The sequence below is a fragment of the Cicer arietinum genome, chromosome 1 (assembly GCF_000331145.2).
Source record: "Cicer arietinum cultivar CDC Frontier isolate Library 1 chromosome 1, Cicar.CDCFrontier_v2.0, whole genome shotgun sequence".
Lineage (NCBI taxonomy): Eukaryota > Viridiplantae > Streptophyta > Magnoliopsida > Fabales > Fabaceae > Cicer > Cicer arietinum.
The window spans coordinates 824,226-887,443 of NC_021160.2; the positions used below are offsets into that span (position 1 = coordinate 824,226).

The 63,218-nt window shown below is 29.4% G+C and overlaps 12 protein-coding genes across 17 annotated transcripts in view; 5 read left to right on the forward strand and 7 right to left on the reverse strand.

The window, feature by feature from the left end:
- The window catches only part of LOC101499714 (WAT1-related protein At1g25270-like), a 4,337-nt gene extending 1,689 nt beyond the window's left edge, over positions 1 to 2,648 (reverse strand). Inside the window, exons 1-4 of the mRNA XM_004485472.4 lie at positions 2,357 to 2,648; positions 1,826 to 1,888; positions 951 to 1,067; positions 66 to 324 (exon numbers count right to left, since the gene is read on the reverse strand). Of these exons, the coding sequence (XP_004485529.1) occupies positions 66 to 324; positions 951 to 1,067; positions 1,826 to 1,888; positions 2,357 to 2,550 (633 nt within the window). The 5' untranslated portion in view covers positions 2,551 to 2,648. The remainder of the gene's footprint in view (positions 1 to 65; positions 325 to 950; positions 1,068 to 1,825; positions 1,889 to 2,356) is intronic.
- A 5,504-nt stretch (positions 2,649 to 8,152) lies between these two features.
- LOC101500249 (uncharacterized) lies at positions 8,153 to 9,167 on the reverse strand. The gene is made up of 2 exons (XM_004485474.4): positions 8,857 to 9,167; positions 8,153 to 8,407 (listed from the first exon to the last, which is right to left on the reverse strand). The coding sequence occupies exons 1-2, from the start codon at positions 9,031 to 9,033 to the stop codon at positions 8,291 to 8,293; spliced, it is 294 nt and encodes a 97-aa protein (XP_004485531.1). The 5' UTR covers positions 9,034 to 9,167; the 3' UTR covers positions 8,153 to 8,290.
- Positions 9,168 to 12,046: 2,879 nt separating this feature from the next.
- LOC101500563 (fructose-1,6-bisphosphatase, cytosolic-like) lies at positions 12,047 to 15,624 on the reverse strand. Its single transcript, XM_004485475.4, has 12 exons — positions 15,156 to 15,624; positions 15,013 to 15,060; positions 14,472 to 14,546; positions 14,296 to 14,357; positions 14,128 to 14,194; positions 13,917 to 14,030; positions 13,717 to 13,803; positions 13,515 to 13,585; positions 13,348 to 13,413; positions 13,178 to 13,264; positions 12,434 to 12,509; positions 12,047 to 12,358 (listed from the first exon to the last, which is right to left on the reverse strand). Exons 1-12 carry the CDS (start codon positions 15,312 to 15,314, stop codon positions 12,242 to 12,244), a joined length of 1,029 nt encoding a protein of 342 aa, XP_004485532.1. The 5' UTR covers positions 15,315 to 15,624; the 3' UTR covers positions 12,047 to 12,241.
- A 1,891-nt stretch (positions 15,625 to 17,515) lies between these two features.
- LOC101501090 (actin-101-like) lies at positions 17,516 to 20,566 on the reverse strand. Its single transcript, XM_004485477.4, has 5 exons — positions 20,306 to 20,566; positions 19,694 to 19,763; positions 19,189 to 19,582; positions 18,186 to 18,799; positions 17,516 to 18,068 (listed from the first exon to the last, which is right to left on the reverse strand). Exons 2-5 carry the CDS (start codon positions 19,751 to 19,753, stop codon positions 18,003 to 18,005), a joined length of 1,134 nt encoding a protein of 377 aa, XP_004485534.1. The 5' UTR covers positions 19,754 to 19,763; positions 20,306 to 20,566; the 3' UTR covers positions 17,516 to 18,002.
- A 3,548-nt stretch (positions 20,567 to 24,114) lies between these two features.
- Positions 24,115 to 26,863, forward strand: LOC101501406 (cytochrome b-c1 complex subunit 6-1, mitochondrial). Its single transcript, XM_004485478.4, has 4 exons — positions 24,115 to 24,260; positions 25,230 to 25,314; positions 26,375 to 26,464; positions 26,553 to 26,863. Coding segments are annotated over exons 1-4 (210 nt in total). The 5' UTR covers positions 24,115 to 24,258; the 3' UTR covers positions 26,586 to 26,863.
- A 6,323-nt stretch (positions 26,864 to 33,186) lies between these two features.
- LOC101501721 (vacuolar iron transporter homolog 4-like) lies at positions 33,187 to 34,134 on the forward strand. The gene has a single exon (XM_004485479.4). It carries the CDS (start codon positions 33,257 to 33,259, stop codon positions 33,908 to 33,910), a length of 654 nt encoding a protein of 217 aa, XP_004485536.1. The 5' UTR covers positions 33,187 to 33,256; the 3' UTR covers positions 33,911 to 34,134.
- A 4,782-nt stretch (positions 34,135 to 38,916) lies between these two features.
- LOC101502050 (cytochrome b-c1 complex subunit 6-1, mitochondrial-like) lies at positions 38,917 to 41,231 on the forward strand. The gene is made up of 4 exons (XM_004485480.4): positions 38,917 to 39,058; positions 39,737 to 39,821; positions 40,803 to 40,892; positions 40,979 to 41,231. Coding segments are annotated over exons 1-4 (210 nt in total). The 5' UTR covers positions 38,917 to 39,056; the 3' UTR covers positions 41,012 to 41,231.
- Positions 41,232 to 42,898: 1,667 nt separating this feature from the next.
- LOC101502378 (serine decarboxylase 1) lies at positions 42,899 to 47,070 on the reverse strand. 2 transcript variants are annotated; one of them, XM_004485481.4, is made up of 6 exons: positions 46,879 to 47,070; positions 45,581 to 45,933; positions 44,731 to 44,962; positions 44,455 to 44,648; positions 44,238 to 44,374; positions 42,899 to 43,592 (listed from the first exon to the last, which is right to left on the reverse strand). In XM_004485481.4, exons 2-6 carry the CDS (start codon positions 45,906 to 45,908, stop codon positions 43,026 to 43,028), a joined length of 1,458 nt encoding a protein of 485 aa, XP_004485538.1. In that variant the 5' UTR covers positions 45,909 to 45,933; positions 46,879 to 47,070; the 3' UTR covers positions 42,899 to 43,025. The 2 variants fall into 2 exon arrangements, with proteins under 2 accessions (XP_004485538.1, XP_004485539.1); XM_004485482.4 differs by lacking the exon at positions 46,879 to 47,070 and adding an exon at positions 46,646 to 46,742.
- Positions 47,071 to 51,696: 4,626 nt separating this feature from the next.
- On the forward strand, positions 51,697 to 55,093 carry LOC101503097 (peroxidase 43). 2 transcript variants are annotated; one of them, XM_027337562.2, is made up of 5 exons: positions 51,697 to 51,793; positions 51,866 to 51,974; positions 52,746 to 52,928; positions 53,165 to 53,327; positions 54,542 to 55,093. In XM_027337562.2, exons 2-5 carry the CDS (start codon positions 51,945 to 51,947, stop codon positions 54,964 to 54,966), a joined length of 801 nt encoding a protein of 266 aa, XP_027193363.1. In that variant the 5' UTR covers positions 51,697 to 51,793; positions 51,866 to 51,944; the 3' UTR covers positions 54,967 to 55,093. The 2 variants fall into 2 exon arrangements, with proteins under 2 accessions (XP_027193363.1, XP_004485541.1); XM_004485484.4 differs by lacking the exons at positions 51,697 to 51,793; positions 51,866 to 51,974 and adding an exon at positions 52,092 to 52,639.
- A 369-nt stretch (positions 55,094 to 55,462) lies between these two features.
- On the forward strand, positions 55,463 to 58,397 carry LOC101503648 (putative clathrin assembly protein At1g03050). Of its 2 annotated transcripts, none has more exons than XM_004485487.4 (3): positions 55,463 to 55,708; positions 56,174 to 56,930; positions 57,103 to 58,397. In XM_004485487.4, the coding sequence occupies exons 2-3, from the start codon at positions 56,267 to 56,269 to the stop codon at positions 58,230 to 58,232; spliced, it is 1,794 nt and encodes a 597-aa protein (XP_004485544.1). In that variant the 5' UTR covers positions 55,463 to 55,708; positions 56,174 to 56,266; the 3' UTR covers positions 58,233 to 58,397. The 2 variants fall into 2 exon arrangements, with proteins under 2 accessions (XP_004485544.1, XP_004485543.1); XM_004485486.4 differs by having other exon boundaries at positions 56,180 to 56,930.
- A 773-nt stretch (positions 58,398 to 59,170) lies between these two features.
- Positions 59,171 to 60,135, reverse strand: LOC101504525 (large ribosomal subunit protein eL42). The gene is made up of 4 exons (XM_004485489.4): positions 59,977 to 60,135; positions 59,703 to 59,882; positions 59,496 to 59,570; positions 59,171 to 59,393 (listed from the first exon to the last, which is right to left on the reverse strand). The coding sequence occupies exons 1-4, from the start codon at positions 59,977 to 59,979 to the stop codon at positions 59,334 to 59,336; spliced, it is 318 nt and encodes a 105-aa protein (XP_004485546.1). The 5' UTR covers positions 59,980 to 60,135; the 3' UTR covers positions 59,171 to 59,333.
- A 1,728-nt stretch (positions 60,136 to 61,863) lies between these two features.
- The window catches only part of LOC101504195 (phosphatidylserine decarboxylase proenzyme 2-like), a 9,764-nt gene continuing 8,409 nt past the window's right edge, over positions 61,864 to 63,218 (reverse strand). For all 3 annotated transcript variants that reach the window (XM_073368742.1, XM_004485488.4, XM_073368749.1), the window contains 3 exons: positions 62,733 to 62,819; positions 62,581 to 62,631; positions 61,864 to 62,196 (listed from right to left, as the gene is read on the reverse strand). In XM_073368742.1, coding sequence (XP_073224843.1) covers positions 62,089 to 62,196; positions 62,581 to 62,631; positions 62,733 to 62,819 — 246 coding nt within the window. In that variant the 3' untranslated portion in view covers positions 61,864 to 62,088. The remainder of the gene's footprint in view (positions 62,197 to 62,580; positions 62,632 to 62,732; positions 62,820 to 63,218) is intronic.

Genomic DNA, 63,218 nt, shown 5'->3' on the forward strand with positions numbered 1-63,218 from the left:
ACTTAATTAATTAAATAAAATTGAAATAATTAATTGGTATTAGGAAGTGTATTTCTAAAACTGACCTGAATAATAAGCCACAATGCATAAGAGATGCTACTAGCCAATGCACAGAGAGAACCTAAAAAGGTTTTACCACTAGAGATAGTAACGTGTGGGTGCGAAACGACACCGTTTTGATGATGCAAAAGGTTTAAGTGAAATGATCCCATCTTGATTTCAACACCTTTAACGAAAGTAAGGACCATTGCCCCGCCAATTCCAATTAGTGTCCCTATTATCTTTGCCTTCCCTGCTTTCGTTCTCAAATTTAATTTTTCCATGCTGAAAATAAATATTCCATACACATCTATATCAACTTCATCAAATTATTTATACAAGAATATTTATTTTTTTCATTTAATCCTTTTAAATTTAATAAATTATTTTTTAAAATTTTTATTTTAATTAAAATTAAATTATTATCAACTAAGCTCCTCTGTCTTTCAATACCGTTAAAAGATTCTTCGTTTGTCTCGCTCTCAATTCGTTTATGTTTGCATTGATGTTATTTTGGTGTCTTTGATCAGGCATACGCAGTTGTCTTGATGTCTTGATTTGACCTCAAAATATTATATATGAATTTATAATAATATTTATTATATTTTTCACACAAAAAATAAGTTAATTTTTTGTACAACTTCACTCTAAAGATTTTTAAGTTTTTTTTTGGACAACAAATAATTTTTAAATATTCAACCAATCATAAAGTGTTACACTACAAAAGAAAATTGGCTTGAATGCTAATTATATTGAAAATCACATGTAAGATTTTTTGGAATAGTTTGATAGAGTAAAAGATCTCTATGTACCAAAAAAATAGATCTCCATATACTATATAGAGATAAGAAAACAAATGAATACTTAAATATAGCAAAAATAATGTTATGGAAAAATGATGCTTTACTTACCCTAAGGAAAGGGCCATGATAAATGTTACAGCTGGTATAAGGTTGGCCATTGCGGATGCATATGTTGCTGAAGTTAAAGCCAAGGCCTCCAAATAGAAATTTTGAGCTAATGCTCCTCTACATATAAAAATCAAATTGCGTTGTTTACACGTAAATCAAAAGTAACGGTTAAGAAGGAAGAACATAAAATATAAACTATAAATGCAAATTCACATAAAAAAGACTATTACGTGGATCCATGAAGGATTAATTGAATGGTTTAAGTTTATATTGCAAATCTTTATATTGTGAAAAAATATTATCAAATGCGATTAATGCAGCTGCAATAATACAACTATAATTGTAGTTATATATATACCACAATTTATAACGAATCATTAAATTCTAAAAAAATATGACTATGAAAAATACCATCTTGATACAGAAGAAAAAATATTTTTGAAGTGGTTGGCCTCATGAAGCAAACTTTTGATCTGAATCATCACGAAAGTGATATAAAAGAAACAAAAATTGCAATTTATGAATGTAATAATTTTAGAATGAAAACGTTTAATTCATATAACTTGCTCCAAACACATACAAAAACAATATATATATATAGAAAATATCTTAATATTAAAATTGTGTAGTTGTAGAAAAAAAGAACGTAAATATAGAAAGTAGAAATAGAAATGAATGGTGGAGAAATAGTCAGGCATGGTTTATAATTAAAGAGAGTACGTGGACAGCACAATTAGCTAGCATCCGCATTTTCACTACACCTGCAAGTTGAATCAAAACTGAACCGAAAGAAAAGCATCACAATATTCAAACGATAATTGAGGAACTAGCAATTAGCATATGAATAAAACATCACATAATACATTTTTACTTACCCAAACAAACCGCATAGAAAAGACTGAAACAGTATCATCCAACTCATCTTTGTCCTCTTCTTCCTGCAACATAAACCATATTCATTCTTTTTTCTTTTCTCTTCAAGTGGAGTAATAATTAGGTTTATAATGTGTTCCATTATCATTATTGCAATTTCACTATATAGCTTCTCCACTTCCCTATATTATATTATATGAAAACACAACTTCTTCCAAACAACATTCTCCAATAATAAAATATTAGCCTCCATATACAAATCTCACAACTCAATTTAATTCATCTGTGTGGATCTATAAACAATTACTCCTATTAATTAATGAATGATAATCATGGTTTTAATATGCAGTATGCAAAGTGCAAGCATAACTACAACTGTAATATTTCGGATTTTGAAAATTGTTCTATTTTGATTATATTTTCCGTAATATAAAGATTTGTAACGTAACCGTAACTATGAGTATAATTTAAAATGATTAATAAAATATTAAAGTGAATAGAAGAAAGAAATGAAGAAGATGGTGTAATTTAACCTTTCAAGAAAGAAAGCAAGTGGAGCAATGAAAGCAGTTGAGAAGATATAACGATAGGCAACAACGATCCTCAAGTTCATGCCATCGTTAACAGCAAGCTTGTAGAGAATATTAACAATAGCAAATGCTATTTGCACCACAACCATTAACAAAGTAGGTTTCAAATCCTGAACTACATTACATATATCCTTCATGACGACGATATATAAAAAGAGAAACTATGTTGAAATTGAAGTTAAGAGAGAATAGAATGTAAAAATGTAATAAATATAAGAGATAGGAAAAGATGAAATGAAAATGAAGGGGGAGGGGGGGTAGGAGTATTTATTTATGAAGGGGGGTGGAAATAGAATGAATGAAGATTCCAAAAAGGTGTAATGAAATTAAAGCGGCAGTGTTTGTTGGGTTTAATTAGCCACGTCATCATTTACGTTGGTTTGTATTTGACACGTGCGAAATAGGTCTTCGTGGGTCAATATTAAGCTTACATTTTCCTAACTGCATTCTATGCTATGCATCAAACTCAGTGATTATTAACTCAGTGACTTTATTTTCCATGTTCTAATGTCCCTCCATCGCCGCCACCAAATTAATTTCTCTGCCGCCGTGAACTTCTACTCTATTCTCTCTCCATAATCCATTATTGTATTGTAATACGTTTTTATTTTATTTTTTTTATTTAGTATAAAATTTAAATTAGTTTTTAAATTAGTAATTAATTTATCAATAACGTTGTAATAATTAAAAATTATTTAAATATCAAATTATATTTTTAAAATTTTTACTATAGTAAACTATATCTTTTAAAGATAAAAATGATAATTTATCCTTTCTATTTCATTTTCCATAATAAATAAGTTGTGTTTTTGTTGGAGGCATGTACTAATTAATTTTATTCATTTAAAAATGACAACACCCACAAAACTCTGCAACGTATTAATTGTTCAATAAAGAAAAGAAATAATCAAGGTGGCAACTATGATTTGAATTCTAGTCTTTAACGTATTGTTCGGCTGAAAAATACTAACTGAACCAGTTCTTTCTCTAAATACTCCGTAAATTTTTTTAATTAAAATATTTGTATAATTTTTTTTAATTGTTAAAAAATAAATAAGATAAACTACTTAATTGACGTGAATGATAACTTTTTAATATACAAAGCATGTTAGAACATGAACAATATTTGTAATTTTAATTTATTTTAATTTGTCTTTTAATAAGTATTATATTCAAAATTTGTCTATCCTTGTTGATCCAGAAAAAGAAATTAAAAGTAATGTAAATTAAAAGTTATCTATATTATATCATTTAATTAATACTATTTACATCACTTTTAATTTATTAACTTTTATTATATATTTATAATATAGATAATGTCTCAATATCTAATAAAAATAATATTATATTTTTTATTTATACATTTCTTTTTAACATATATAAAAAAATTAAATAACTCAATTATTATAGAATAGAGACAATATCGTATATCACCGTGGTTTATTTAATTGAGTATTCTGATAAAGTTTTAAAGAGAGCATTGTTGTTCATCCTAAATAATTGTATTCGAGGAGGGATGATGAAAATAGAATATTATTTAATCTTTTACGCAACCTCCCAGTTACGATGAAATTAATCAAATGCAAAAGCTATCTTATAAAAGACAATGTAACATCATCGTACTTGTTGCCTTGGTAGTTTGGCACTATCATTGTCCCAAACTGCCTCCTTAATTTCTTCTTATGAGTTATGAGAACAAGGCACTTAAAGCCTTTATCTTCGAAATAGATAATTTCTGGAACTCTAAACTTGGAACTTTTGGCATATTCCAACTGTTCTTTTGAAATGGTAAATACATTAGTAAAAAAAAGTGTAAAATATGTGCATATTCCTTCAATATCATATATTCAATTTTTTTTCTTTTCAATTTAATGCTCCCTCCATTCCATTGTATAAGAAAAAATGAGTAAAAAAAACTAGATATATTTAGTTTAAATTTTAAATTAAATATATCCATTTTATTTAATTATTTTTGTTTATATGACGAGAGAGTTGGATGTATTGCAATCTTTTATGTAAATTAGTTAATTTGATGAAACATGTAAGTTACATGTGATGATGTGAATATTTGCTAGCGTGTCTTTTATGAATGTCATATATGTTGCGGAAGTCCCTCTAATATAAGTGAAGCAAATTTAAAGAGTTCTCTTATCTAATACTAATAGACAAATTTTTTATTTAATTAATTGATGTCCTATGGATCTATATGCTCAAAAAGAACGTTAACAAAAAGCAACTCTTGTTAACATCATGCATGTCTTTTTTCTTGTTCATTATATTCTTGTCAAAGTGCATGTATTCAGTTTTTGGAAATTGGTAGAGTTTGTCGTCAAATAAAGTTCAACATATCTAAAGTAGATTATAAGAAGCAAATGCCATTTTGGTTATTAATAGCGTAAAATAGAATTTGAAATATTTATCCAAAAACGCACACTACACCGAATGATCAAGGAAATTAGGTTTAAAAAGTGGGTTTAAAATCAATTAATTTACTAAAAATCAAATGGATTTGATTGTTTAGCTATCCTTTAGCGCAGCTTCTAACGTGCTTCCAATTGGAAATGTTGTTACTTTATGGTGTGATATAAGCGTTTTGCATGCTTAATGCTTTCAAATGCCACTAGTAAAAAAGACATTAAAAGTATATTAGAGACAATGTACTTAAGTTATAAAAGTTTCTTATTTAATTCTTGGTATAGGTACATGTACTTAAGTTAGAAAAGTTTCTTATTTAATTTTTGGTATAGGTACGCTTTATATTAGGAGGAATATTAATGTAACATAAAATTTTATATAATATTATATTTTTGTCTCATTTATATTTTAATAATGTTAGCGTTATATTAGTATGCATAGTTTATTCAATTTTGCAACTTTGCCTTAGCTTTAACCTAGAGTCATCTTCTTTATTAAACAAAGTCATGTTTCTAATCTTTATTAAAAAAAATTATTTAATTGTAGTTTTGACTTTTTTATTTTCGTTCTTGAAATCAATCATCTTATTTTTAAATCCAATTAAAATAGTATTTATTTTTTTAATAAATTTTTTAATTAAAAATAATTGTTACAAATTTTAAATAGACGTAACATATGATGCAAATATGTAATAATATTCATGAAATTGCAATTAAAACCTTCTAAAAACTTCAATTACAACTTTTAAAATTATTTATTTTTGTAATTTAATTAACAAAATATAAATATTTAATGTACCTAAATAGTTCAACATCATGAGATCGTATAATACATTAATAAAAATATATTAAATTATTATTATTTTTATTTAAACTTTTTAAAAAGATATCAAAATCGTCAAATTTTAAAATAAATGAACTATTTCTACGAATTGATAAAAATAAGATATCAAAATTTCAATTGAACCAATTTATTTATATCCTCTACTACCGTTATATTTAATTGAGATTTTTAATTTCTTTATTCACTAATATGTATTTCACAACTACATAAAATTTAATCATAGCCCCAAACGTAAAGCCCTAGAGGTTGAACCTTTCTTAAATCACCTAATTTATTTTAAAATAAAGAAGGTATGGATAGTTAAGTTGAAGTGTAGAAAGAAAAAAGAGAATTTAAACGGCTGGATATTATTTAGTTATTTGGATCAAACATAAATAATTTAATTAATTTGTTGAGTCAGTAAAAGATGTCACATTTGTGAGAAAACATGTCCAATCGCATCATAGGTGTATTATGTGATGGGTTAAATTAATATTAAGGGATCTTTTAAGACTTCATGTTGTCAAGAGTCAAAAACTCACCATAATTTTTCAGTGGGAGACTTCATTTTATCTTCTCTTTTACTACAATGTTTTAGTGGGAGATTTCATTCTATTTTTCTTAACAACAATTTGAGTGGGAGAGACTTTATCTTTTTTGTTAACCACATTATTTCATTGGGAGATTTTATTTAATTGTTTCTTTTATGAAGTGTTGGACTCTGTGATTTACGTATGTATAGGTGTTAATTAATTCTATGAGTGCGTCAAATAGAGAATGATGATATTCACAAATGGACGAAACTAGTTATAAATTACTGCCTTTGCCGGAGAAAAGGGTGTGACATTCATTCCTTTATTAATACTATGTCGTTTCGTTTCTATTTATAATAAGAAGTGTTAAATGTATTTGATCTAAAATATAATACTTCTTTATATAAATTAAAAATCGGAGGGAGTAACTTGTACGAAATTACAACTTGAGAAAATACAAAGCAAATGTGTTGAGTGTGAGTGTGACTAATGATTTATGTACTTTAGAATAGTTTTTTTATAGACACATCTATTATATTTTTCTACTTGTAATTCTTAGACAAGGAGTGTGCTTATTTGGCATTTCAACAAAGCTTCTCCACATCTCTTATTCTATTTATATTATATTTAATAATTTGTTAATAATAATAATAATAATAATAATAATAATAATAATAATAATAATGTAGTTAAGTTTAAGTTACAAAAAGTTTCTCTCTTTCTTATTTTTGTTAATTATTATTGTGTATATAATTAAATGATAATAAAATCAATGTAATAATAATAATAATAATAATAATAACAATAATAATAATAATAATAATAAATAATAATAATAATAATAATAATAATAATAATAATAATAATGCATTATTATGAATTAAAATCATAAGTGGAAGTTCTTCCAAACTAATAAAATACATTATCGCTAAAAAATAATTAAAAAAGTTGTAACCAATAAAATATATTCATTAAAAATATAAGAACGAAAAAATTCAATCAAATATCGTATTCTGATAATTAATTAGATGTCTTGTGATATATAGAGCCGGATTAAATATAAATCCACAAAAAATTGTAAATATTTATATTTTGATTTTATTTTAAGTTATTAATATTTTTATGTATTATATATTTTACAAATTAAATATAGACTTCATGTTCGTTTATTTAAAAAATTTAAAAAGTAATTTTGACTTTATATTTTAAAAAATGATTTTTATAATAACTTACTTAAAAATAGTATAACTTATATTAGACTCGTTTGTTATTAAATATTTTAACTGAATAATAAATAATTTTAACATTTAATAATTAAATTATTTATTATTAAATACTTTAACATAATAAAAATTATATTTTTAAAAAATAAGTATCTTTCAAAAATTATTTTTATGAAGAGATGTCAAATAAGTATCTTTCAAAATAATTTTAATTTTAATCACTTTTTGAAATTTCTTTATCCAAAAAAATGTAAATAGATGAAATACTTAAAATGATATTTTAAGATAAATTATTTAAACCAAATTTTTATATGAGGATTTATTTTTGATATTTTTTAAATAAATATTATAACAAAAAGTTAAAATACTAAAAAAATAATTTCTTCTAAAAATCTTAAACAAACAGGCTTATTAGGTCATAAGTTAATTTTAATTATTTTTTTTATTATTTTAATCCCAACTATTTTCAACATATTATATATATTCACTTTTATATCGTCCCAAAATTGAAACTGCTAAATAATATCTCTTGATATATTTTTAAATTTATTAATTACAATTTAATTATTTAGCGTCATTCAATCTCATATCAAACCGCTATTTAGTTATTTATTTGTTTGTTATGGCACAAATGTCTGTTTATTTATTTTAATTACATTCTCTGTCTACATTACATTAATAATTGATTATTAATAATAATATAGATGACAAACTAATTAAACGACTTGAAAAATAATTGCAAGAAATAAATCAAATAATCAATCAATTTCCATAATAATTAAATGAATTGTGTTGAAAATGGAAAAGAAAGATGTAATAATAAATTTATATATTTGAAATATCACATTGAAAGCCCAGTTTAAACAAACAAAGCCTTCCTAGTTCTAGGCCTCGGTTTTTGGGCTCACTTCGGTGGTTTCAGGCTTTGCCTCGGCTTCGGCCTTCACCTCCTCACTTGCGGCTTCTTCCTTGATCTCACTCTCTTTAGTCTTTTCTCCATTCTATTAACACATTATTAATCATTACATTACATCAAGATACATATGATCCTTCAAAATCAATAAGAGCATGCTAATGAGATAATAATATTGCAATACTAATCAAAGTTGCATCATTAAAAATTTATTTTAAAAAATCTTAAATCACAAATTGAAAATAGATATGTGATATAAAAATCTAATATGATATTAAAACTGTATACTTTACAACTTTTTAATTTTAACTTGGCTAATATTCAACAATATAATTAAAAACATTTTTAATAGTTGGCTTAATGTTAAACAATAAATAAAATCTACTAAATTTTTAGATTTCACTTAAATTTTTTAAATGAAAATCATTGTTAAAACATATTTTGAATTTCAACCCATAAAAAAGAATAGTTTTAAAAACGTGTAAAAGAGTGCTATTATTGATAACATTTTTCAAAACAATATGTAAATAAGAATACCTCAATGAGCAAGGTGCCTAGAGACTTGTCATCAGAGGATTCTTCAGGGGTCTTTTCTGTGGCGGTCTCAGCTGGCTGTTCAACCTTAGCCTCCTCAGTGACGGGCTCAGGGACTGGGACAGGAACTGGAGCATCATCACCTTCGTTGGTCTTGGGGTTGCTAGCACAGTTTCCCATGTTTAATGATTAATTATTAATACTAATGTTACAAAAATGTGGGAGAACAAACCAAGTAAAATGGTTTTGTTCTTGATTGTTCTCCCTCTGAATTTGATTGAACAAGGAAGGAATGAAGTGATTGTTAAATCTTTGATTGAGTTTTAAATAGGGATGATTTGGTTTATTTTGGGTTGTCAAGTTATGTGGTGTGGAAAGTTTTAAGGAGTGTAACGGTAGTAGTTTAATTTGTTGCTTATATATAGTAAATGCTATTAATTGTTGTTTTTTGAATCAATAATAGGAGTTATTAAAACCTAAACAGCTGTATGATTAGCAATCACACCCTGGCCTCTAGTCAATCAACCATTCCTTTGGTTTCATAATTCAAGACATAAATTTTCTCATAAAAAAAATACAAAACTGATTTTATGATTTGGGTAATCAAGTTTTTAAAATTTTAATATATTAATAAAAAAATAATATTATATTGCATATAAGAATTTTAAATAATAAATTTAAAAAAAAATATATTGAAGAGAGATAGTAGATCAAATTTTAGTTTATATTTTTAATAATTAAACGTTAGTTGGAATTTAGGTTGAAAATTTTATTTTATTTTATAATTATAGTAGTTATTTTTGTAATTTTTTTTATAAATTATTCACTCTGATTTCAAATTTTTTAACATAAATATCTTTTTTATATAAAATTTAACTATTTCCATGAATTCAAATAAATTCATATGTAAAAGTTTTATGTAAATTATCGATTACAATTATACGTTTGACTTTGAGAACATCATCTTATACTCATTCTAACACATATAGATTATAGAGAAGATGAATAAGTACTTCTAATGAAATTAGAAGTGTAATTTTAGAATGTGAGCATAGAAAATACACATGGTAAATTAAAGTTCAACAACAAGTGTATAAAATATATCAAATAGATCAATTTTTATTGACAAAAAAAACATATGTTATATATATAATAGTAGAATATGTATCATATAAATAAATGAAATATAAATAATAATATTTTTTTAAAATTATTGAAATTTTTAGTTTAGGCATAGTCACCTGTGTCATATCAAATTTCTGTGTTCTCGCTAATTTTCTTCCTTATATATAACTATATATATTGTTTACTTAAAACAATTGTACATACGTTTATGTTTACTTCAAAGAAACAAGTGTACATGTGTTTGGTTTTAATGTCCAAAAGATAATAAAAGAAATAGAGTATTCTATTATTTATTTTTTAAAACAAAATCAAATATATATATATATATATATATATATATATATATTTGATCTTATAGTAAATAACAAAAAAATTTGTATTTAACCGCGAAGTTCTGAATTTGAACACAGGATATTCATTTAAACATTTTATAAATCAAGTTCTAATCTTAAAAATTAAATATTTAATAAAAAAATATAATTTTAATAATTAAAAAATTAATAAAATAAATTTTAATTTCTATAAAATTTTATTTTAGTCTCTATATACAAATTCTCACATTTTTAGCCCCTATGTTCTCAACTTTTAAGAGAACAAAAATGAATTAAAAAAATTTAGAGACTAAACTTAAAAATGTCATAATTTTATACATATTGCAAATAAATAACTCAAAAAAAGTCACTATCATTTTATTATTTTATAATTGGAGTCATGTGCTGTTGGGTTGTAACCCAATAGCCAGCCTTAGATATACTACTCAATAATATCGATATTTGTCAGTCAAATTAAGTCTACCAGATAAAGAAAATGTATATCAAACATTATACTTAAATCATAAGGTGTATCACGAATATAAAATAATAGCATGTTGTCTTAAAATGACAAAACAAATACTAGTATATTAGACGATTAACCCGAAGTAATACTAATATGTTATGGTCCAAATAAAATACATTTAAGTTTAAGTTTCATTAAATATTTTAGACGATGAATCACTAATTTCTAAAAAGATTTAGATTGATTCTATATAGGCTAAATTACATTTGTGGTCCTTTAACTTAATCTCAGGTAACGTTTTAGTCATTTATCTTTTTTTTTTTCGATTTAGTCCTTTATTCCTAACAATATCAAATAAAGTATGAAAATATGAGTTTATTTGAAGATTTGCGTTACAAATTTGATGAAATTTGTATTATATTGAAGAATATAATTAATTTTATGAGTTTTGATCGAATTTTTCTTTTTGAATTTTTGTATAAAAAAGGATAACATTGTTGAAATTTTAAAACATAAAATATCAAATTGTCACTTAAAATTAAAATAAAGGACCAAGTCGAGAAAAAAAAAAAAAAAAGATAAAGGACTAAAACGTTATAATAAAAAATTAGTGGATTGTGATTATTATCATTACTAAAAAAAAAACGAACATGAGTTAAAAAAAAAAAAAAACCAATGAACAAAATAGTTTTTAGAATGACCTAGTCTTTGCTCTTTTAGTACATTTCTTTCCCCTCTGATGTACTCCTAAAAAGTGGTACATTCCAAGAAGAAAAAATGTCATATAAATTTGAATCTTGGACTTCAATGCACCTTGAGAACAAGGTGAGTTTGCAAGAATGGAGGGATGTTATAATCCAAAATGTTCAATATCAATCCCAACTTGAGAATAACTAATTCAACATGTATGGACAGAGTGTTATCTAGACTTGGTTATTGATTTGGGTCTTCCCCAAATTGGACCACGTAGCACTATTAGTTTTGTTTGGTTTTCAATATTTTTTGTTTTTTAATTTGATTGCAGTTATTTTTAAATTAGTTTATATGTGAATTACACATCTGCTACCTATGTCACCATCAGGCTTTTCTGCAAGGCGCTATTAGGCCACTTCTGCCAAAGATTTTAAAGAATCAAAGTAACAAATATTAAGCCAAAAATATAAGCAATGTTTTTTTCTATGATTGATATTAGTATATCAACTAACAGTTAGTTCTGTAAAACTGTTAGTTAGTGTTTAGTTAGAGATTGGTTTAAAAGTTATATATTTTAGTGGTTATGTTAGTTACAAGGTTTGAATCTAATACCTCCTGCAAGATTTAGCTGTAATTTAATTTCTTTTTTTCACAAAAAGCATAATAATTGCATCTAAAAGTATTTTTTGTAGTACAAATAAAGTTTATTCAAAAGTTACAAAATTTCAAGCACTGTATGATGAATATATGTTGTTAAATTGGTTCCATATGGCATATTGCTCCCATACTATATTCATTCACCATTTGCTTTGGAGTTGGCATAAAGTTCTTTCATTTGCTCAATTTCATCATAGCTTCCAAGGAATACCGGCGATCGATCGTGTATTTTCTCTGGAACTACGTCGAGTGCCTGCGATATTAATAATATTAATGACTAACATTGATCGTTGCAAAAAAAATAAATACATAAATAAAAGAATCATACTCGTTGTTTTCCTGTGAAAGCTTGACCTCCTGCTTGCTCCATCAAATATGACATTGGAAACACTTCATACAGAAGCCTGATTTCACAGTCAAATTTCATAACCATAACAAAGAAATGTGTTTTTGCTTTAAATATACTATCATATATATGTATGCAAAATTGCATATGCAATGGTGAGTGAGAGAGTTGATCCTATGATGATTTTGGAACAGTTTAAATCCTTTGAACCAGCTATGAGACTAGTTTTTGAGTTAACAGAAACTCCCACTTTTCCATGTTAGGTTGGATTGTCTTCCAACTTGACAAATCTAGGAAAAGACCTCATATTCTTTTTCTATGGGAGAATTATGTTGTCAACTCTCTCGACACTAGATTAGTTCCTAGATGCTAAATAATTTGTAAGAAGTTTGAACAGTTACCCCAGTTCAAAATAAAATAGATACCAAACAAGTAAACAAAGAAAACACAGAGATTTGATCACAGAATTCGACCTACTGTGTCTACATCTCCAACTGTAGAGCGGTTGGAGTATTTTTCTATCATGATTTAAGTTTAGAGGGTTACAGATTACTACTTATATTTTAATACTACGGTTCAGTTTACAAAATTACTCTTGAATTGTATCACTTACAGGCCAAACACAAAGGGTCCGCTCGAGGGATGTAGCCACTTATCACTAACTAAGAACTATGCTAAAAAAATATGGTTAGAAATAAAGAGAACAGAAGTAGATCATAGTCATACCTTAGTTTTCCATTTGGGTTTTTCATATCAGCAGGGTACATGAAGATACCACCATATAGCAATGTTCTATGGATATCAGCTACCATACTGCATTACACATTAAATAAAATTAAGACATTTGAAGGAAGTTAAGCCAACATAAAAACTACACATAGTTAAGAATCATATACCTCCCAATGTATCTTAGAGACTTTGGTGGTGAACCGTCTTTTGGAAACTTGCAATTTTCTACATATCTACAAAACAAAGTTCCAACTACTGACATTTAACAGAAAATTCATTTGTAAATTACATCAATTATTTCAAATACTAGGTAACAAAATCTTCAAAACTTTACTTGGTGGTTGGTTCATCCCAGTTTTTGGCATTTCCCTCATTCACAGAATAAAGTTTTCCTTTCTTTGGTATCTATGCAAATAACACAAAAGTAATTGAACACAAAGCTGATAGCAGCAAATAAAATTCAGAATTGCCTAAGTCAAAATCTAATAAACTATGCAACTTTATATACCAATTTGACTGCAACATAATGAATGTACCTTGATGTTTGGATGAGTCAAAATGAACTCCCCAAGAGAAGGATCAAGTGTAAAGCCATTCACTCCGTTTCCTGTGCTAAGCACAAACTACAATTCCACGGTTTTTTCAATCAAAATCAAACAGTTTATAAAGAGTGACGCGTCTCACCTTACAAATCAGTTCTTAAAGATAAATTACGTAATTAGTGCTTGTTTTATACCGTGCAAGAGCTTCCATACATACAGTAACCAGCTGCTACCAAACTACTACCAGATTGCAATGCAGCCTCAACGGCAACGTTAGCTGTATCCTTCACCGTGTAAATACCAAAGATCTATATGCAATAAAAAAAATGCTAGCTATTAATATGATTTCTATTTTGATGTTTTTAAAATATACAACAATTAAATCTTAGATAAAAAAATCCTTACAGTTCCTATAGAAACACCGCAATCAATGTTTGAGGACCCATCCAAAGGATCAAACACAACAATGTACCTTCAAAATCAAAAAGAATATCTGTTAATGTTATTACATGTGCATATTCATATGATCATGTGTAATTTGATTTGACAGTGCAATTGAAATATGAAACTTACTTGCCACGCAGTGCTGGTGGCACAATGATAGCATCTTCAATCTCTTCAGAAACAAGAAGACACTGCCAATGAAACATGTTTCATTAAAACTCATTTACACCAAGAAAAGGATAATTTAGAAGAAAAAAAACTCAATTAGAAAGTGGTTCAATTCATTTAACATTTTTCAGACTTACTGTGCGCCCACTGCTGATTAAGGCCTTCACAAATACTTCATTAGAAATCACATCCAATTTCTTTTGCTCCTCCCCCTTAAAAAGGTAAAAAGTTGAATACATTAGTCAATAACAAAAGATAAACATCAAATTATGTGGATCCTACATGAATTTGACACACGGGAGTTAAAAATACAATGCTAGTGAAAAACTATGTTTGCATTAAATAAATAAGCTTATTATATAAGTGATTGTGGATAAATTATTCTTATAATAAAATAAAAAATAAAGTTACCGGTTTCGTAATATTTTTATAAACTCAAATAACCTAAAATCAATATCTAAACATTTCATAAACTATTTTAATAAAAACTAGGTGTGACACATCACATATTTTTTTGGTAATAGCTCTCGGAATTCTAAAAGAAAACAAGAATGATAATATATAATTCGATCAAAAGATAATAAGTAAAATCTAATGAATAATTATTATGATCGTGTTTCGAATTCAAATTCCTCCGTTAAAATACACAGATAACTTAAAAAGAGAGAGAGAGCAGACTTGAACATTGGTGTCTCCAGCAAGTCCTAGGTTGTTTGCTAATCCTGCCTGGCAATAATAATAATAATAATAATAATATTAAAATATTAATTAAAGCAATTTTGGGTGTTAAAAAGAAAGAATATATATAGAGAGATAGGTACCTTGTTAACGGCAGAGCAAACGAATTTGCATCCAAGAAGAATGTGACTGAGAAGGATTGTGAAATCGCCACGTGATTCAGGATACTTTGATTGTTCGTTCAAAACAAAACGAGTTATTGTCATCAAATCTGTTCTGTTTGCATCTGCTTCGTGATCCATTTTCCTTTCTCTCACGATCAAATCAAAATTAATTAATTCTAAATTCAAGGAGAAAGAACTTCTGATGAAGGAAATATAATAACAATACTTATTCCAATATTACGGGATCAATTAAAATAGTATGCTTGGAGGAGGAGATGTAAAGAGTTATTTATAGTGAAAGTTGAACAGTGTATATTAAAAAGTGTATTGTTAATTAAGATAAAAAGAATGTATATTGATAATATTGTTCTTATTTATATGCTAGTGTTTCCTAAGGAGCAGCGAATAAAGACACAATTTTGTAATAGAAAAAAAAATTACGTACACCAATTTAAATATAAGAGTTGTTTATAATATACAAATTTTTCTCACTGAGATAAGAACGACACATGGAAACGAGCTGTTTTAGATTAGGATTGCATGGAGTAGTGGTGTGGGCTATTTTTTTTCTATATGTTAGTTAAAATTGGATGATTTAGATTTAAACATTAAATTTTTAAAATAATAAATAGACTACAAATTTAGACTATTTTTAAAACAATAAATCTGTATTAAATTTGAATCATGCGATCAACAATGACGGGCATCTAAAAATCTATGACTTCATAATTGCATGCACATATAGTTTTGATAGATGCAATCAAAATTCCCATTTTTATATCAATAATGTTTTATCATCATTTGATTTAGACTAATATGAAAAAGGATTAACTGAATAATACTTCTAAGATTGATTAATGAGAACAAGTTTAAATATATACAAGAGAAGTATATGGTTAATTAAATCTTATTAATTAATAGAATTATATTGTATCAAGAAAAATCAAATCAAATCAATTAAATGTGAAAAAATTCGTTTTTCAAATAACTAGTTTAAAACTTATTTTAACTAAAAATTTGTTCAAAATATTAAACTGGTTTATGTTTATAAATCAATTTCAAAACAGTTTTAAACTTGATATAAAACTTGATTCAAAAGTAGTTTTCAAAAACTGAATCAATCTATTAATATGATTCAATTCGATTTAGTTTTTACACTATAAACGCCTTTAACACTCTAATATAGACTATTTATTTATTCTTGAATAACTTTTTTTTCTTGATAAGCTTTACTCTTGTGTAATTAAATATCGCTTAATTACTTTTTTTCGACCTTAACTTATTTTTGAGATTTAAATTGATGGATTTAATGACCATGAATATTTTACACACTGACACTTAATCTAAGCCGTTAATTGATGACTATTAAATTGGGTTTGATGACCATATATTTTTACTATTCGGTATGAATAAAATTAGTTTACTCGTGTCGTGGTGGATGATATTTTTTTAAATTGATACCTTAACTTGAAAAAACTTTAGCCCTTTTAGCTTTACATTGTTAATTAATTCATAATGGTCTTTTCCGTAGGACTTGCGGAATTGACAACGCTTTTTCTTTTACAAAAAACGAATTTATTGTGCTTTTCCTGTGTACTTATTTTCGTAAAAGCAAATTAAAGTTTAAAGCTAACTACTTATCGCTAATCGCTAAGATCTCTTATCACATGATCTGAATAATATATAGCAACATTATATCAGTAAATTGAACAACGACGACAGCTTGCTAATGAATTTTGAGACACAATTTAAATGGACAATACCTCCATCGCATTTTGTTTTTCTTCTTTTTTAATAAAAGGGGACAAACCCAAAAAAGAACAAAACTAAACTAAAAACATCTAGAATATACAACTATACTTCTATTGGTCAACACAACTAGAGAGGAACACAAACAATATGAGAATAAGAAAGATTGAATTTAAAATATCTGCTACTTAATTCAATACAGCTAATGATGAGTAATAAAACAGCCAATGTAATAAAACAGCTGATCCGATATCAATGTTTCTTAATCCTCTAGAAAAGATCAACTTCAAAACATTAAATATTACCCAAAGTTATGCCATTGATATAGTGCACAACTTTGTGGCATTTTGTTGATATTATATTATCTTGACATACATTTTGATCTTATAATATATAATGCTATAACTCTTGGCTTTTTCATTAAAAAAAAAAAAAAAAAAAAAAAAAGAACAGCCAATGTATTATTTTAATACAAAAATCACAATTCACATCAATGACTTAAAGGTTTTAGTCTCGATGGTGCAATCCAAACATTGAGGGGTGATATAGGAAACAACCAAAAGTAAAGATCACACACACACATACACCAATTGACACAATAGGCTCATTACCTCATCCAAATAGATTTTCACCAAAATAAAGGATTAATCATACAAACCAATAAAAAAACTGAAATTGCACAGCAATCATGAAAACCAACTAAGCATAAAATAAATATAAACAGAAACTGACTCAAAAATCCCTGTCTGGGAGAAAAAGATGCTGAAACTTAACCTCCACCTAACTTGAGGCACCTAAATTCATGGCCAGCATGAAAAACGAATAAAAGGAAAATCAAACCAAACAGAACCTACAAAGTTCAAATACCATCCCGCCAATTGCATAAAAATAGTCTGGCTTCCAAGGACCTAAAGAAGAAACATATAACATACTCAACTTACAAATCCATTCAATAAACTAGATATATATCTATTAAAAGCCCAAAGCATCAAATAAGCCAACCAAACTTGACTGAAATATGGCACAAGACTGGATGCATTTAGAATATGATCACCGCCCATCGGAATTTGACACAACTTAGAAACACTTCCGGTGAACGATAGCTGGCCCAGATTCATCGTATTCACCCTTGGAGATCCACATCTGCATAGAAAAGAACAAAGAAAGCACCCCATGAATTCCATAAACTGGTCCGTTCTATTAAATATGTGACAAATGAAAAAAGATAGTAAAAACAGTTGAGAAAGCACGGGTCCAAACCTGCTGAAAGGTGCTGAGTGATGCCAAGATAGAACCACCAATCCAGACACTGTACTTCCTCTCAGGAGGTGCAACCACCTTGATTTTCATGCTGCTTGGAGCAAGAGCACTAATTTCCTTGCTCATACGATCAGCAATTCCAGGAAACATAGTAGACCCACCACTAAGCACGATATTTCCATATAGATCCTTCCTAATATCAACATCACATTTCATGATGGAGTTGTATGTAGTTTCATGAATTCCAGTAGCTTCCATACCAATTAGAGAAGGCTGGAAGAGTACTTCTGGACAACGGAATCTCTCGGAACCTATTGTAATGACCTGTCCATCAGGCAACTCATAGCTCTTCTCCACGGCAGAACTACTCTTAGTAGTCTCCATTTCTTGTTCGAAATCAAGGGCCACATATGCTAGTTTCTCCTTCACGTCACGGACAATTTCCTTTTCAGCAGAGGTACTGAAGGAGTATCCTCTCTCAGTAAGAATTTTCACCAAGTACTCTGTCAAATCACGCCCAGCAAGGTCCAACCGAAGAATTGCATGAGGATGAGCGTAACCTTCATATATGGGCACTGTGTGGCTCACACCATCACCAGAGTCGAGCACAATACCTATTTACATAACCAACAATTCAATGTCAACATTAAAATAAAAAATACAAACCATGGAGGAAATAATGTTATAAACTAGTACCAACTACCAAAGAATCAGTGTAAAATTCCATTTGTTTTCATCCTTTTACATACGGAATTGTGTCAGGTGAATCTAATTCAATTAAGTTTATAATAATAAAAACCAATTCATATAGAATTTAAAGTTTCAACTAGCTCCGTAAAGTTTCCAGCATTGTACATCTAAATTTGAAGATTGTAAACATTTTAATCAGATCTGAACCTAGCCAACTCAAAGCATTAAGCAATAAAATTAAGTTGAACTACTCCAATTGAAGACACGGCGTGATCACAAAATAGTAAAACGAAAACCATCCATAAAAACAAACCTGTAGTACGTCCACTGGCATACAGAGACAAGACAGCCTGAATTGCAACATACATGGCAGGCACATTGAAAGTCTCGAACATAATTTGAGTCATCTTTTCTCTGTTGGCTTTGGGATTGAGTGGTGCCTCAGTAAGAAGCACGGGGTGTTCTTCAGGGGCAACACGAAGCTCATTGTAAAATGTGTGATGCCAAATCTTCTCCATATCATCCCAATTGCTAACTATACCATGCTCTATAGGATACTTCAATGTGAGGATACCCCTCTTTGACTGGGCTTCATCACCAACATAGGCATCCTTCTGACCCATCCCAACCATTACACCAGTATGACGTGGTCGCCCAATAATACTTGGGAACACGGCCCTAGGAGCATCATCGCCTGCAAAACCAGCCTGCAAACATAGGACAAGATAAACATTATAGATATAACAACTATCATACACAATATACAACAAGAAGCATAAACCAAACAAATCATCAACTTGTAGATCATAGTCACTAACCTTGACCATTCCAGTTCCATTGTCAACAACAAGAGGTTGAATATCCTCAGCATCAGCCATCTTTCAAAATCTGTATTGCAGAAACAAATCAAAAAGTTGTTTTCAATCATGCAAAACAGATCAATTACTATGCACCGTTACTTCATGTTTCCTTCGAACAAGAATTGATACAAGAAATTGCGTCATCTCCATGCATAAACAACATAAAACTCCACCACAATCAACAGATCGGAAACATGCATAGCACAAAATATCTACAGGATTCTAAAATCGAGAAAGAAAAACGGATTGAAAATGAAGGCTAATTAAGAACATAATCCAGTTTGAACAACTAGAAATCGCATGAAAAAAGAACCAAAAATCAAATCCGATGCATCAGAAAGCAACTTACAACAAAATTGAGCATAAATCCGAATCTATACACACAAGATTACTAGCTACAGAGTAGATCCAGATCAGCAAGAGCAGATAAACTCAGGATATTCTCGATCCACAAAACACAGCAAAATTTTACCGATCGAAAACAAAGAAGACCAAGTAAACACGAAAAAAGAAATAACAGAAAATAAGATTAAAAAAACGCAAATCGCAGAACCGATGATCGAAACGCACCTTGTTAGAACGAAAGAGCTTAAGGAATTGCAGGAGAAACGGTTCGGAGAGTGGTGGAGCAGCGGCAGCAGCAACGAGTGTGGGAAGTGTTACAGGAAAGTGCGTCAGAGAGAAGAAGCTTTATATATTCTATGTGAAGAGAGCTAAATGAGAGTGAAATGAAACTCAAATGCAAATTAATTTTCAATTTGGACAATTCCCATTATTCTGCGTTTGGTTTCAGGATAAACTTATCTCGAAAACAAGGGGAAAGAAAAATTCGAGCGATTATTGTGGAAAAGTGGACTATCTTATGAAACAAACAGCGAACAGAAAAGAAAAGAAAAGAAAATGCGGTGACTTTTTATTTTCAACGAAAAAACCAGTAAATCTTGAAACTCTAAATCTTAACTGAGGTTTAAATTTACGAAATATTTAATTATTTTCTTAAATTATTTTCTTAAATTATTTTTAACTCAGTCAAAATGCTTATTTTGAATTTCTAAATCTGCAACCAAAATATTCCCTTAAATAACTATCAAGAAGAACATTTTAATAAATTTTAAATAATTTAAAGAAACAACTGTATATTCATAAATTTAAATATCTAAAATTGTAGTTTAATTGAAAAAACCGGGTATTTTTTGTATTAATTTGAAATTTAGAATCCACCGAATTTTTCAGCCGTCCATTTCTTGTGATGTGCTTTTTAGTTTATGATGATGGTACATTCCATCTGAGGCCACGTCACCATGGGCGGCTACGATGTGCTTGTGGACCCTACTAGTGCCGACCAATTCATGAAACTTTTGCTGTACTCTATTGGATCCACCTCCTCTGTATCAATTGATCTACCAAAGATTCAATGCTCCTCAGGAATTATTCAAACAAAAATTGAAATTTAAAATGGTGATCTCAAGAAAAAATGGATTCATGTTTTAAGATAATGGGAATGGAAAAGGACAGCAATAAAAATAAATATAATAATGAAAAAGTTTGAAGGAATAATAAAGGCATGGTATTGGTATGAAGAAGATTTATTTTCATATAAGACTGTTACAATTTGTTAATTATTAAGACAATATAAGACTAAGCCTAATGTCACGTGTTTGAATTCGTTCATTGGTCTTTTAATTGTAGCAAGAATAATATGGTATCTATATATGAATCCATAATAAAATACAAATAAAATAAAATAAAATAATTGATATCTTTATCTTTTCTTTTATATTTTATTATATATGAAATTCACTTTAAAAATATATTAGCAAATGACTCATTTATTTGTACGAATTATGCGTGTTGTTATAATCACAATGTGTAAGATTGAAATTAGTAAATAAAAATATGAATGTGATTAATTTTGACCAAGATGATAGTGTTCATCAAGTGCATTCAACGTTAGGATTTAGTTGAATGTAGTTATTGAGATGACTGAATACCTTAGAGAAAATGAGATTAATTAATATATTATTAATTATAAAATTAACAATTAATTACTAACATTTTACTATTTTAAAAAGAAAATAAGAAAAATAAAAGCTACCATTTTTTGTGTTTTCAACAAAAGCATATTTGACACAATTATCACTTATAAGAGGTTTGAATGGCAGAATTCAATTGGTCATCCCTAAGAGTGTGTTTGAGTTGAGTAATTGAAAATTCTAAACAATTTAAATTTAAATAAGCAATTGTTCAATCCAAACAAAAAATTTATAAATAAAAAAAATGCACTTTAACCATTTATTGATTGATGTTTACTTAAAACAACTATACTTCTTCAAAATGTGAAAATACCGTATGTGTTGTTGTTTTTTTGATGTGAGTATGGTGTTGATCCTTAATTATATTTTTCCTTTCATGTTTTTATCATTTCATGTAATTCTATGATAGGGTAAGGCGATGAGGAAGTTTTAAAAGCTTTTTGAAATCTATATAGATAATCAATTTGACTTTTTTTCACACACACCAACTGAAGAGTGTGTCCCTGATTGAAGTTAAGGATGTAGTTGAAGAAAGTTCAATCCCCAATTCAAAAAGAACAAAAACTTATGTGACTTGGAATTAGTTTGAGAAGTTTGTTGTTGATAAAGGATTACCAAAGGCAAATATAGTAATATGATGAATTTGTCTGATATTTTTTTAAGAAAAAAAATATTATATGACACAAAATATTTCAATTATACTGACATCTCAAAATTATTATCTACATTTGCAACACTTGATATAATTTATAAATAAAAAGTAAGAAGAGGAATATAAATTATTTGAAGAGATTAAGCCAAAACTAAAGAAAATAAATAGTATCTAACTAAAAATCTTATCCTGGAAATTCAATGGGTTAACACCAAGAACAAAAAAAGTTCTTGCAAAGAACCAAAAGCTACTTACAAGCCAAAAAAAAAAATATAATTTAAAATAAAAATAAGGGAGACTATTTCTATATGTAAAAAATATTCTCTAATAAAAGTGAAAATATAATTCCACCAAAGAAAATCTTGTATATTGAAACTAATTCTGCAAGATTCTCTATCCAATAGTTATTTGTGTTTAAACATTTAGACTAACGATTACAAAGTTTCTGATAGACACGTGTTGAGACTTAAAAACTAAAATCACAAATCGTTAATCAATTTCCTACCAAAGTTTATTCCAACATTTCAAATAAAGATATTTTAATAGTCATTTTTAGCCACATAAACTCAATATTAAAAGCAAAATAAGAACCAAAAGACAACAAATCATATATCTTGTATCTTTTGTCTCGACTTCTTATTACAAGAGAACAAACATTCAAATTGAAGAATACGATGGAACGTCCAAATAGATAAAGCACTTTCAACACCAAACTATACTAAAATATCATACCACACCTCACAAAAAATAAGATTTTCAAGAATAAGTGTTGCATGGGAATATGCGATGATTACCTTATGTGCAAAAAAATTAATTTTCAATAGAGCCAATTTATTTTAAATAATGTCACATGTTGGCTCCTCATAAATAATAGGTTTCTATGCTATGCAGCTTTGACACAATACTTGACCCCAATGTTATACTCCTCTAAGTCAATATGTCCGACACATCTTTATGCAACAAATAAATACAATTCAATAGCATATTTTTCTCTCATACCAATAAATTCCCCCTCTTCCCCTATGCCACACATAAACTTCACAAAAGTCTAAATATATCATCAACCAATATATACTTATTATCTATTAGACTGAATAACAAACTAAAGAGATCACAAAATACATTCATTTCAACTAACTGTCACTTTAAAACGAAATATCTCTCTCGATGTCTATCACTCGAACCAAGTTTTTATTATAACCAATTTGCCCTCTCATCTTTCAAACTATTATACACACCGCTAATATAATGTCACTATTTAAAATCTCCATCAGAACGACCCACAACACTTGACTACTCCAAATCATATTGTTTGGACAACGCTTTGAACCACCACACAATTTTAATAAAGTTTTAAGCTCTACCACAATTTACATAATCGAGGTGTTTCAACCTAAATACTCCTAACCCTCTTTTTTTCACGATAGACACACTTTATCATACTCAATTCAATGTATTTTAGACATCATAAGATAAGAAATTAATTCTTCTTACTTAAACAAAATGATTAATTTAGCTGTAAAATTATTATAACAAAATAACCAAATTTCATCCAAATAATATATTTTAAATAAATACGACTGGAATGCATAAAACTTTTTAATTGAAATTAATTAGTTAATTAACATTTGTTTACTTTGCAAAAAATTATTGTTTCGAAGTAATAAAAAATTTAAGATGAGGTGCAAAAATGTAATTGTAGTTTGACCAAAAATGGCAAATCGCTTTGAACCCTAATTAAATTATATTGAATCCAAATCGCAATTCAGGACCCAAACAACATCACTTCCCAATACCACAAATTGTTCTGCGACTGCAATCTTTCTTCACGCTCTGCAATGTAAGAATCCTCTCTCTCTCTCTTTCTTTCGTTTCTCTTTTCGCATCTATTATTTATCGTTCTTTTAAATCTAGAGTTTTTAATTTCGTTGCAATTTAATATTTTCTGATCGCTGTTCTTCGTTCAAACTCATGAACAACCGATCCCGATTATGATCCCGAATTGGGATTTTTATCCCTCGCTTAATTGCTACTGAAATTTTGGGAATTGGATTTTGATTCGGAATATCTGTTTGATCTTGTTGCAAAACTTTGACCTCTTCACAATTGGTTCTTTTATAGAGTCTATTTTACATTCTGTAAATTTATTCAGTGATGGCGATTTCTTCAATGCTAGAAATGATCTAAGGGGTGCTTTTTGGGATTAGTTGTGTGATACTAACTGTTGCTATTCTGTGCGTGTTGATTTTGCTTCAAATGAGTTTGATGATGGGCTTGTTGATTTAGGGGGCGTTACAACTAAACATATAAGAGCCTATGTATAAGTTGATTCTTGCATTGAAAGAGGAATGAGGCTGGACTCTGCATCCATAAGCTGAAAGCAGCTTATCAACATTTTATATAAATGATTTTCATAAGTTTTTCCAAACACTTATGCTAGTGTCTATGTTGTAAGCTAAATCTGAATAAGTTTTTCCATATGCCCCTTAGTAATCATTATTTTGGAGTAGCTAGACACACATACTTATTTTTCCTTTACTTTTTAATGATTTGAATTTCTTTTTAGCAGTTTGAATCTTTGATATTCCTTTTTGACTGTTTACTTTCACCTGGTTGAATGAGCTGTGTGCGTGCGTGTTTTTCTTCTTCTTTTGTATGTTAGTTCTAATTGTAATTTGTAGTTTGTGACATTAATAACTATGATGTCAAAAGATTAGTGTTCATGCTCATGAATGGAAAAAATTGTGCATCTTGGAACCTGTTTATTTCTTATCGTTCATCATATCATTGGTATTTATCATTAATTTAGGGCCGACGAAGAACCTGTGGACCAGAAGAGATATCTCGAAGAATCTTGCAAACCGAAATGTGTGAAACCATTACTTGAATATCAGGTGTGATTTTTTGAAGTGTAAAATAATTAGCTGAATCATTTAAAGTTGCGCTTTATTTTGAGTGTAAGTGATTAGGACATGATTATTTTTTCTTCTGATTTTAAAATTAAGAGTAGAAAAGTGTTGTAATTGGTTTTTACATTTATTGGTTGATTGCATTGCCCATTTTGCACCTGTAAAACTTATGTTGTGGCCTACTTAAAAATACAATTGAAGCATTAGTTAAAGTTGAATATATATGAGAAGTTGGAACTTGGAAGAAGGTAGTACTAGAAAGAGTCAAGAAATGAAGAAAACTTATAAATTCAATACAGAGAAATAAACATTGGAAGAGTTATCTGGTGTCTTTGGCCATGGATGTATAATTTTTCATAGGAATTGTTTTGAATTAACTAATAAGCAAGACAAATAGGAATGAAATGAAATCAGCAATATCAATAGCGGATTGCAGGTAGATGGATTATGACCATGCAAATAAGTATTTCTTACGATCCTTTGGAAATAAGGCACGAAAGAACTTCTTGATAAAAACCAAGGCCTGAATACGACATTCATTGGGGACTGTGGGAGTAAGGGTAAAGAGATCATGGTTTCAATTCGTATGTTGAAATAAAAGGATGTATTTAGCAGGGGATTCCTCTTGCATCCCCTTCCTTCTTTTTTTTTAGTTGAGAGAACCAACATGCAATGACATTAATGGAGAAACCTTAGAGGTTTTGACTTGTTTAGTGGAATAGATACCCTAAGTGAGTATTAATGGACATTAAAGAGCAACTTGGTCTACCAAGCAATCGTCATGGTAGGGCCAGAGAAAGGTATATCCATCGCGGGTCTATTGTAGGTAGTTTTATCTTGCATTTCTATGATGCTGATTACACTCCAACTCACTTGATAGCAACTCCAAGTCTCCAACTGATGCGCCAAGGCAAATTTAGAATAAAGAATAGGTGTTGGCAAATTTTTGTTCCACCATATATTTTTGTTTATTAATTTAATCCACCTTATTTTTGTTAATTAAAGAAGTTCTTGCAAAGAAAAGTAATTCTCAAAATTGCTACAGGCATGCGTTAAAAGGATACATGGTGATGATTCGGGGCAGAAACACTGCACTGGACAGTATTTTGATTATTGGTATTGTGTTGACAAATGTGTAAGTATTAATGTTCAATTTGAAAATAAACATTGAGCCAGTTCGTTTGCTTTTGTATTCCCTGATAAATTAAAATCTTGAAATGCAGGTTGCACCAAAGCTATTCGTCAAACTGAAGTAACGGGAGAATATTTTGGTATTATAATTTATGTTCCGTTTTATCTTCATTCCTAAATAACTACTCCTGAACATATGATTTTGTAACCAAATTCCATGCCTTGTATGGCTATTATTTTGCTGATTGGGAAATTTTGATCCCATGGAGACCTTGAATGAAAATTAATAATAACATTATGCCAATTTGAAACTTTTAGACTTGATAGGAAGTATGCTGGTATAAACCCAACATTTTTATCAATTTTGAAAAATTTGTATGGTAGTACTATGTTGTTTTTCGGATTTCCTGTCTATGTTGTAGCTTTCCCTTGACATCAGTTTGTTGAATTCCGCATGTTCTGTGAATAACTAAACTAAGTATTTGAGGTTTGTGTAATAATTTGGAGCTTGAGGGGTACTAAGGTTGATTCAACGAAGTAATTTTTTGGATTTATAGACACCACTTAAACTTTACACACAATTGTGATGTTCAGTCTTTTGCATTTGTCGTTGAGTTAGCCCTTTTGAACATATTTTTTTTTTTATTTTTGCTAATAATAAACTCCTTTGGCGATTAGTTAATATTGAAAACTAAGGTCCTTTCCGGGGTGGTTTTTATTTTTCTGTTCCTAAATATTCAAAAACTAAAACCAGTTTTGAGTATTCAATTTCAGTTTTTTAATTTTCAATTTCAATTCTTATTTGAAATTCTATTTTTACCATCCTGTCTTCTCTGTCAGAATATGAATTTACTAAATATCAAAAAATTGAAACGGAAAAATAAAAAAATAAAAATTCAATTATTTTAAAATAATTTAAATATTAAAACATTATAATTTATTTAATTATAATAATAATGGTTGAAAGTGGCAGGTAGAGCTGTCAACAAAGTCTCCAACTCCAAGTTCCTTAAACTTTTTATTTAAAAACCTCTAATATTAGACCTTTATCAAAATAAACTTTTTAAAATTTCGGCCCATTTTATGGGGCTTAAGAGAGGGGGTTTATAGGTTCTTAATATTTTGTTAATTTTGATATTTTTATCTTGAAAAATTTTTAAAATTTATTTTATTTGAAAAAAATAAAAAAATATTTTTTTTTTCAAAAAATTGAGAGAAAAAAAATTGTAAATCATTTTTTATTGAAAAAAAATTGGAAATTTTTTAAAGAAAAAAATTGAAAATTTTGTATCGGTGAAAAAATTAAAAAATTTTATTTCTCAAAAAAAAAAATCGTTTTTTTTTTTTTAAAAAGTGGACTTATAGGCCCATTAAACTCACAAAAATTTAGGGACTTTTAGTGTGGGGCTTTATTTTTTAGACCTTTTAAATTATAAATTTTTTTGGCCCCTTCAACATGTGGGCCGGACTCAATAACTAAAGGGCTTGTCAAATTGACAGCTCTAGTGGCAGGTGATTGGAGGTGGATGGTCGGTGGAGCTGTGCTTCTATCTACATACGAGGATATTAGTTTTAAAACAAAAACAAAAATAATAAAATCTATTTTTTTAGTTGAGTTTTAAGAAAAAAATATTTTAAAATTAAGTCAAACAATCAACTCTATTCCATTTACATGAAAATGTTTTCGTTTTGAAATTAAAAACCAAACTAACGATCAATTTGAACGGACGCTAAGTTAATACACTACTTCAGCAAACATTTATAATTTATTTGTGACAATGTTATTTTTTTACTTATGTATTTAAAAATTTACGTAGAAATTAATGAAATTTTTTTCTTGATTATGTAGAAGATTTCTAAAGTAGAAAATATAGAGAGAAAAAAAACAGCATAATGTTTTTGAAATTGATTGGTATAATAGAAAACATTTGTTCCATAAATACATAGCTCAATCGATGCTTATGGTTGTGAAAATTTTACTATGTATCCTTCACATTTTACCTTTATCTCTACAAATATAAGAAAATAATATTTTTTGTTTTCGTATAAATCTTAATATTTATAAAAAATAATTCAATTTTAACGTAAAACTTTTTTTAAGTTTTCCGATACACATTATGTATTTCAGAAAACTATTTTTAAGTTTTCTGGTAAAGAAGTTACACTCCGAAAACTTTTTTTTATATTTTCTGGTAACGAAGTTACATTCCGAAAAACTTTTTTCAAATTATTTGATAAAATAGTTATGAAAAACTTTTTTTAAATTTCTTTTAAAAAAATATAAAGATATAAGTACAAATGTGGAGAAAAAGGTAGATTTTTCTACGGTTGTGACTTGTATATCTAAATTTTTAAACATACAAGCCTATAATTTTTGGCCCAAAAAGAGGGAATGTCCTGATTTTTCCGGCCTAAGCGTCCCGACATTTGTTATATGTAATGAATGGACATCTAAAAACATTAATTGCTTTTGACAAAATTACATTCATAGCTTGGACAAATTTGAATTTCGCACTCATTTCATACTAATAAGTAATAAACCATGACGGGATAATATCTTAACATGAAATTCTAATGATATTTTTATTTAGACCAAGTACTAGTAGAAATATGTTTTGTAGTGAAAGGTTTTTGGTCGAGGATAGTTTATTTTTCCATCATCTGATGTTTTTTGGATTAGTCGATTCGAATATGTATTTTAAATGCTTTTGAGAATATAAAGGTGAGAAAAGAAATTGATTTAGTTTGAGTGGTTGATTTAATTTTTATTTTTTTAGTTTAATTATGTCTCCTTATTTTTACTATTTAGGAAATTGATATATCTATTTTAAAATTCGACAATTTTAGTTCTCTTTATGATTTTTTAACTAAAAAATAATAACATGTGATATGATACAATAATGTAGAATTATTGACACTTATAAAAATAAAAATAAAATACCGTAAAAATTTAATTTTTAATTTTAGAAAATTTTCATATTTGTAATTTAATTAGTGACATATGAGTAATTAATTCATCTAGTTGATTTTATATCAAGAAATTGTATCTTACGATATTTAATTTAAATCAAATCATCGTTTTTTAGTTCAAAATTTTGAAAAAGATATTAAACCTATTTTTTTAAACGTGAAAAGAAACACTATCAATATTTATTGACAAAAAAAAAAATGAAAAGAAAAATACTACCTATTAAAATGAGAAATTTTACACGTCTTTAAATTTAAATTTGATACCTTTATAAATAGTCCATAACTCCACACAAATAGCATTAAGAAAAAGTCTAGATTACAAGAATATAATCTCGAATCTAACGGGCAAGTACAATTTCAAATCAAACCACCGCAGATCTAACTATCATCATATTGACGAACCAACTCTTGATCTTTGTATGGTAATTGATCAAATGCTTAAGTAGTAGCAAATTAATTTTTATATCTAATTATGCTATTTAATTTATATGAATGTTTTTTAAATACAATTTATTTAGCTCCTGATAGTGTCACTTGATACGTAATGGATACATCACTTGAATTGGTAAAGGATTCTCAAGTCATTTTCTAAATTAATTGATTCTTTTGGATTTGGAATACTCGGTTTGATAAATTAAATATATATTTTATCATTGATTGTCTTTTTTGTACTCGATATTTTCTTTAAATGGTTCTTAGCTTAGAGTTTTTATGCATATATTTTGAAACGTTATTAGATATATTAGAAATTTGATAAGCTAGATAATATTGTTGGATAGCTCAAAATGCAAACTATTCGGAAGTCCATCAACTGAATTGCTTAGTTTGATTCTTTCACTTGTTATTCTAAAAATTAAGTGTGTGATTATTCTCTCTTGGAATTCCCAGTGTTTTGTGTACAATTGTATGATATCAACCTTCTTATGTGATAAGAATTTTAAAGCCATATTACAAAAACAAACAGACGGAAGAGTGTAGCATATATACCATAAAGCTTCTTTCAATGATGTCTATGATGTCTCATTGTCATAATAAATAAACAAGTAAAGTTGGAATCTTACAAATAGATATTGAATACGATGCCAATACCCCTCGCATGCAGCACATGACTTTTGACTAATTTGTGATTAATAAATTATTTATCCTAAATTTATTATAATTTTTTAAAAAAGTGATTTTGATATTTGATCAATAATTTAGATATTTATTATTATATATTTTAATATATAAAAATCATTTTTTAATAAATATATCTCAAAAATGATTTTTATGAGAAATTTCACAATATAATTATTTTTTTTAAATGTAAAAAAATATTGCAGCAAATAGATAAATATTAAAATTATTTTTTATGACAAGTTTAAAATACTATAAAAATTAATTTAAAAATATTGGATCAAACGGATCAAACATATACCAGTCACAAATAGTTTAAGTACTAAGTTACAAATAACTTATAACAGTTTAAGTACTAAGTTACAAATAACTTATAACAAGAATAAGTTACAAATTAGGCTAAATAGCACCCGTGATTCCTTAACTTAATTTTAATTAATATTTTAGTCTTTTTTTTTTTCAATTTGATCCTTTATTTTAATTTCAAGTGACAATTTGATCTTTTATATTTTAAAATGTCAACAATATTTTTTTTTTTTTTTGTTGCAAAAATTCAAAAAATGTATCAAAAGTTTCAAACAAAATCCATAAAATTAATTATTATCACCAATATAATGCAAATTTCATCAAATTTATAACTTAAATCTTTAAATGAACTTTTATTTTCATCTCTAACAACATTAAATAAAAAATGAGAATATGAGTTTATTTGAAGATTTGCGTCACGAATTTAATGAAATTTGTATTATATTGAAGAATATAATTAATTTTACGTGTTTGATTTGAAAATTTTGATAAATTTTTTGAATTTTTGTAAAAAATAAGGATAACATTGTTGACATTTTAAAATATAAAAGATTAAATTGTCACTTAAAATTAAAATAAAAAACTAAAACGTTAACTAAAATTACGTTAAGGGGCCACGAGTATTATTTAACCTACAAATTAAAATAAAAAAGTTTTGAACTTTTAACAAATTGTCAATATCTTTTGAATCATTTGACGAAGATTTTTTGGCATAAAGTACGCAGATATTGTGAGTAGAGGACCAAAGTTTGATCCCAAAAAAATACACTCTTGGAAAGAAGTGGGTATTTGTACGTGTGATTAAGCTGTTGACAAAAAAAAATGTGATTAAGCTACAAACTGAACAGAATCAATCTCATAATCGACTCATAGGGTTGAATTAATGAGAATATCATAGGTGCCACTGGGTAAGGTGGTTTTCCAAAAAAAAAACAAAAATACATATCATAAAAAAATGATGATTCATATGGATAAAAAATTAAAAGCAGAATGTGTAGATTATTGTTGTCCTTTCATTTTGAGCCATCTTAATTTATATATACTCAAGTAAGAAATTAATAATAGTCATTTATATATATTTCATCTGAAATTAGAAAGATTTGTATCTTAAGATAATCAGCTAAAATCCATTTAAAGAGTCAACATATTTCACAATATGCTTTTCATATAACTTTTTTATGTTATCTCCTTTATTTCTCCTATGTATGTTGTATTAATGCAATTATTCATTTCATATAACCTTTTTATGTTATCTCCTTTATTTCCACAACAGTTGTATGTAAGGTACAACCAAATTACGAATACAAGATGGGAATTCCTTAATCCACACTGAATGAGGAATTTGAGTTTCTAATTTAGCCAAATTATGAGCTATATACTTGATTATCAGTCCATTAACAAGAGAAAAGCTAATTTTGTAATATCGTTAAAATAATTAATTAATGTTTGATAAATTAAAACTATAAAGTATTCCACAAAACTATTTATTTATTTATATTTTAAAAGTAATTAACAATTTAAAATTTTATATCAAATTCAATCAGTATTGTTAAAATATTTGGTCATCCACTCATCCTATATAACGTCAACAATTTATTTTATATATATATAATATTTTGTTGATATTATATAGGATGAGTGGATGATCAAATATTTTATGCAATTATTTTTATAATTAAATTTAGATAGATTATTTAACATTATTTTCTAAAATATTTATAACATGATACAACAGAAAAATTAAGTAGATTCTTTGTCATTTTTTTATAAGCAAATATTTTTTGGGTACAAATAAGCAAATTATTATCAATATAAAAGGATATGCTAACTCATTACATTCATTTTATACCCTGTAAACAAGCACAAAGATTACCCCCATCAATATGAAAAAACAAGGTATAAACCACACATATAGATTGATATTCTTTCCGCATATGTTGCACTTATTGAATTTTATAAATAAATAAAAAATATTGAATTATTAATTTTTAACTCAACAAATACTGAATAAAAACGTGACACAATCATTTGATACGATATTTAAAAAGAAAGATACGAATTAACAGTGCGTATATAAAAAGATTATTAATTTTAAAAAAAATAAAAGTATGAAGAACATTATTTTGTCAAAAAAAAAAAAAGGTATAAGAAGATTATTATCGTCCAAAGTATGAACGCATTAGATTCTAAATTAAAGTCATGTTGTGTTTCACGCGTGTCACCCACTAATTACTATCATATTCCATTTTTTTTAATAAAAAAAAAAAAAACATTATCATATTCCACTTGTTCTTTATGATATTTATCTATAAATATAGGCGTGTGTCCTCCACACTATACTTCAATATACAATATTCTCAACATTCATTGATTAATTAACCAAACTCATTATTTCACAACATCTATGGCTGAAATTCAACACCATGCAGCTACACTAGCACGTAGTGAATCCAACCTTTCAAAATCAAAAGTTTACAACATGGATGTTGAAGGAAAAGGAGAAGAAGTAGATGATGAAAAAGATTACACAAAAAGAGCACAATGGCTTAGAGCAGCTGTTTTAGGTGCAAATGATGGTTTACTTTCAACATCATCACTTATGATGGGTGTTGGAGCCGTAAGACAAGATGTTAAGACAATGATTCTCACTGGAATTGCTGGTCTTGTAGCTGGTGCTTGTAGCATGGCAATTGGAGAATTTGTATCCGTTTATTCACAATATGATATTGAACTTGCTCAAATGAAAAGACAAGGAAACTACAATACTCAAAAAGATAAATTACCTAATCCTTATTACGCCGCCTTCGCCTCGGCCATCGCTTTTGCCCTAGGCGCGTTTGTGCCGCTACTCGGCGCGGCGTTTGTGAAAGATTATAAGGTTAGGTTGGGAGTTGTGGTTGGTGTTGTTAGTCTTGCCTTGTTTGTTTTTGGAGGGTTGAGTGCTATTCTTGGGAAAGCACCTTTGGTCAAGTCTTCTTTTAGGGTTTTGATTGGAGGATGGTTTGCTATGGCTCTTACTTTTGGTTTAACTAAGCTTGTCAACCGTGTTGTAATTTGATCATTTCAACTTTTATTTATTTCTTTTCCACCACTTTAATTTTAATATTTTATTTCACAACTTCCTTGTTAGATAAGTTTAGTTTCATGGTGCACATCTTTTGTTTTTTTTTTAGATATAAATTTGATGTATCTTTATATATGGTTTCAAGATTTCATTTTGAATTAATAGAGATAAACAACTTATTAGTGAATGATATATAAAAAAAAGTCTTTATGAATTAATACTCCTCTTGATGAATTAATAGGTCAGTTTAGAAGATGAATAATTTTATATAAATTTATTAGATCTTGTCGATATCATAAATTAAAATGGAAAAACGTAGGTATGACTTTTTTAAAATTGTTTCTATTTTTGCTATATGTGGACAAAGAATTAATTGGTTCTATATTAATATAGTTCGACAGTGCAATAAATATTACATGTGTTTAATTCTAATAAGAAAATACATATATAGTATGAACAATTTCCCTTTTTTTCAAAAAAAATAAAAATTGAAAGAACTACTGCACCAAAGTCATTTTTGAGTGCATGGATTATCTAATACACTCACACATTTTGTATACATATCTATATGGTTTATTCCTTGATACCTTTTAAGATTTTGATACAATACAAAAACTTAATAAACCAATTAACTTTTTTACAATAAAATATCTAAAAGAGAGTAATTTTGTTTACTTTGACCAAATTACTATTTTTAAACATTAATGCATTTACCATTATTATAAGTACAAAGTAAAATATAAATTTGATATAAATATCTTGATATAAAGCTTGTCAACAAAGTTAGTTTGTAAAATTTCTCTTCAATTATTGGAACTCATTTTTCCACTCATTTAATAATTTTCTTGAGTTTTTAAATAAATAAAGTACTTTTGTAAAAAAAAATGCATCAAATAATTTAGATTTTTTTTTTCAAAAAGAGACTTATATTTAGAGAGGAGGTAACATATTATTCTTTGATGGTGGAGAAGGAACCTATTTTCTTCTTTTGGGTTCTTTAGTGAGCTCAAAATAAAGCAATTAATTTTTAGTGTTTACTTTTTTAAAGCAACAATGCTAACTTTGAAGTTAGCTAGTGCGTATAAACTTCTCAAGACTCTGTTTTTGTTTTTGCTTCATCATTGTCGACTAGGCAACATGCTACTGTATGTTTATTTATTTATGTTTAATAAAATATATATATTTCAAATTCAATCTTAACTAAGTAGGAGATTATTGGAATCGTTTTTTAATTATTATAAAAATAGAATAGTTCAAAACTTTTGGTTTGGTTTCTACTTTCTACATATTACACATATACTAATATATGGAATGGAGTATACACGACACATAACGTGGCAGATTAATTATAGTAGTATTCTTTACAATAGATAATTGTAATTAAAGCATTCATCTGTTTTGGCACTAATGCACATGTTAATGTATAAAAGAGATTATATAAATAAGCTATTTGTTATGATCATTAATTAATTATGACCAAACCATCACACATGTAAACAATCAAATGGGAAATTATACCAATAGAATCAAATTGCGATTTCTAAACTGAGCTGTGATTTTGAAAATAGTTTTTGAATATTTTAAAGTTGTAATTTGAATATTAAATTAGCTAGAAAGCAAGTAAACAAAGGAAAGGAGTGTGTCCTCCACACGAAACAACCAAGCCATCGTGTTCTTATTTTATTTTTTATTTTTAATTAGCAAATAATATGGGAACAAAGATATTTTCTTATATCCATCTCATTTGGGAGAGGAGAATAATTATTTATACTTTTAGGCCTATATATAATTTGGAATATTTACAATTTTGGTTGCTCATTTTTTCTTCTTCCGGTTAATAGTAAAGTTATCTACTTTAAAAGTTAAGCAAATATATATAGATCCAAATTCTTAATTTTGTTTTACCTAAACTCTTTTTAATCCGCATTTTGTCAAATAGTTGGGGGGAGGGGGGTTGCATTGAATTTGACATATGAAGTAATTTTTTAAAGCTAAAAAATATGAAATTTAGAAAAGTCTTTATAAAATTAAAAAGGATTTTTAAGATGTGAGAATAATACTCATGTTTAGAATTTGACTATATATAATTTTTTGTCTTAATTGCAGTTTTGGTCCTTCTATTTTAGCTGAATAGCGAAAGTAGTCCCTCCATTTTGTTTCTCCCCAGTTTTGGTCCCCAAATAGAATTTTGGTCCAAAACTTGATGAACTTTCATCTTTTAAAGCCGTATTTCATCATTTATGATCATAAATTTCAGGTACAATTGTTGCACCACGAGATCTTAAAGCACTGTGTGACTTAAATAAATGCAAAAAAAATAAAATTTCATCAAATTTTAGACCAAAATTATATTTGGGAATCAAAACTGGGGAGAAATAAAATGGGGGGACTACTTTCGCGATTCAGCTAAAATAGAGGACCAAAACTACAATTAAGCCTAATTTTTTTAATAGTGGAGCTTTTTACGGGTTCAAAATCAACTGGGGAGTTAGATTTGAATTGATTAAGGATTTATTTGTTACATTTAAATAATAATAATTTTTAAAGTATTTTATTGTTTTGTTATAATTTTTTAAATGAGAATTTTAAAAATAAATTTTCAAATAAAAAATTAATTTAAATAATTTATCATAAAATAATATTTTTAAGTATTTTATCTTTATGTTACAACATTTTTTAAATTATAAATTTTAAAAAACGTTTAAAATAAAAAGGTATTTCACGTAGCTTCTCATCAAAATTATTTTTATAAGTTTATAATAAATGAGTTTAAAATAATGTATACTATATTTTGGAGGAAGTTCTCATAAAATAAATTTTAAAAATATAAAGTTAAAGTTACTATTTTTGTATATAACAAAGGATACAAGAAACGTCATGATCATGGCCTTCTCACTTCTTTAATTAATTTTCGTTCACCGTAAAATTTAAATCTTATACCTTTAAAATAAATGTCATTTAAATCTTATATAATAATTTATTTATTATTTTTTAAATTATTTATATTATTTATCTAAATATAGATTTAGACCTTCAAAACTTTTTGCTTTAAAATCAATCCCCAAACATATTCTTAATACTACGAGAGATGAATATGAAGAGAAAACAAAACATGAAAAGAAAAACACATATTTCAAGATCAATGTCCTCTTTTAGATTGTTGTTGATGATGAAAGAAAAGAAAAAATAACAAGGTCCCACAATAAAGTTTTCCTCTCAATTTGGAATCTGGAGAGAAATAACATTAAAATGTACTATGTTCACATTTATATATAGATATTGCTTGGCCTTGAAATCACAAGGATCATTCTCGAAACAAATATATGCCGCAATTGACTGCTTGATTCATTAGATGCTTTTTGTGTAATTTACAACCTTTTATATTGAATCCCTTATAAACATTATATTATATTTTATTCTTCACTCACATGGTAGAATTTAAGAACTTTTGGAATTTTAGAATCTAGGTTGTGTGGATTTACACTATCTCCATTGTTTCATAAAATATTACACGGTTAAGATTTAAGATTGAATTTATTTATTTTTAAAAAATAATTAAAATTTATTTTAAAATTTAGATTTTGATCGAACAATTGAAATGCAATTAATTTACATGGAATATTTCACATAATCTTTTTTTTGAGACATCATTAAAAAATGATATTTTATCAAGTTTTAAATCAATATTTTATTTGAGGGACTAAAACTGAGGATAAATAAAATAGGAAAACTATTTTCGTGATTCAGCTAAAATAGAAAGACATAAACTGCAATTAAACTTAATATTTTTGTTATTGAAAAAATCATCTTAATATAAGTTTCAATATAAAATTAAAATATTTTTTTATTATTAAATTAACTAAAACTACACCAAGATATTTTAAAATATAGAATAATAGAAATTCTAAAATATAAAATAATAGAGATGAGAGAAAAATATAAAATAATAGTCTTTATAATTTTCTCTACAAGATACATTTACAATAATACATGAACTCTATTTATAGGATACAAATCATGTAAGTTATAGGTAGGTAATCAATCCTTCTAATCTAAGAAGTAAAGACCCATAAAAATTAGTAAAATCATTTACTCTTGAGAATTATAGATCATCCTATGAAATGTGAAAATCTTAGACAAATTGCACATTCATAAATGTTCATATAAAATTATAGGTAATTTTAAATTATTTCAAGCTACTATTCAATTGATCTATTTCAATCATTTAAATTGATCATTACAATCAACTTTTTTTTAGCAAAAGAAAGAAAAATACAAAGGCCCAAATCCAAAAGGATGTAGTTTGTGGTACCCTTGACTACTCAAAATATTTAAAGACCTAAAGAAAACACATTAGAAGATAAATTCCTATGAAGCTTACTTCTTCCATGGGAGAGTCTTCTAACTTTATGAGAGTCTCTATGGGTATCTCTACTTATAAATGCAAATTTAAATATCAATGTGAATCAAGTTTAAGAATACAAACCCAATTTTAAAAGAATATGTACACAAATTTATTGAATATATATTGGAGTGAATTTAATTCATAGTAAGTTAATTCAATTTAAATAAAAACATGTTTAATCTCTAAGTTAATGAGTACGTAAACTAAAAATATGTATGTTGATGTGAACTAAAATAACATAGGGACATATGAAATTGATTCATGTACTATAATAAACATTGAATTTTCAGGTAATATATGCTATAAATTAACATATTAAAATTTCTTTAAAAACTAATTTTTTTATTTCACGAGCTTATTTCACGCAATTCACAACGTAGAAAAATTATATAAAATAATAAAAAAAATTTTTACAAAGTAAATGATCTATTATAAACTCCTGTCTTCATTTTTTTATGTGTGGGGTTTGTTTAATATGTAATGAGTATTTTTTATAAAAAAAATCTCCAAATCCTGTGGGGGATGTTGCTAGTTGTATAGAGGGTGTAAGTAGCAAAAAATAAAATAAAAAAAATGTAATTGTAATATGACGAAAAATGGTTTGAACCCTAAATGAATTGAATTAAATCGAAAGCAGAGTGAGATCCGAATTAGAGGCATTGAGGACCCAAACAAACAACATCACTGCCTAATACCACTCACTCACTCACTCCAATCTCTCTTCACCATCTTGCAATGTAACTTTCTCTCTTTTCTTTCATTTCTCTTTTTTATCTTTCATTTTAATCTAGGGTTTTCAATTTAACGTTTTCTCATATCTGTTCTTCCCAAAATTGATCCGGATTTTTTAATTTTTAAATCCACCCTTGATTGCTACTGAAATTTTGTGGATTGGAATTTGATTCGGAATCTCTATTTGATTTTGATGCAAAACTTTGACCTATGCACAAATTAGGTTCTTGAGAGTCTATTTTGCATTCTGTAAATTTATTCAGCGATTGTGATTTGTTTATTTTCAGCTTTTTTGGTGTGACCCGTTGAGAGATTGGGTTAAACCAATCCTAGAAATTATATTAATAGTGCTTGTTAGGTTTAGCTGTGTGATACTAATTATTGCTACCTAGAAAATGATAGTGAGTATGCGGCATTTGTGTTGAACGAGCTTTGTCTATGTAATTTTTCATTTGTGTTCGTCGGTTTGAATGTGATATTCCTGTTTGTTTCCTTTCACCTGGTTGGATGAGCTTTGTCTATATATTTTTTGCTTTGTATTTCCTTTGTTAGTGTGTAATTTGTCACATTAATAACTATGGTTTGGTTTCAAATGATTAGTGTGCATGCTTTTGATAATAAAGGTACATCTTCGAACCTGTTTATTGCTTATGGTTTATTGTTGGATTTTATTATTAATTTAGGGCTGACGAGGAACCTGTGGACCAGAAGAGATATCTCGAAGACTCTTGCAAACCGAAGTGTGTGAAACCATTACTTGAATATCAGGTGTGATTTCTTGAATTGTAAAATAATTAGCTGGATCGTTTAAAGCTGAGCTTTATTCTTAATGTAGTCAAGTTTTTTTCTTTCTGATTTTAAAATTGAGAGTAGAAAGGTGCTGCATTTAGTTTATACATTTACAGATTTACTGGTTGATCACATTACCCTTTTTGCATATGTAAAATTTATGCCGTGGCCTACCTTAAAACTAAAATTGAAGCATTAGATAAAATTGAGTGTATATGAGAAGTTGGAAGAAGGGAGTGCTAGAAAGAGTCAAGATATGAAGATAACTAAGAAATGCAATACAGAGAAAAAGTTGGATTGGGTAATATAATTTTTGGAACGTGCTCTAAGTGAGGAAAGTGAATGTAAAAGTGCTGCTTGATAGATGTATTACTAGCAGGTGAATTGGAATGGTAACATTAGAGAAAGAGTTGTGACAGCTCCTACGGTAGAAAACATGGTTGGAATCTCAACTTAGGAGGTTTGGACATGTGTGGAGGAGACCTATTGATTCAACAAGGAGAGTAGATTAGGTGGAGGTAGCCCAATATCTAAGACCAATAAAAACTATAGGAAAAACTATTAAAAAGACTCAGAGGTCAATAGTTTGGCTGGAGATATGATTTATGTTCGAACATTGTGGTGTTGTTTGATTCATTAGCTGACAGGATAAGGCTTGGTTGTTGCTGCTGTATAATTTTGGGAAGTTGATAAAATGGAACTTGTTAAGCTAGGCCTCAATTATATTTTTGGGGAGCATGAGATTAGTGATGAGATCCTAGGCTCAATACTGTGTTGAAAAAACTTTTAGTTACTCTCCCCTCTTTCTAGTTGAATAGATATCCAAGTTAATGATATGTTGATATTAATGAACTATAAATTCAGGAGTAGGGAATCAAAATTTGCAGCTGCCTTATTTTTTGCTTCTTTAAGAGAAGTTCCTACCTTGGCAGTGGAAATTAATTCTTTAAATCGGTGCAGGCATGTGTAAAAAGGATACAAGGTGATGAAACTGGGCAGAAACATTGTACTGGACAATATTTTGATTATTGGGCTTGCATCGACAAATGTGTAAGTATTAATGTTTGTTGGTAAATTATCCTCGAGTCATTTGATTTGCATCTGTTTTTCTGATAAATCATAATCTTGCAATGCAGGTTGCAACAAAGCTATTCTCCAAACTGAAGTAATAGGGGCAAATTTCATGGAATATCATTATTGCGTTCTGTTCTTGTTTCATTCCTAAATAACTGTCTCTAAACACTTGATTTTGTATCCAAGCTATATTCCCTGTACGGTTGTTATTGTGATTACTGAGAAATTTTGAGCCCATGAAGGCCTAGAAATATAATTAATAAGAACATTTATCCAAATTGTAACTCTTGTGATTTGGAAAAACGTTTTCTGGTATGGATTGTGTAAAACATGAGTAATTTCTGTGTGGTCACACCTATCTATAATAATGCTGCAATAATTAATTTCAATGTCTAGGAAGTTGCATTTACTAAGACTACTAACAATTAGCTTAGAATGATGTACAGTCAAGGAATAATAAAAACATACACTGAATTTTAGATTGAACATTTTAAGTAAGTATTAAAATATGGTTTGAACTTTGAAGTGTGTAGAGTTTTATATTTCCTGCCATAGTCCCGTGGAATACCAAAATACCCTGCACCAATGTTTTCAGAATTATCATCTAGTTTCCAATTATATGAAATAGAAACATCGAATTGTATTGAGAGTTTATCATAGGGCCTCAAAACATTATCATAGGGCCTCATAAATGTCTAAAGTAGGTAGTAGATTTCCCTCACCAAATACAGTTTGCTTTGGTTTTATGAAGAGTTGAGGGTTTATTGAATTTTCTTTGTTCTTTTTGTAGCAAAGAGTAAGAATGGAAGAGTTTATTAACACCATTTAGTTTTAACATGACACACAGTGTTTAAAAGTTATAAAAATAGTCTATGATATGTTAATAAAACACATGGGGTTTTATTAACTAGTACTAACACTGTCAAAATTAATTACTTTCAAACTCATGATCTTACATGAAAGATTTTTTGATGAGTCGAGTTCAGCACTCAAGAGTTTATAACACTCACATACATGGTGTACCAATCATTTGTGTTATTTGTGAATCAAGTCCTTACAATATACAAAACTTTGTAAGTAGATCTTAAAAAACCAAAACGTTGATTTTCGTTGATTTTTTTGTTAATTATTGCTTACATCAAATTTTGTTATGATATCTTAACAAAATTAATATGCTGTTTTTTTAAAGATTTTATGGTAAATTAAATCTTATTCTAAGAAACAACTTTGTTTTGAATCCTGCTAAAGCAATGAAATGTATGTAGGGTAGGAAGTTTCGTAGGATTTGCTGATGTTATGTTTTAGGATGATATTCTAGTAGTTCTCTTTTTCAATTTTGATTTATCAAACTATCCTTTCATTCAATAAACAAGATAAGTCTTCCAGATATGATCATGTGAAGATGAAGGCCTCTTCCAATTGTGCTTTTAGTTTATACACACCAAGCATAAATCTTAAGATCGAACTTTAAAATAACATGAAGAAACCGGAATATCTTCTCTCATGCCAACATACAACGAATTGTTAGGAGTAATAATAGTTCTCAATAAATTAAAAGGTGCCCATTCATTCAAGAAATACGTCCATTCACTCAGTACATGGTAGAACAAATGTAAATAAAGAGTTCCCTTTCAAAAATAATAATGAATCTACAAAGAATAATTTTGGCCAGACAATGCATATCAACATTATCCTTTTTATATTAAACAGAAGTTACATCATAATGCCCCTGCTAAGAATGTAGACAATGTGACACTCCTAATTACGATTTACGAATCTATCTTCTCATAACTTTTAATTTTTATGTGACTTAGAAACCAAGGTAACAATATACTGTAAATGATAGTATCATTAAGCAAGCATTATTTTAGTTACGTTGGCAACAATAGCATTCGATGTGGAAACCGAACTACGTATGTATAATAGCAGGCCAGGTAATGGCTATTTGACCAAAAAAATTATAAAAATATAGACCAAGTGAGTAGGAAAGCAAAAACGATTCTAAATGTTATTAAAGTGCATCAAAGGTGCTGATAAAATTCACCGCATAAAAAACTCTAAAAAAAAACAACCACAGTTGTAAACTCTGGATTGCATTATATGCTACAATTACTTATGCAGAGCACAAAGGCAATGATTTTCACCTACATCTGATGCTATACAATAAGGTTGATACTTCCCATCTTCAAACCAGGCAGCACGCTTCTCCTTAAGCTCGTTCAGAAAATCGTCTAGCTTCTGAATAGTGACGTTTGGCATCACTACCACATGAGCGATGTTCCCTTTGCATGCTAACTGCCACCTGCGTATAAATTCCTCGTCATGTGGCCGCTCAAATACAACAGTGCTGCTAAGCTCATTAAGCATTGCCCCAATTCCAGCCTCGACGAGGCGATCTTTGAAGTAGTGTGCATTCCTCAAGCATTTCTGTACTTCTTTCTGAAAGCCTCTGTATCCTTTCCGGTTCAAGGTATACCAAAGGAATATGGGAGCATGGCCATTTCGACTACCCATGATTGTGGCATCCCTAGAAGCAAGGTATTCCACATTTTGGGAAAGAGCATTAATATGCTCCAATCTAGTTATCTGCACACCGCAAGGCATGGGGCACCCCACAAATTTGTGGCCAGAAACACTGACACTGCCAATAGGCTTCTTAAAAGTAACTTTTGGAGCCTGACATAGCACAATTTTAGTTTTATTAAATAATGTTAAACATATCAACTCTGTCCATGTATATGAAATGAATATAAAATAACAAAGAATATGCCCCATTCACACAACTACAAGAATAGTTCTCAATCTCTCGACCTAGCAACCAAACAATCATATATTGTCCAACATAGATGTGTTGACAGAGAAGCAAGAAAATTAATCCTGTCCATTTTTAAATATAATCAGGTCAGAATAAAGACATTATTCCTCCCAGTCTGAAATTAAAATAAGGGATGCAGTTTCTTTTGCACGTAAACAGTCAACTATAGTCAGGTTTATATTTATATAAATTGGGTTAACCGATAAGCATTACAAAAGCAAGTATCAACAATCATATATTAACAAAGTTTGATAATAAAATAATTGGGACAAGGCCTACAAAATATGACTTTGTTTCTAGAGTGTAAATGTAGAACAAATGAGCCACCATAAGATAGACTGGGTGTGCACCAAAATATGCAGTTCGCTAATATGAAATATGCAAACAACCAAAACAAATGACAAAGAAACATCAGCATTGTATATCAGAACATATAGAGATAACAAATGGAAGTTTCAACATTATATCTAACATGTTACATGATTTAGGGTGACATTAGCACTTACTCTTTTCACAAAAGGCATCATGAGACCAAACAAAGCCCCATCACAGTGGATGTAGAACCTGTCCTGCGAAAATCCGGCTTCTTCAAGCTTCTGTATGACCAGATCAAGATCATCCACAGCTCCTTTCACAGTTGTACCTGCAAAGTTTTAGTTCTATGAGCCAGATCCAACAGAATGAAAAGCAGGAGAGAGGGAGAGAGAGAATGGAGAAACTTGCCTATATTCACATTTATAATTGCTGGCTTGTCCTGGTGACAAAGAAGTTTGGCCTTGAAATCATCACAATCAATCTCACCAGAACAAAGAGTCTCAACCTTCTCACATTCCATTCGGTACATACGGGCAGCTTTAAAAATTGAATAATGCGACTCTCGTGAGGCATACAAAATCCCATCTGGTAACACCTCTCTCCTGCAAAAGTCATTTAAACCATATTTCATGTTCTTTAAGATCTTTCAAAATGTTGAAGCAAATAAATTTAGCTGAAACTAACCCAACAAGGATGCCATGGAGATTGCCTTCTGTGCCACAGTTTGTTATATAGCCCCAGTACTCATTTTTCTCCAGTTCCCACAGTCTGGCAAACCAATCCAAAACACCAACTTCAAATTGCCGAGAGTGGACACCATAATTGCTTTCAATGAATGGATCTCCAAGGTTGTTAATGGAAAAGTGCTGAAGTTGAGAGAGTGCACCATAATCGAAATCCAAATTATAGGGGTAGCCTGCAATAGATTTTGCATAAATTAAATGAGGTGCTAGGCCTATTAACTACAGAGATTAGTTGAAGAAGTGAGCTTTAAAAGTTACACAAAATCCTACTAAAATAAATAAAATTACTTCACAAAATAGAATTAAAAATAATTTAAATGCACTGTTATAGATTAAGAGATGTTTGAAGTCAACAATGAAAATGTCAAAAAGCTGTTTTCATTATTTTCGAAAACGCATCTTAATTAGCTAACATTTCATCTTCTCTTAATTATCTTCAAAAGTTACTCGTCAAAATAAAATGACCACAATATTCTGAAATGAAAATAGAAAATGTTTTCACAAACTAAACGGTCTCTAAGGGAATAAATGGGGACCAACCAATATAAACATAGATGACTAAGGAGCAGAAAATGTTTGTAGGCACTAGGCAGGTGTTTTGTGAAAGGATTTGGTTAGAGGGAGAGTCCAAGTCTCTTGGACTCGGACACTTTAGTTTTAATAGATGTTTTCTATTAATAAACACTACTTTGTTCGATATCCAGCCCCAGCACCTACGATGCCCCAAATCCAACGGTAACGTAAATGCAATCAGCAAAGCAAAAGGATCAAGAGAGCTAATATTGTCAAACCTAAATGATACTTTGTCCTTTCAGTTAAAGATCTTCTGTATCTTGCCAACACACTTGCCATATGAGCTTCCCGATCCCCAGTAACCTCGTCATCTGCTTCTGGCTCCGTGACTTCTAGACATGAGGTATGAATATTTCTTCCCAATACTATTTTTCTTTTCTCGTTTCCTTCATTGATCTGAGCCTCCTCCTTGACTATGCCATTTTCTGCAACTAGGGAAGGCAAAGGATCTTTGATAATGGCCGCCACATCAAAATCCTGAGGCAATGGTTCAACTGCTCCATTAATGCTCAAATCATTGGCCAAAACATCAACACTTCCGACCATTTTGTTACTCACAATACAGGAACACCTGACAAAAATTGGATTACAAAATCAATGATGAATGATAAAATGGGAACCAAAATCCAAATTTTTAAAAAGATTAATGAATCCCAAAAAGCCAGTTAAAAGCAGATGTTTCACTTTCACAATATTCCCTCCGGAATGAAGCATAGGTAAAAGAAAAGTTGATACATCTGGTTAAAACCAGATACATCAACTTTTCAGATACTCATTTTGCTTTAGTTTCATTCCAAAGTAGTATAATAAGATAAAATAAAACCCAGCCATTCCAATTCATTGAGATTAAAAAGAACAACATATAAAAATACACAACTCTTATAAACTTTTATTAAAGACTCCACATTCACTACACAAAAGGAAGTGAAACCATCGAAAATAAGAGCACCTAGACTAGACAGGAAACTATAATTCACACAAGATCTACGTAAATTTCTTCTTCTTCAAAAAAAGATCTACGTAAATTTATTTTAATTCCCTAACTTTAGGTATATTAAAATACAAGCCAAAATTGAATTATCTTCTCCTAATTAGCATTCTCTATTCCATATTTTGTGTATCTTAATAAATCGAAGGAAAATAAGTGTAATTAATGGGAAATCAATGTCTATTTACCAAACAAACAGTATGTAGTATATATGTATGATTTTTATTTTTTGCCGAATATATATGTACGATTCAGAACTATATACTATATCGAAATTATAATAATTGAACAGCACCTCTAAAATGAAAAGCAGAGCAGTAGTAAAACTTTGACTCTCTTGTACATAACCTAAGCATTAGCAGCATATAAAATCACGAAAACGAATATGAAAAACAGTAAAAGAACACTAGTATATTATTATTATATTAATTGGTTAATAATGAGAGTGAATTACGCATGATTGAAAGAGAAAAAATGAAGAAACAATGCGGAAGATGACAGATCTGAAAAAATGAAAAGAAAACTTACTGATGATGAAAGGAAATGAAAGAAATTGAGAAGAGAATGGCTCAAGAATCGGACAGAGTCAGAAACAGTAGCTAACAATGCAATCAAGCAATAAGAGGGTTTTGCGGAACTTCATTTCGCTTCAAGAACAGTTCCGTTCTGTTATATCATCTCACGCGCTTCAAATCATCACAGTCACTCACTCGCGTGTTTGTGCCACCTGTACACATTTCGATGGTTATTAAATGTAATTTTTCATGGTTCAAATTTATATATATTCATTAATTAACTAACTAAATTGTATTTATTATATGTAGAAATTTTAAGTATTTAATTATATATCATATTCATTGGTCAACAGTTTGTATTCCAATGAAAATTATGGTTATTAATGTGTAAATTGTATGTTTAAAAAATTATAAAATCTTCTTATATTTATAAATCATTCATTGAGGATATATAATTAATAATTTAAATTAATATCAAAATTTAATTACAAATTTTATAAAATAACAATACTCTATATGTCCTCGTTCGTAACTCTATAAGATTAAGCTTTCATTTCCTCCAATTATGTCAAAATTACATAAAAAAAATTTGCTCATGATTAATATCCATCAGTGCAGTAAAAAATATAATTTAATTCTTGATATATCACTTTTTATCAAATAATTGCACAATACTTTATTTTTTCTAACTATTATATTACACTTTCTTGATAATATATATACCACTGAATGAATGAAGAATAATTTTTACTAACATAATAAATTATTCTTAAAGATAAAAAAAAAAAAAAAATCAAAATTTAACTTCTAAACATAATTACATAGATCGCAATTTATCATTTAAACAACAACAATAAAAAAGTTGGATAAATGGGCACAGTATTTACCCATCCGGCAGCTAGTTTACCAATTAAAAAAATATCTTTTTTCGAAAATGAAAATTAGGGAATGAAAAATATTGAAACTAAAAAGTTTCACTCGCAGTGTTAGCGCGTAGAATTTGAATATTCCACGGTCCACGCTATCGAAGTGATTCACTGTCTCAAATCCCTAATTTTTGAAATCGCCAAAACCCTAAACATTTTATCTCCCCGATCGGAACGTTCTTCTGACCGGAGTTTCGCCGGAGATGGTGGTCCTTGAACAGGAGAAACGAAAAAAGGCACAGCCGCAAAGCCCTGAGTCATCTGAAAATCGTTCGCACTCCGATCCGCCGAAGAAAACTAGGGATTTGCCCAACTTGAACGAATGCCATTCGTGTGGCTTCAAGATTGACGTTTGCACCGGTAAGAACAAACTCCGAACCCTTTATAGTGAATGGCGCGTAGTTCTTCTATGCAACAAGTGTTTTTCTTCAATCGAATCATGCAAAATTTGTTCCTATTGCTTTTCGGGAACATCTTCCGAATCTCTTCGCTGCGTTCAATGTCGACATTCTGTTCACAAAAGTTGTTTCCTTAAGTACAAAAATGTTGCTCCTTGGTCCTATTCTTGTTTAGGCTCTGAATTTTCTGTTTGTGTGGATTGTTGGATTCCTAAGCATGTAGAAATTTCTAGGGGAAGAAGAATAAGAAGACTAAGAAAAATGAAAAATGGGATGGTTGAGAAAAAGGGTAGGGTTGATCTAGAGAAAGAGAGTTCTAGGGTTTTGGTGTGTGGAATTTTGGGGAGGTCAATGGAGGATGTGGTTAAAAATGCTAACCATGAGATGGAGAAGAAGGTTAAGGTGGCTGCTAGGGCTAGAGATTCGGCAAGGAAGAAAGCTGCTGCGGCTAGAAGAGCTGTTGAGTTGGCAAACAGTACATTGAGTTTAGTGGCAAACAGGGAAGATAGTACTCTGAAGCTGCCTTCCAAAATGGATTCTGTTAAAGTTGTTGGTAGTTCATACTTGACTTTAGATGTTCGGATGAATAGCTCGCCGAGGATTTCAAAGAGTTGCTGCTTGTTGAAGAATACAAGTTACTTAGATGCTCCAAAGATTTGGCCTTTTGGTGTTGATTCGTCGTGCAAGACATCAAACTTAAGGAATGCTAATGGTTGTGATGATAAACTGTATGATGACTCTCTTAAAGCTTTGTGTGAACCTTCGGTTTCTTTAGATTCCTTGGACAGTGATTCTTCATCTGATATGAATCGTCTCAGCACTGGAAGGAGTGACATGAAAACTAGCCCAAAAGATGGTGAATGCTCTGCTGAATTTGGCGTTGAAGAGAGTGGGGAAGAAAGGTTGAAGGAAGGGGAGGAAAGTAGTTGTTCTGATCGGCTGATAAACTTCAGTGGAGAAGATAGTGGATTGGAACTTGATCACAAGCAAGGAAATTCTGCATTGCACGGAGAAGATCGGTCAGATCGTTATTTCTTGAAGTATAGTAGGAGGTCAGATCATCGTTTTTCTAAGCATAGTAGGAGTTCAGATCGTTATTTGTTGAAGTACAGTCGGAGGTCGGATCGTTATTTGTTGAAGTACAGTAGGAGGCCGGATCGTTATTTCCTGAAGTATAGCAGGAGAAATTGTTTAAAACCAAATCTAGATCGTTAGTAAAAGTCCTTCATAATAAGATTTATCTTGGGAGTCAGAATTTGACTGTTTGGATTCCCTTCAATTGTTTCATACAATTGAGAACAATATTCAATGCTTCATGTCAGTCACGTTATGCTTCTTTACAATAATCAGCTTGTGAAAGTTGATATTTCAGAGAGCTGTCGTAAAATGGAATTGGTACATAGATCTTTTCTTTTGTCAATTGTCACTGTACTCAGTTAAAATTTGAAGCTGTTGTTGTTATTCACATTGTCTGCTTTTATTTCTAACATCATATTTGCTCTTCTGCTTTTACTTTTAGATTATTTCTAGTTACACCCCATCTGATTACATCCAAATCGATAAAAATACCCTTCATTTTTTTTCTTTTGCTTTATGTATTTTTTCCTCCGACGTGGTAGAGGTATAGGTACATGTACCTGAACTTACTAATTTTTTGGTGGGAGTAACATTCACTAGGAACTCATTTTAAAGTTGCCTTTAGATATTCTAAAATCCATCTCCTCCATTTATTATGATATTGTAAAATCCATTTCAAATATGGAGTCGTGTTTATAAGTTAACTATTAAAATATATTAGAATTTATAACTTAAAAAAATATAAGTCGGACTCAATGAACTTTAATAATGTGACGATGAATATGACTATTTTATGTTTGATTCAAATATATGAGGATATAAATTTATTCTAAAATTCATTAATTATGAGCCTCATCCATTATTTCATTCACCATGAAGATACAATTTAAAATTTATCTTTCTAATAAGGTGGATTGATTTTACGAGATAACTGTACCAATAACACGCTTAAATATATACGTCAACATTTTTAATTTCACCTAATAAATACAATACAGTTGCACTTCATTACTCTTGATGAGGTCTTACTCCTCTAGCCTTGAAATGGTTTAGTAATTTCATCCACCCCATCATCTTGTTTCCATTCACTTCTAATCACCAAATAAATTATAATCAATCCATGAGAACTTAACCATTGTCTTTAAATGCATGCATTCCTTGTATAAGTATAATTTTATTATTGACTCATGTGAAATTATATCTAAAGTTAGAAATGGAAGAACAATAAAAATAGATTGAAGCGAGAAGGTGGTAAAGTTATTTTTCTGATAAACTTTTATTCATAGATTTTTAACATATATATATGACGTGTGAAATTTAAAAACTAAATTAAAAAAATAGAAAATGTTAGATGAATTGCACGGGTATATAATACATAACAACACGAAATGTGGTTCAATAAAATCTGAAAACCTTTTAAATATATTACTATTATTATTATAAATAGATTCTATCTTTTTTTTTTTGTTATCTATTTTGTTGTGAATCCTACAATTGGTTTCTCTCCATTTGACTAAAGAGAAATAAATAATGGTATGAAGGGACAAGTCTTACACACGTGCTACTCCTTAATTACCAAATGATGTAAGAGAAATTAAGAATAAAAGATAAACAATATTGTTTGTTACATGCAAATTTGAATGAATTGGATCGGTGAGTGATCACACCACGCCAAACAAGAAGATAACTGTAGGAGTCACCATCACAAAAATCTCTGTTCCCATAAATACTTGACGCGGTGTTCTTTATGCCTTTCTTATTCCACACAATTCTTCTCTTTCTTTTCTTCCAAAATTAAAGTGTAAACAATCTATTTTTATCATAAACGTATGAGACACTCTCACTCTAGATTAAATTTATTACAACATTATTGAATGTATTTGCTATTATCCAGTTTGAATTTTCCTTAATTTAATTTAATTTTTTAATTTGCCTTCCGTGTAATATAAAGTGTATCAAAATTATAAATTTTTGAATGTTTTTTTATTAGTTAATTTAATTTTGTTAATCACTTTAGTTCTTAAAATTAGTAAAAGATAGAATCTTTTATCTTTCAATACATTCATAAACTATATTACATAGGTTCTTAATTATAAGTTTAATTTGAGAAAATATTTTGTAAATATAATTATTATTTCAAATTTTTAAGTGTATTTAATTTTTTTCAAACATATCTATATTAATACTTGTATTTTTTTAATAATAATTTATCTTAAAAAAAATTAAATATATTTATATATAAAAAGACGTTTTAAGAACATCAATACATAAAATTAACCTATAAAATTCATTCACTGTCTATTATTCTTAATATAAGTTAAAATGACAATGAACGTTTATATTTATATGGACAGAGGTAGTAGTTAGATTAGAGATCAAAATTATTGTTTTCTATAAATGGAAGAAGCGACTTGCTTCTAAAATTGAAGTGAAGATTTTGGAATTAAACCAAGATTCCTTAGCAGCATTAATTAAAGGGACAAAAGATGATGAATCACGTTGGTTCCATCATAGTAATTTCAACCTTGTAAGTAATATTCTCATTTTCACATTCAAGTTGACATGTATTGAAATTAACATAACTTAATTGAACTTGAAGGAAAAACAGAAATTGGTATTGGTATACACAAGTTGAAGTGTGTGCTGACAAATGCACAAGTCCTTGATAAAATACAGACATGGTAGCCAGCAATGCAAGATTGACTAAGGTAAGAGCAAAACGAAAAAAGAGGTATAGACTCATACTACATATATAGTATTTGACACGTTACAAACTTACTCTTCAAGGTGTCAACTTAAGGATTAATTAATTTTAGCCCCACTTTTGATATACACACTTCACCTTTTTTCTAAAATTAGTCATTATTCACACGTAACTGTAAAGACTAATCCCTTAAGTCGAGTAAAACTGCAATAGATGATAAAAATTTCCTTCAATAGTTTTAACGCCGTTGTATTTTTAAGATTGAGTTCAAACTCATAACCTCTATTTAAATTGAAAGAGACCTGAACCATTTTATCAGAACACTGTTGAATTTTGTAGCATTCTTTAATTAGTCCTTCTTGAAGACATATCAATAATATATATCTGTGTGCTGTGCTAGCTGAGTATATATATAATATATATATATATATATATAGCAGATACATATACCATATTGCACTTGTTGTAGTGATGGCTCCCTTTGTTTTGTCACTCTTTTTCTTATTCTTAATTGGAGGTTGTGAGGGTCAGCTTCAAATAGGTTTCTACTCCAACACATGTCCTCAAGCAGAGTCCACTGTCCATGCTGTTGTTAGAGATGCTGTTTTTTCTGACTCAAACATGCCTGCTATTTTGCTTAGGCTTCATTTTCATGACTGCTTTGTTGAGGTGTTTCTATATATATTAATAATAGTATACAAGGATTGTGTTTCTTTGTGTTATATATATGTTTTGGTTTAACATTTTTTTTTACATGGATATGATGGTTTTTCAGGGATGTGATGGTTCCATTCTGATTGATGATGGTCCAGATCCAGAGAAAGGTGCATTTTCACATCAAGGGGTTAGAGGGTTTGATGTGATAGAAAGAGCCAAGGCACAATTGGAAGAATCTTGTCCAGGAGTGGTTTCTTGTGCTGACATAGTTGCATTGGCAGCAAGAGATGCAATTATCATGGTCTTAACTAATTCCTAACTTTACTTTATCATTGTTCATCCTATAATTTCACTTATGAATGTTCATTATGAAAGTAGTTAACTAGAGACTTATGTTGTTATGCATTTGTACTTGTAAATTGTTACATCATGTTTTTTTATAAACGGGTTATTTCTGTGTGCTGCAGAGACTATTTTTTTTTAAGAATTTTAATTATGTTGCATAATTTTTGATTGAATAAGTGTGAAATGATGTAGGCAAATGGACCAGCATACCAAGTTCCAACAGGGAGGAGAGATGGATTGGTCTCAAAGAAATCTCTAGCAGATGATATGCCAGATGTTAGTGATTCAATTCAGATACTCAAGGCCAAGTTTTTGAACAAGGGTCTCACAGAAAAAGACCTTGTCCTTCTCAGTGGTAATCTCTCTCTTTCTCTCTCTCTCACACACACAAAAGAAACAAAGACATGCACATTTCATGCAGAGTAGATGAGATCATGGTTGTTGAAGTGGTAAAGTAATATGATAGGAACTAGCTAGGACAGAGGAAAGCAACATAAATAATCACAACAAATTGGCCAAATTACCAAACACATGATTTAAATCTACAAAGTTAAAAGTGAAAATAATTGGAGAAGTTTTGTGCTCAATTTGGGAAGTTGATGTTGAAGGATTACTGTGAATTAATTAAATATATGATATAATATAATATTATAATATTCCAGCAAATCACTTTATTAAAGATTTTGACAAATTTTCAGGATTTAATAAATGTTGACATAACATCTACTACTCTTTGTTTAATGAGAGCCTCATACTGACCCAATAAAATAATAAAGAAGGGATCTTGTGTCTCTAGGATTCTGAATAGTGCTATGTTTCATTTATTCATTTAGGATTGTGTTTATTAAGAAGGATTAAGGATCTTTGTTTCACCTAATTCAAACCTAACACAAATCTCAAGTCAAATAATATTACTTGATTAAAAATGATGCCCATGAAGCACTACAGTTGTAAATCATATTGATAATAAGTATCTGTCTTACTAGAGGAGGAAGCATTTTCTAGATTTACATCCAAATTTCATTTGGCATCATTTTTAGAATCTTGTTCTGTTCTCAAACAATCATACTCATCATGGTGTATATGATTGTACAGTGGGGTAAGATAGTAAAATATATAATTATGCATTAGTGTATAGTTTTTAAACTCTTACATGTATAGGATAATTGATATGAGTGGTAAGGGGGCTCATAGTACATTTTGAGTAATTGATATAAGTGGTAAGGGGCTCATAGTACATTTTGAGTAAGTGGTATGAGATTGGAACTCTAACTTTGTGTCTTTAACAAATTTTTCGATAAAGATCCATCGTTCTGAAAACAATGTTAAATATTTCGTATTTATAATTTATAATATCTTTAACAAAAACTCAAAAAATATAAGTTAGAGGTCTCTAATATGGACAACTATAATTGCAAAAAAGACAAAGGGTGACACACTTGCACTTTTAAGGGTTATAATTGTATGTGCAACTTGTATTATATATTATATATAATATGTTATTAATTTCTAATTTTTCTAACCATGGTACTAATGGTTCACTCTTATGCTAAAAAATAAAAAATTCAGCTGCACATACAATTGGAACTACAGCATGCTTCTTTATGACAAAAAGACTATACAACTTTTTCCCAATTGGTGGAGGATCAGATCCAGCTATTAGTCCAAATTTCCTTCCAGAATTGAAAGCAAGGTGCCCTCAAGGTGGAGATGTTAATGTCAGATTAGCCATTGATGAAGGGAGTGATAAAAAATTTGACAAGCACATATTGCAAAACGTAAGGGAAGGTTTTGCTGTGTTAGAATCTGATGCAAGGCTTAATGATGATATAGTAACAAAGAGTGTAATTGATTCCTACTTTGGTCCACTTAATCCAATATTTGGACCTTCTTTTGAAGCTGATTTTGTTCAGTCTATTGTAAAAATGGGCCAAATTGGTGTCAAGACAGGTTCTAATGGAGCCATTAGACGTGTGTGCTCATCATTCAATTGAAAAAAAAAATGAAGTGAATACATAAAATTGTTCACAAAAAAATCTTATTAATGGATAGTATAATCAGTATATATGTAATTGACAGTCACATATTAATTGTGAGGTATTTTTACTGATATGATTGTTGTTAAATTTTAGTTTCTGCAATGCTTTTACAATTGTTAAATGTCATTCAACATTAATATTTGCATAGATCTATTTTTGTTATAATAACAAAAAAATATTCAATATGATATATAATGGGATTACAAAAATAAAATAAAAATGGGATATATTAGGATTCATCCGTAATTAGAATTAAAAGACTTATAGGTTTGTGAGGTGACCCTTGAAAAAGTCAAAGGTTGATTAGAAAATAGAAGATGAATATTTTGCTATCAAATATAGCAAAGCCAAGAATGTCATAATTAATTAGAGTCAAATAATTTCTAAAGGGTAATACATGATTCATTACATCTCCCATATTTTCATGCTACAAAAATGGACAATGCTTAACTCAGGTTGTAATGCTTTCCAAAGAGAGGAGGAACAGAAGAAAGGAGGAAAGAGGGAACAAAGAAGACAGATAGAAAAAACTATCTATCTTTTCATTCCTTCTATTACTTTTTTCTTTTCCATCTAACGATGATTCATCAAAAGTTGCACACAAATTAACTTATTATTCTTGTTAATAACAGCTCCATAGATATATTCATAAAGATTTGTGAAGTTTAATTGCTTCTCTCTTGTGCTCTCTGAGAAGGTAGGATCTGTCTTTCCTCTTTGTTTTTTCATCATCACATATGTAACCTTTTCTATTCAAAATATTGTATATAATAAGTATTTTCATATTCAAAATATTGTATATAAGAAGTATATAATAAGTATTTTCATATATTACCAATGTGGATAAGTCTAGTATAAGGGGTTAGTCTGCCACAACATGGCAAAGCACAGTTTGAATCTCAGCTGAAAAATGTGTCTACTTTTAGGCTCGACAATGACTCAAACAAGGTTACCTCAATGGAAAAAATCTATATGAAACAAAAAAAAAACGTATCTTCATATATTCAAGACATAGATTTTTTTCATCTTTAAGTATATTAAAACATGTATTTCATGTTAGAAATGTATGAAAGATTGAAGAGTTTTAAATTTATATAGTTCAAAGTATTATGTGCTATTATTATGAGATATGTATGACAAACTAATTTAATAATTTTGCAAGGTGCAGCAATTTTGAAGAACTTTTATCAGGTAATATTCATCTGAATTTAAAGCTACAAAAATCAAAACAGAAGCATAGGAGAAAAAATAAACTATGCCACCAAGCTCAATCAGAAGAGCCCTTGGGGCAGTAAAGGATCAAACAAGCATAGGACTAGCCAAGGTTGGTAGCAGCACCTCACTTGCCGACCTTGATATAGCCATTGTGAAGGCGACAAGGCATGACGAATATCCAGCCGAAGAGAAATATATAAGAGAGATTCTGAGCTTAACATGTTACTCTCGCGCATTCATTAGTGCATGTGTTAATACCCTCTCAAGGCGTCTTAGCAAGACGACAAGCTGGACAGTGGCTTTGAAAACTCTTGTTTTGATTCAAAGGCTTCTAGCAGAGGGTGATCCTGCTTATGAGCAAGAGATATTCTTCTCAACTCGACGTGGAACTCGCCTTCTCAACATGTCTGATTTTCGTGACAACTCAAAATCTGGTTCATGGGACTTCTCTGCATTCGTGCGAACATATTCGTTATATCTAGATGAGAGGCTTGAGTATAAGATGCAAAGCCGGCGTGGAAAGCGTGGCATGTTTGGTTTTGACGAAGATGAGGAGGAAAGAGATAGAGAAAGGGAAGGGGAAAAGGATAAAGAAATGGTTATGAGATCCACACCGGTTCGGGAAATGAAGATAGAGCAAATATTTTCCAAAATGCAGCATTTGCAATTGCTGCTTGAACGCTTTTTAGCTTGTCGTCCAACAGGTTTGTGATCACTAGACCATAAAATTTACCTAACAAAATTACCTTTCTTTTCATGCAAGTTACTTCATATATCATATTTCCATAATGTTCTTTTCAACTAATGTTTACACATGCTTTAGCACACATTACATGTATAAAAAGATTCTCATGATTATTTGTTTCAATGCAACAGGGGGAGCAAAGAACCATAGAATTGTGACAGTGGCTCTTTACCCAATTGTGAAGGAGAGTTTTCAAACATATTACGACATATCGGAAATACTAAGCATCTTAATCGACCGTTTTGCTGACATGGATGTCACAGACTGTGTTAAGGTGTATGATATTTTCTGTCGTGTTGGAAAACAGTTTGATGAGCTAGACCTCTTCTACGGATGGTCCAAGAGTATTGGAATTGCTCGTTCTTCTGAGTATCCCGAGTTAGACAAGGTCACACCTAAAAAGCTAGAGGTTATGGAAGAGTTTATCAAAGACAAGAACATGTTAGCACAAAGCAAGAAAGCTAATGCACAAGAAGAGAAGAATGAAGAGGAAGAAGCCAAGGAACCTGAACCCGAACCGGAAGAGGATATAAATGCAATCAAGGCACTTCCGCCCCCAGAGGAAATAGCCGAAGAAGTAGAGGAAGAACCAATACAAGAAGAACCAAAAGAAGAAAAAGTTGTGCAAACAGAGGGTGATTTGTTGAATTTAGGAGATGATAGGGTGACAAATGAAGAACATGGGAACAAACTAGCCTTGGCTTTGTTTGATGGGGCTGCACCAACAAGTGAAGGTGGAACAAAAGCTCTTCCATGGCATGCATTTGATGAGGGGGCAGATTGGGAAACAGCACTGGTACAATCAGCTAGCAGCTTAGTGAACCAGAAGCCTGTACTAGGTGGAGGGTTTGATACATTGTTGTTGGATGGTATGTATAAACAAAGAGAAATGAATGCAGCCATGCAAGGACCAGGATATGGAGTGAGTGGAAGTGCTAGCAGTGTGGCACTTGGTTCAGCTGGAAGGCCTGCTATGCTTGCATTACCAGCACCACCAACATCAGGAACTGCAAGTGATTCTAATTCAGGGTATGTAGACCCTTTTGCAGCTTCATTGGCGATTGCACCACCTTCTTATGTTCAAATGTCAGAGATGGAGAGGAAGCAAAGGTTATTAGTTGAAGAACAACTTGCTTGGCAGCAATATGAAAAGGATAGAGTGCAAGGACATGCTGCACTCAAAAAACAAAACCCTGCTAGCAATAATAACTCTTACATGGGAGGGTATCCACAGAACTATGGCAACAATTATTATCATTGACTAGAATAATTTATAATTAGTTGGAACTCTTTTTCCCTATTCAGAGGGCAGACAATTTTACCCACCTACATTAGATACACTTGTTCTCAAATCTTGTTAGGACATTGATGATTATTAATGTCATATACACTCTCCTAAGAAACGCTTGTTTTCATTCTTAATTTATTTGCCTCCTATAACTTAAGTAAGCAAGTAGTCACAACTCATTCATTAGCAATATTGTGAATAGGCTAAAATAACAAAATCACCGTCAATCCTTCGTTGGTTATATGGCATGGCATGCCAATAAATAAAAACACTAATCAAACAAAAACCATGTATATATTAAATTTGATTCAATTAAAGCTTGATTCAACAAATACAATTGATTTCAACCATATCAATACTAACATAATTAAATCAGTTTATGGATTTATACATCAAAAACCTAATTTGAACCATTGACAACCATGTATAGACCTTTCACCATAACTTTGCTATTCTGTTTTTAATGGCTAAAACCATTTATATAGTCACATTATTCATTGTGAAAGTTCATTTTATGAAATGATTAAATGACTAAATTCAATTCCTAGTAACTCAATTCTAAGCATATAAATTACATTTTTTACCAACTCAACTAAGACAACTCAATCCATTTTCCAACAATACGTGTTCAACATACAACTCAAACTATACTATGATCTTCCAACTTCATCACCTTTATTTCCGAACATCAGAATAGAAACAAGGTACCAAACTTTAAATGACCGTTAATTGTTTCAGCTGTATACCATAAACTCAAATTCCATAGTAGTTTCATTTCAGCGAAGATTGTGGAGATGACAGACTAGTGAAGATGATATAAATCTACATTTTCATCATTAGCTATGGATTATTATTATATGCAGGACAGTGGCGAAAGATAAAGATTATTAAAATCATTCAAGGTACTCAAGTAACAAAAACAAGTACTGATTGATATTAGCAATAGTTTTCACTTGTCAATCACAAAAAAGTATTCCAAATAATAAAATATAGCTATGAGAAATCCATAGAGAAACAAAACATCCCAACACGGAAAATAACACATCAAAACAGTAATAAATCCTAATTCTCCACCTAGAAAAGAGAAGTTCCCTTGCCCTTCTTGTCACCACCAATCTCAAAGTGCTTGCACCTCTGCATAACAGAAATACATACATCAATAACTACCACTACCAACAAAACAACCACCAAATAAGATTTATGTAACAGTGCTATGTTTCCTTAAACTAAACTAACCTTGATAGCATGTTGGGAAACATGCTTGCAACCTTGGCATTGCAGCCTCAGAACAATTTTCTTAGTGGTTTTAGCCTATTCAATTAAAAAATCAAAGAAAAACAAAAATCACCAAACAATAAAAAAAAACAAATTATAATTCAACTTAAAACCCTAAATCAAATTTACATAGAAAAAAAATAAAATTAGGAATAAAGAGGTCAGTACCTTCTTGTGGAAGACGGGCTTAGTCTGACCACCATAACCGGACTGTTTGCGATCGTAACGACGCTTACCTTGAGCGGCGATGCTATCCTTACCCTTCTTGTATTGAGTCACTTTGTGGAGTGTGTGCTTCTTGCACTCCTTGCTCTTGCAGTATGTCTTCTTCGTCTTTGGAACGTTCACCTATCGATTATTAACAACGAATACAAAAAAGGTTTAGCACCGTTGAATTAACGATTATCGGATGAATGAGTCAGTGAGTGGCGGAAAATATTACCATGATGGCGGCGCGTGGATCCGGATCTGAAAGACGAAGTTTTGTGCTGCCGTGAAAATGGAACTATGAAACAAAGAAGTTTTGTGTTTTAATAGTTTTAGGAACTAGGGTTTCATGTATGGGCTTGGATTAAGCCCAATAGTATGGCAGACCCCTTGCTCTTTAAAAAGAAAATTATACCCGTACGCATATAGTTATACCCCTGCCCCACATTTATCTAATTTACTTTTTTTTTTCTAAAACAAAATAAATTTTCTATCTTACCAAATTTATTCTGTGTATAAAAAAAATAGATTTAAATTTATTGAAATACAAAAGTATTTCAAAAAAATTAAACTTTTTAGTTTTTTAAAACATAAATGTGTGTTGAAAATTTAAATTTTAAGTTTTAAGTTTTTTAGTATTAAAAATATTTCATTTTTGCCTTCCTAAATTCTTCCCTGGTTCAAGATTTCTGGTTATTTAGCTATTTAGTTTTTTTTTTTTTTTTTTACTTTCTAAAAGAAAAGAAAAATATAATTCTTATTAAAATATGGATTAGGGATACAAAGTAAAATTTTCTCTAACAAAATGGTTAATACATATCCAATTTTTAAAATGCACTCTTTCTCCCTTTGGTTTATATTTTCCCAAAGTACCCGTACTGAAGAGGCAAATTGATCCTCAAAATTATAACCATGAGTTAAAATAGTCTATAGATTTTATAAATTATCTAAAATTGTAATGTATCAATCAATAATGTTTCTATGTCAAATTTTGTAATTAGAGACTATAACATGATACAGTAAATGAACATATGGTATTTCACGTAGATTTCATATCAATGTCACATATCCAAAAACTTACGTAACACATTAACTTAATATATTACATATCGACTCTAAGGTTGATGTCTCAGTATCCAAACACCTTAAGTAATATTTACATAATAAAAGGTAAGAGCGAGTTGAAGGAGATGAGGGTAAGAGTAAGTAGGAAAATAAGAGGGTAAGAGTAAAGAGAAAAAGAAATGGAATCGTTAAAGTCATTTCAAAATTTGCTTATGCTCGAGAACTCAATGAAAAGTCTTTCCAATAAGGCAAAATATGGTATTTGTGCCTCTTAAACTAATAGAAATGAAACTAGTTTCTTTAGTATCTTCACTCATTCTTGTGGAAGGATGGTCTATTAAGAGCTTTTTGTCGCACGAGATTCTTATTAGAGGCAAGTGCATAGCATACTTGCAACTTATACTTATACCATGTAGTAATAATATAAAAAGAGTTCAAGAAGAAGTAATAGAAGAGTTTAGAAGTTATTCATTTTTAAAGAACATTCTACTTATGTCTGCATTTCAACTTGCCTTGATACAAGACTAATCTCCATTTATAGTGGGAGTCTTGAAAATACAAGACACACTAAAGACAACTTTTGTGCGGGATATTACAATACCTGCTTTTAACGAAGTAAACACCTATAAAGTTGATATAACGAATGACAATTGTCTTTGTCATGCTCTTTTAGTAGATTTTTTAGAATCGTGTATGATAGTAGATTTATGAGATGGAGACAAATCTAAATCTGAATCATCTCCTGAATTTTCTTGATTTCTCCTTACAAAGTAATTGCTGAAACAATCTTCTATGTTTACATACTAATCAGCATCTTGAAAATCTTGGGTAATGACAGCCTCACAAATCAATTCTTGACTTGATGAAAATCACATATAAAAAGTTGTAGTTGCGTATTATAATGATTGGCACGTAGTTATGTTCATAAACCAATTCTTGACTTGATGGAAACATGCAAGGTTTGGTCCAACCGAGGAAGTTTATATTTGTTCATGCCATTTCTTTGGGCGTTTGCTCCCTTCAGGGCGGAGTGATTGAAGGAAGTGGTTAACATTGATTTGGCATTCAGTGTGACGACATTTGAAAATTAATTGATAAATAAGTACATTGTCTCCATGCAGATGAAACTGAGGACAAATCTAAAGGAGGCAGCTAGAGTGATACCCTTTGAATGAGATTAAAAAAGTTTAGAAATTGAGGGAAACATCTGCCATGAAGAGCAAACTTGGTCATGATTAAAAAAAATTACACATTTCTAAGTTAGTCAACCCGATATCAGTTGTCAAGATAATTTCCTAGTGGCGACACCCAATCTCATCCCTACAGAAACCAAAGTCTCCAGTGATCTCGAGCTATTTGCTAGAAGGTCTTCATCAATTGCAATTGAATCCTGCATAGCACACCAAAAATGAATAGGGTTTTAGATTATATTGGTTGGCTATTAGTTAATTTAGTTTCTCCATATAGTATCGTCATGAATCAACATGAATTATACATCAACCTGCAAACCAATGAGCCATGAAGTACACATACATTGAATTAGCTTAAAGAAGAGAGATTCTTATGAGTTTAAAAGGTCAGATATGTTAGTTTTATGATTTGGCATGAATTTTGGTGCCCCATAGACAGATAAAATCCAAAATATAACTAAAGGTGAGTAAAATAAGAAATCAGAATCATATCAATTAAATAGATTTCAAACATGAAACAACAATAGATAATTAGCTTAAAAGACGAGCAGTAGTATAACCCATAATAATACCAAGTTACTAACCTTTTCAAAAACACAAATTACAGTGCTTCCACCAAAAGAGAAATATCCAAACTGCCAATTAAAGCAAACGTAAGGCAATTAGAATTTAGAAACAAGAACAATGAAGAAAATTGGAAAAACAGTAATCTACTGTAACTGGTCGAAGTTCAAACCTCATCTCCCTTCTTGACATAGTCGCCCTTTTTCTTTGTGAAAGTAATGCTACCAACCATTGTAGCTCCTATTGCAACAAATGCCACCTGAACACAAATCATAGGCAATTCTCTTAGATACAAATAAAATATAGATCTGCAGCGATAAGATGAAATTGTAGTGGAGCCATGGAACTTATAGGGTACTCTGTAAAAACATTTTGCAAATGCAACAAGCCATCAATATAATAGCAAGAATGCAAGAGATACAAAAGCATGAGTCGAAAATAAAATGCATAGATAGATTATATGCTATTAATAAATAAATAATAAATAAGAACAAGACCAGTCAGAAGAAGAAAAACAATAGATTCATAAGTTAAGCAAATGGTGGCATTCTTAAAATCAGAATATGATTTGTAATTGCCAAAAAGTTCAGCGAAGTTGTTGATAGGTGTTACTCCCAAAGTCATATATTCTTATAAATTCATACATCATAACTTCAGC

Bases quoted from the DNA above. Each gene is read 5' to 3' on its own strand.
- LOC101503648 (XM_004485487.4), top strand. From the start codon at position 56,267: ATGCCACCAAGCTCAATCAGAAGAGCCCTTGGGGCAGTAAAGGATCAA. The intron at 56,931-57,102 runs GTTTGTGATCAC...TCAATGCAACAG, and splicing joins TTTAGCTTGTCGTCCAACAG to GGGGAGCAAAGAACCATAGA.
- LOC101501406 (XM_004485478.4), top strand. The intron at 25,315-26,374 runs GTGTGATTTTTT...AAATTGCTACAG, and splicing joins AACCATTACTTGAATATCAG to GCATGCGTTAAAAGGATACA. The intron at 26,465-26,552 runs GTAAGTATTAAT...CTTGAAATGCAG, and splicing joins GGTATTGTGTTGACAAATGT to GTTGCACCAAAGCTATTCGT.
- LOC101502378 (XM_004485481.4), bottom strand. From the start codon at position 45,908: ATGGTCGGAAGTGTTGATGTTTTGGCCAATGATTTGAGCATTAATGGA. The intron at 44,963-45,580 runs GTTTGACAATAT...AATCTATTGCAG, and splicing joins AAGGACAAAGTATCATTTAG to GCTACCCCTATAATTTGGAT. The intron at 43,593-44,237 runs GTAAGTGCTAAT...GTGCTATGTCAG, and splicing joins TGATGCCTTTTGTGAAAAGA to GCTCCAAAAGTTACTTTTAA.
- LOC101500249 (XM_004485474.4), bottom strand. From the start codon at position 9,033: ATGGGAAACTGTGCTAGCAACCCCAAGACCAACGAAGGTGATGATGCT. The intron at 8,408-8,856 runs GTATTCTTATTT...ATGTGTTAATAG, and splicing joins TAGGCACCTTGCTCATTGAG to AATGGAGAAAAGACTAAAGA.
- LOC101500563 (XM_004485475.4), bottom strand. From the start codon at position 15,314: ATGGATCACGAAGCAGATGCAAACAGAACAGATTTGATGACAATAACT. The intron at 15,061-15,155 runs GTACCTATCTCT...TATTATTGCCAG, and splicing joins TTTGCTCTGCCGTTAACAAG to GCAGGATTAGCAAACAACCT. The intron at 13,265-13,347 runs GTATATGATTCT...TGTGTAATGCAG, and splicing joins TCTCTAAGATACATTGGGAG to TATGGTAGCTGATATCCATA.
- LOC101502050 (XM_004485480.4), top strand. The intron at 39,822-40,802 runs GTGTGATTTCTT...AAATCGGTGCAG, and splicing joins AACCATTACTTGAATATCAG to GCATGTGTAAAAAGGATACA. The intron at 40,893-40,978 runs GTAAGTATTAAT...CTTGCAATGCAG, and splicing joins GGGCTTGCATCGACAAATGT to GTTGCAACAAAGCTATTCTC.
- LOC101501721 (XM_004485479.4), top strand. From the start codon at position 33,257: ATGGCTGAAATTCAACACCATGCAGCTACACTAGCACGTAGTGAATCC.
- LOC101503097 (XM_004485484.4), top strand. From the start codon at position 52,442: ATGGCTCCCTTTGTTTTGTCACTCTTTTTCTTATTCTTAATTGGAGGT. The intron at 52,929-53,164 runs GTCTTAACTAAT...GAAATGATGTAG, and splicing joins CAAGAGATGCAATTATCATG to GCAAATGGACCAGCATACCA. The intron at 53,328-54,541 runs GTAATCTCTCTC...TAAAAAATTCAG, and splicing joins AGACCTTGTCCTTCTCAGTG to CTGCACATACAATTGGAACT.
- LOC101504525 (XM_004485489.4), bottom strand. The intron at 59,571-59,702 runs GTACTGACCTCT...TTAATTGAATAG, and splicing joins AGCCCGTCTTCCACAAGAAG to GCTAAAACCACTAAGAAAAT. The intron at 59,394-59,495 runs GTTAGTTTAGTT...TCTGTTATGCAG, and splicing joins TTTCCCAACATGCTATCAAG to AGGTGCAAGCACTTTGAGAT.
- LOC101501090 (XM_004485477.4), bottom strand. From the start codon at position 19,753: ATGGCTGATGCTGAGGATATTCAACCTCTTGTTGTTGACAATGGAACT. The intron at 18,800-19,188 runs GTTTGTTTTTAT...TTATGTAAATAG, and splicing joins TGCCAGTGGACGTACTACAG to GTATTGTGCTCGACTCTGGT. The intron at 18,069-18,185 runs GTTTGGACCCGT...TTTTCTATGCAG, and splicing joins CACTCAGCACCTTTCAGCAG to ATGTGGATCTCCAAGGGTGA.